The following is a 70,671-nucleotide window of genomic DNA, read 5'->3' as shown; positions in this document are numbered from 1 at the left end:
CCCAACCCAATGTTTATAATGGGGTAAAAGACTTGACTAAATTCAGTATTTTACAAATGGAGGCATCTAAATGGCCATTAAGCTTTTGAAAAGACACTAACACTTCACTAAACATTATGAAAAAAAAATCTATATTAAAACCACGATGAGACTCCACAGTTACCCATCAAAATGGCTAGGATAAAAAAGGTAGAAAACAGTACCAGTGAGAATTTGAACCGTGAGGATGCCTCTGTGCCGCTGGGGAGGGTGTGAACTGACACTGTGGGCACTCTTGAAGTGTTCACCAAAGCTACACATACGCACACCCAGTGACCCAGCATTTTCAAGCCCATGTTTATAACCCACGGAAGCTCATGTATGCATATTCACTACAAGACACATGTCACGGTGCACTTAGCAAGGATATTCTAAGTAGCTCCCCGTGAGAGATTCCTCTGATGCCAATTATCTTAGTTATCTACTGCTACATAGGACAAAAATCAGCTTACAACTCAGGAGATTTAGATGATAACTTTAAAAAATCTATTTCTTTTTTATTTTGTGTGTATGAGTGTGTATACATACATACATGCACTTATGTGCTTCATGTGCATGCCTGATATCCATGGGCTGGCAGCCTAGTTCCTGGGTGTTCCATGCTCCTTACCACCCCAAGCCTTACAGGCAGTTTCGAACTGCCATGTAAGTGGGCGCTGTGAATTCAACCAAGGTCCTCTGGAAGAGCAGTCAGTGCTCTTAACCACTGAGCCATCTCTCCAGCCCCCAGACAGTTCTCTTAACTGCTCTTATCCACACACCTTCCCTCTATAATACTATGGTGGTCTGATTGAGATGCCAGTACAAGTCTATGTATCTAAACACTTCATCCCCAGTTCAAGACTGTTTGGGAAGGATTAGGAGAAGGAGCCTTGTTGGAGGAGGTGCATCACTGCGAAAAGGTTTTGAAACCTTCCCACCATCTCCAGGACACTCTCTCTGCCTCCTGCTGCGGGTCAAAGATGTGAGCCTTCAGTAGCTGCTCCCGTTGCCTGCTGCCATGCCTTTCCTACACTATCATAAATTCTATCCTTCTGGACTCAAGAGGTCAATTAAGCTCTTTCTTGTGTAAGTTGTCTTGATAATGGCATTTTATCACAATAGTAGTAAAGTAACCAGAACTGAAACTCAGCTCGGTTGTGACCCTGCACCCACTGAGCACTTACTTAACCAATCTTTGCCCCTCCTGAAGACTGTAAATCAGTAAACTTTGTTCTCTAATATACCCCCTGCACCAGGAAGAGTACGGGCAGCAAGAAGTTGCTTTCTTGAACAATTGGAAGTGGGCGTTAGCACTGTCTGGAGACACTGACAGGGCAATTGCAGGCCTGTGGAGGAGGTGTGAGGTGGCTTGAATGAGAATGGCCTCCACAGGCTCATATATTTCACTGCTTGGTGCCCAGTTGGTGGAACTGTTTGGAAAGGATTAAGAGGCGTGGCCTTGTTGGAGGAGGTGTGTGACTGGGAGTGGGCTTTGAGGATTCAAACATCCAAGCCATCTTCCAGTTAGCTCTCTCTGCCTCATGCTTGTGGATCAGGATGCAATCTCTCAGCTACTGTCCCAGCATCATGGCTGCCTGCCTGCTGCCATGCTCCCCACCCAGATGGTCATGGACTCTAACCTTCTGCAACCGTGAGCCCCAAATTAAATGCTTTCTTTTACAAGTTGCCTTGGTCGTGGTGTCTTGCCACAGCAATTGAAAAGTAACTAAGATATGAGTCCACATGGCTTGATTCAGAAAGCTCTCAGATTTGCCGTCACTCTAGCCAGTCTGGAGTACCTGGGTCCTTCTGCGTGTAGAGTGAACTGTGGGAATTCCGTATTACAAGGCTTGGTTCTAACAACAGTAGCATTTCCCTCTTGCTCTCTGACTACAAATAAACGTGCCAGGCTTTTAGCTTGCTCTCTGATGAGCTTGCACTTAAGGAAGAAGAGAAGGAGGGGGAGGAGGTGAAGGAAGAGGAGGAGGAGAAAGGAGGAAAAGAAGAAACCAGGCAGACTGAATCTTGCCAAATTGCATCTCTGAGCAGATACCCCCACATCTGCATCATGTGAACAGCCAAATGCTCTGCAACTGGGGTGCCCATTAGACATCATGCGGGACAGACAGGAGAATTTATTCTTTCCCAAATTATTCTGGATCCAATTCAGAGATCTCCTCAGACCTTAGACCTATGATGGATCCATGGGATTCTCGTCACACATCACAGGAGTCTTGGAGGCCAGGAGATGCAGAGTTTCTAAAAGAAAACATTTCAACTCTCTACACCGGACCAAGTTTTTCTATCCTTAATTCTTCTTCCTTCCTTCCTTCCTTCCTTCCTTCCTTCCTTCCTTCCTTCCTTCCCCCTCCCTTCCTCCATTCCTTATTTAATCTGTCATATTTATGTTTATATATTTGAGAGGACGCTCAGGTAGAGGTCAGAGGACAATTCTGAAGAGTTGGTTCTTTCCTTAATCTTGTTTTTGAGGCAGAATCTCATGTTATTTCTGCTACTGTGCTCCATATGAAAGCCTTAGGGCAATTCCCCTGTCTCTGCCTCCCATCTCCCCACAGTAGTTCATTTAAGAAAGGTAGTCAGGCTGGGGAGATGGCTCTGTGGCTAAGAACACTGGATACTTTTCTAGAGGACCTGGGTTCAATTCTCAGTGCCCACATGGCAGCTCACACTGTCTGTAACTCCAATTCCCGTGGATTCAACTCCCTCAAACAGACATACATGCAGGCAAAACCACAAATGTGCATGAAAAAATAGTCTTCACCCTTAGTTTCTTCAATGATAATTTAGTCTAGAAAAACAATTAAGGCAGAACATCCATCCCAGGCTGACTCCCTATGTAACTCCTTTGTAACCTAGGATAAAGCTGAATTTTCCATCCTCCTGCCTCCACCTCCAGAATGCTGGAATTAAAGGTGTGTGCTACCATACCCTGTTTATGTGGTACTGGGACTAAAGCCCAGGGATTTGATGCTAAATAAGCCCTCTGCCACGGAGTTCCATCCCAACCCCTGAAAACCAACCCAGCAGAGAGTTTTATTAGTTCTTGTTTTGTTTTGTTTTGAAGTGGAATTGCTGGTTCACAATTATATGCATTATGTCTCCTATAGAGGTTGTACTGATTTGCACCCCATCCTCCAAATGTGCTTCAATCTTCTTTGATACTTTAAACAGACTGGAGAAACTGTGGTGTGTGTCTGGGTGGTTTCTGCATCAGGATGCAAAGATGAAGGGCTGGAGAGATGGCTCAGTGGTTAAAGCACATAACACTGTTGCAGAGGACCCATGTCAGGAAGCTGGCAATGTCTGTAACTCCAGCTCCAAGGGATCTGATGTCCTCTTCCAGCCTCTAATAGCGCCACACTCAAATACACAAATCTGGCCCCCCACACACACAAACGCATGCACGCATGCAAATAAAAACTTACATAAAACCTAAAATAAAAGTAAGCATATATATGTTTACATATATAAATGCACACACATTATATATATTATATATATATATATATATATATATATATATATGTTTTTTTTTTTTTCTGAGAAAAGGTCTCCTGTAGCTCTGACTATCCTGGAACTAATTCTGTAGACCAGACTGGCCTTAAAGTCACAGAGTTCCTCCTGCCTCTGCCTCCTAAGTGCAGGGACTAAAGGAGTGTACCATCCAGCAGTTTTTTAACTTAAAAGAATAAAGACAAACAGATCAGTAGTCTATTAACCCAATCATGAGAACTGGTTCAAACATGAGCCTCTTTTATAACAAATCCTGAATCTCTGTAGACTCCTATCCAACCCTTACTGTTGTCTGAGGCTGCCATCTGTACAGCCTCAGTTTCAGAACTTACATGACCTCTGCAAATGGCTGTCCTGCCCACAAATTATTCCTCTCTATGTCTTCCCCCCCCCAACCTGTAGTCTCCTCGTCCTCCCTCAGATGCAAATGAAATACCCCTTCCCCATTTGATAGTACCATGACACTCCCAGGGAGGATTTTCTCAGTCTTAGCACCAGCTGCTAGGAACACGATCATTCACAGTGATAGTTAGCCTTCCAAGTCAGCTTGATGGGCTACAGAATTAACCAAGAGACACGCCATGGGCCAGCCCGAATTAACTGAGAGGGAAAAGACGCTCCCTCACAGTAGGTGGCACCTTCTAACGAATGACCCTTGGTTATAATGAGGTCTGAAGAAAAACCAGTGTCACCTGTGGGCCTTTGCTTCTTGCTGGTGTGTCGGCTGCCACCATCGTACTCCACTGAAACCATCCTTTAGCTTCTTTGGCCTTCTTATGTAGACTGAAGCCCAGGAACTCTCAGGGCTCTTCCAGGCCTTCAGCACCAAACTGGGACTGCTGTGTCATCTGTCTCACAGGCTGATAGCCATTCACAGGCTTCCCAGGGTGTAGAAGGCTGCCTTTGGACTACTCAGTCCCTATCCTGAAAGCCATTCTAAATAAATGCACTTTTATAATGTATGTACATTCTGTCTGTTCTGTACCTCTGGAAAACCCTGCCTCATCCACCCACACACTTGTCCTCCCACAGTGAACTTAAGGATAGACGCCTCTTCCTCTTCCTCTTTGGGCCAGCGCCTCTGCCCAGTGTGCCTGGCACATCTCCTCCATAGGAAGCTTGCTAAGGAGTGTGGGAAGTGCACAGTTGTGTACTGCCTGCTGTGAACCCAGTTCCCTTCTCCTTTCCAATGGGCCAAAAATAGGACAGTTTCGGATGGTGGTTCTTTTCCGTGTTTGTGGGATTTCTTCTCCCAGAATCTTCTCTGGTAAAAGTGGTGTCCTTGGTGCCTGGGGATAGCAGGAGTTCCTTAAACACACTCCAAAAAAGGGGGTATCTGACCAAAAGATCCTCTGCAACACAGTTGCAAATTACTCCTGCCTGCCCGATGTGGTCGGAGGGTAGTACGTCTTTCTAAAAGTCCCAGGCTTTGTGTTCTCAAAAGACAATTCTTCGTATTTTATTAACTTCTGTGGGTGGGGGCGGATCTAGGCATGTCCATGAAGGATTATCTAGATTAGATTAACCGAGGAAGGAAAACCTACTCTAAATGTGAGCTGTACCAGCCATGGGCTAGTGTCCTTAGCGTCCCAGGCAGACTACAATGAGATCGAAAGCTGAGCAACAGTGTTCCTTGCTCTCTGCTTCCTGACTACGAATGTGATGCTACCTTACTCTCCTGCCACCATGACTACACCAACACTGTGAGCCAAAATAAACCCTTCTCCCATAAGTTGCCTTTACCAAATATTTTCCACATCAGAGAGAAGAGTTAGTAATTCAGAAGGCATGGTGGTGCACCAATAATCCCACCACTCAGGAGGTTGGGGCAGAGGAAGTGTGGGGAGTTTGAGGCTAAACAAGCCAGTGATACATAATGAGATGTTTGTCAAAAGCAAAAAGCAAACACCCCTCACTCCCAAAATTTTATGCTAGTAAGTCAATGGAGGATGGAAAAAAAAGAGAGAGAAAGGGGGGAAAGAGACCAGACAGGTAGAAACACAGCACAGTAATGATCAAGCTGACCATATTTTAAAATCATGTTAAATATAATTAACTCATTAATTTGATAGAGATGATCAGTTTGTATCCAAGACTTAACTCCATGTTATCTAAAAGAAACACATGTTAAACGTAAAGAAAGCCAGTAGGATCACTCAGCGGTTAAAGACACTAATGACCTGAGTTCAATCCCCAGGACCCACATGGTAAAAGGAGAGAACAGAGCCCCCAAAAGTTGTTTTCTGATGTGAGAGTGTACACACACACACACACACACACACACACACACACACACACACACACACGGATTAGAAAAGACAAAAGAAACATGATACCACCATGCTAACATGAAAGGGAAACAAGTATGGCTACATTAACATCAGACAAAATAGACTCCATGGGGGCGAAGGGGGGGTTGGGGTTGGTGAGCAAGAACAAAGGAGATCATTTTAGAGGGATGTAAAGGGGGCAACTCATCAAATGGACATAATGGCACAGCTGTTTATGCATCTAATAGGGTTTTTAAACACATGACCACAGAAGCGATAGAACTGCAAGGAAAAGCAGACACATCTATTCAGATACTTCAGCATCCATTTCTCAACCACGGATTAAACAAGCAAGCAGAAAGTCAAAGAACTACAGGAGAATACTACCAACTAACTTGGCCCGATTGACATTTATAGAACACTCAAAAACTGCAGCACACACATTCTTTCTAAGAGAACATGGACTTGTTACCAAAGCAGACAATAGTTTGAGCATAAAGCAATTTAAATGATTATTAAAATTATTCAAGCCATGCAATGTATAGTCTCTACTCACATTGGAATCACATTAGATACCATTAACAAAAAGCTTTCTAGAAAACTCCCATATATTTGGAAGCTAATTAGCAATATTTATAAATAGCTTGTGAGTGAAATAAAAACTTGAAAGGGAAATTAGAAAGTATTTTAAATTGGAAAAAAAATGGAAGCATGAACTAGGCATTTGGCACACAGTGTAATCACATCATTCAGGAGGCTTCTGAAGCAGGAAGACTGTGAGTTCAAGGCCAGGCAGGGCTATAAAGTGAGACTCTGTCTCAAAATAAGCAAGCAAACAAAGAAATAAATAAAATATAAAAGAAAACATGACTTCTTAAAATACTAGTCATTGCTAGATGCACAGTACTTAGAACCAGTTTTTGGGGTTTTTTTGTTTTGTTTTGTTTTGTTTTGTTTTTTTGTTTTTGAGACAGGGTTTCATGTAGCTCAGGCTATCCTTTAACTCACTATGTAGCCAAGGATAACATTGAACTTCTTATCCTCTTGCCTCTACTTCCTGAGTGCTGGTGCAGGTTTGTATCACCACAGCTGGTTTTTTATGGTGTTGGGAATTGATACCAGAGCTTCAGCTACCAAGCCAGCTACATCTCAGCTCCAGCATGTATATTAGAAATTTTAAAAGGTGTCAAATCAATGCTGGCTTCCAGCATAAGATAAAGAACAAGCAAAACTGGAAATAAAATAAAAGGAAATGAGGAATAGAAGGAAAAATCAATAAACTCTAAAAATGGAAAAGTGCCAGTTGACATTGGCTTTAATCCCAGTACTCAGGAGGCTGAGGCAAGTGGATCTTTGTGAACTCAAGATCAGTCAGGTATACATAGTGACTTCCAGAACAGCCAGAGCTACATAGTGAGACCCTGTTTTGTAATAGTAATAATAATAATATAAAGATAATAAATAAAAATAGGAAAGATAAAACCTCAATGTAGATGTAACAGACATAAAACAGATTCAATAAATTCTAAATTCAATAGGAAGAAATTTAAAATAATAGTTAAAAGTCAATTAACTGAAAATTGTTTGTTTTTCTTTTGAGAAATATCAATAAACTGTGAGACTTCCAGCAAAATATCCTGGTTTGCTTTCTATTGCTGTGATAAAGTACCATGACCGGAAGCAACTCAGGGAGGAAGGGGGATATTTGGTTTCGTGGAGGCAGGGACCGAAGCAGAGACCAGGAAGCAGTGCTGTTTACTGACTTACTCCCCATGACTTGCTCAGTTTGCTTTCTTATACTCACCCCCCAGGCCCACCTGCCCTGCAGTGGCACTATCCACAAGGGACTGGGCCTTCCCATATCAATCATTAATCACAAAAATGCCAGGCCAACAGCATGAAGATGTTTTCTCAATTGAGGTCCTCCCTTCCCAGATGACCCTGGCTTGTGTCAAGTTGACAAAAAATAAAAATAAATAAGTAAATAAATAACCAACCCACCAAACTAGTCAAGAGAAATGGATAGGAGACCAGATTGCTGATACTGGAAATACAAGCTGCACTGCCCCCAGCACATTCTAAAAACCACAACACTCTCTCAAGCAACAGAAACCAGAATAGTTCAACACTGTTAAAGAAACTGAATGTGTAGTTAAAACCTTCCCAAAAAGGAAACTCATTCTGGGATGGCCTCACTAGTCATCCCTGCCAACATTTAAAGGAGGAATAGGACCAGTTCCTCTAATTCTTCTGGACAATTGGACACTGGTCACACTAAATGTTCAAGACCCAAGTCAGGTTTCCTTTCTTTTTACAATTTATTTGTTTTTGCCAGGCAGTGGTGGAGCATGCCTTAAATCCCTGAACTTGGGAGCCAGAGGCAGGCGGATCTCTGTGAGTTCAAGGCCAGCCTAGTTTACATAGTTAGTTCCAGGACAGGCTCCAAAGCTACAGAGAAACCCTGTCTCAAAAAAAAAAAAAAAATTCTTTGTTTTTATTTTATGTGTATAAGTGTCTGCCTGCATGTTCATCAGTAGACCAGGTATGTGGTATGTGCCTGTGGAGAACAGAGAGGGTGTTGGATCCCCTGGAACTGGAATTATGAACACTTGTGAATTGCCAGGCCAGTGCTGGGAACCAAAGTGGGGTTCTCTGCAGTAGCAATCCACTGATCTAAACCAGTGAGGACAATGGACCAACTAACCCTCTGTAACTGTAAGTCAGGCCTAATTAAATGCTCTCTATTATAGGAGTTGCCACGGTCATGGAATTTCTTCACAGCAATAGGACACTATTAACAAGTACCAAGTTTCCAGGGGTAGCAACACTCTTAAATTGTGGTGATGGCTGCAAATTTGAATGTTCTAAATTGAACTGTAAACTTTAAATATGTAAGTTGTATAGTATGGGGATTATGTGTCAATAAAGTTGTTATTTAAACTTCCAAACTTCCAAAAAAAAAAAAAAAAAAAGGCAAGTGCACATCTTTAACCCCAGCACTCAGAAGACAGAGCAGAGGCAGGCAGGTCTCCATGAGTTTGAAGCCAGCCTGGTATACAAAGCATGTTCTAGGACAGCCAGGGCTACACAGATTAAACCTGTCTCAAAAACAAACAACAACAAAAACCCCAAAAATCGAAGGATATGGGTCCTCAGGATGGTTCAGCAGGTAAAAGCCCTTGTTACCAAACTTAATGATGGATCCCCAGAACCCACATGGTAGAAAGTGAGAACAGACTCCCAAGATGTCCACTAAGCTACACATGAAAGTGTTAGACCCCCGAAAACTCAAGTATCCGGGGTCCCAGGCCACGTTCTCGGACCCCAATCACCAGGTGGATTCGAGAGCTTGCTGCAAACTGCACGAGGCTTTATTGTAATTTAATGAGCTAACCCCATGTTAGCTCGGGTCTTTCACCCACCCGCCATGGCGGATGGCTAGAAAAGACGGCTCCTAGGGGCTCCCAAAAGATCTTATAGGGCAGCATAAGGGGAGTGTCTAGGGTACGCACAGTCTTACGATTGGTGTGCCTCCAGCCTTGGAGGGCTTGCCCTGTATTGATTGGTCAACTGGTTGTTATGGCTCATAGGCCCTCCCAGGGTGGTTGCTATGCTCTCTACGTCATTGCTGTGCACTTGTCCGTAAAGCACACCCAGGGTCGTAAAGCATAGCGCCACCAGCTAACTTCTGATTGGTTCCTTGTCACAAGACAGGCATCTGACCTTCTAGTGTCTAGGGCAAGGTCATAGAAGCACATGTTCGACCGTTATGGCTGCCGAAAGGGAAGCTGGTTCCTTCAAAAGAAAGCCCACACTGAGTGTGGGCATGCTCATACACACACAGACACGCAGACACACACACACACACACACACACACACACACACACACACACACAGAGAGAGAGAGAGAGAGAGAGAGAGAGAGAGAGAGACAGAGAGACAGAGAGACAGAGAGACAGAGACAGAGACAGAGACAGATAGTTTCCTTCAATTCCCTCCTTCCACCATGTAGGTTCTGGGGACCTATCAACAGTTATCAGGCTTGGTGGTAAATGCCACCACCCCGAATCTTACCCACCCTTGACTGTTCTATTTGTGGTTGTAACTCCAACACCAAAACAAGGTCTGGCAAATGGTGGTGGGTATAAACAAAACAGTGCTTGAAGGAATACGTGCAAAAGTCCTGTGTCAGGAAAGAGCCCCCTTCATCAGAGAAAAGAAAGCTTGGTGTGTGGACTGGGAAGACACAGGGAGTCTGCATCCAATTGTTTGCATCTCAATGTAAAAGCAATGTAAAGGGAGCCAAAGAAGGGTTTCAAGTGAAGGTGGATCAGATTTACATTTGAAAAGAACAGTGACTGCAGGAGAAAGCTGGTGAAGACTAGGGCTTAAAAAGTTGTACTCTGCAACAAAGGTTAGTGACCTTGGAAAAAATCAGTCCAGGTGGAGCATGAGACGTGACTGGAGGGGTGGAGGATGGGAAGCAAGTGCCACCCCCAAAACTACACTCCTCTCAGCAAGGCCTCTCCTTCCGCCCTGTGTCTCCAGGGAAACAGCCCCAAAATACACTTGGCTTTAAAAGTAACAAAGACATGTCCCTATGCATATTCACACACAGCCGGCTCGAGGCTCACCGGTCCATTCAGTCTGTTCAAGAGCTGCTCGCCCCGACAGAGGGAGGGAGAACTCATGGCTGTCATTCTCAGCTCCCACCAGATGCTAGAGGCAAGAGGACAAAAAGAGGCTGTCCCTGACGGAAACACAACTCGTTCCATTGTAGACTTACCATGCCTCTCATACGAACTATACAACCTAGAACCCCATGGGGGACAGGTAGGACAGTGGGTGTTATTGTTTTGTTTAAAAAGAAGAAAAGAGAAATTGCTGAGACATGAGAGTAAAGGGGCAGGGGCCTATCTTTTAAAGGGGTCCTCTGCACCTGCGTGCAGACTTCTTTCCCATGGAACCTTGGGTTGACCAGGGTATTGCCTGAGTGGATTCCACCAGGTAACAGGGGCAGGCCAGCATAATGCCTGAACCTTTCAGTGGGGGGCTCTGGAATGTGCTTGCCACTGGTGTGATGAAATGTCTGATCCAAGAACTGAGAAGTTCTAGAACAGCCTGGTCTACAAGAGCTAGTTCCAGGACAGCCTCCAAAGCCACAGAGAAACCCCGTCTCGAAAAACCAAAAAAAAAAAGAAAGAGAAAGAAAGAAAGAAAGGAAGAAAGGAAGGAAGAAAGAAAAAGAACTGAAAAGATTAGCTTACTAGCTGAGGGCTTTTTGTTTGTTTGTTTTTCCCAGCCACGTGCAAAACCAGGAATAAGCACTGTAACTTCTCTGGGTACCCACCATCTCAAGAATGAAGAGATGAAACACCTAGCCTGTCCTAGCAAGAAATGTCAACGGAACGACGATACAAGGAGAGATCTGGATTTTCAATGAACTCCTGAAGAAAAGGAATATAGCTGGGCAGTGGTAGCGCATGCCAGTAATCCCAGTTCTTGGGAGGCAGATGCAGAGGCAGGAGGATCTCTAAGTTTGAGGCCAGCCTGGTCTACAGAGAAAGTTCCAGGACAATCAAGGCTATGCAGAGAAACCCTATCTTGAAAAATGAAACAAAACAAAAACCAGGATCTGGCTATGTCACTCAGGTTAGACTCTGACTCCCAGGCTCAAGTGACCCTACTCACTGGCCTTTCCAGCACCTGGGACAAATGCATCCCACTGGCATCCCACTGTGCTAGCTAAGCTGTACATTGTTTTTTGGGGGGTGGGCAGCAGGGGCAGGTTGAGACAGGGTTTCTCTGTGTAGCTTTGGAGCCTGTCCTGGAACTCTGTAGAACTCACAGAGATCAGCCTGCCTCTACCTCCCAAGTGCTAGGATTAAAGGTGTGCACCCAGTTTAGCTGCATATTATTTAATGGACTGTTTTGTAATATTTGTGTGTGTGTGTGTGTGTGTGTGTGTGTGTGTGTGTGTGTGTGTGTGTGTGTGTGTGTCAGTGTGAGTGTATGTCACATGTGTGCAGATATCCATGGAAGCCAGAAGAGGACCCAGGGTTCCCTGGAGCTAGAAGTTACAGTCAGATGTGAGCTGCCCAGTGTGGACCTTGGGAACCAAACTCAGGTCCTTTAGAAGATCAGGAAGTGCTCTTAACCTCTGAGTCATCATTCTAGGCCCCACCTTCAGTGACTCTTTAACAACTACAATTTTACATTATTTTCTATGGAGGAAAAGAGCTCATTCAATCTTTCTTCTCGAGTACAACTGACCAGAATGTGTTATTACAGGAGTACAATAGGCCCTTATCCTCAGGAGATATCCCACAACCCCCAGTGGGTCCTGAAACTGTACCTAGTACCAATCCCTATGTATATTATGTTTTTCCTATATATGTACATACCTATATGAATTTTATTTTGTTTTTTAGAGATGGTTACTCTGTGTAGCTTTTGGAACCTGTCCTGGAACTTGCTCTGTAGACCAAGCTGGCCTCAAACTCACAGAGATCTGCCTGCCTCTGCCTCCTTAGTGCTAGGATTAAAGGCATGCACCATCACCGCCCAACTATACATTTTGTTTTTTAAATCAGTCACAGTGAGACAGATTAGAGAGCACCACCTCTCACTGGGGTCCTCGGGTAGCAGCTAAGCAGTTAGAGCCCTAAGAGATGATACATTCCGTTACAAATATTGACAATAAGCTATTATTATAAGCATTCTCTCTTTCCTTTTAAAAAGCTAAGATGGAGGTTGGGGCAATATGCGTCTCTGGGTGATGGTTTTTTACTCCCTTTCCTGGTGTTCCAGTTGTCTTGGACAAACGACTATCTTCCAAACTGCCAGGCAGACTGTCTAAATGCTTGCACCAGCAACTTTGAACACTCCATAGGTACCTTGAGAATGCTACATGGCAACCAATGCTGCTTGCTGCTGACGGACAACTCCAGCTCTGGAAGACACTATCCTGTCTGTGACTGCTTCAAAACAGCTTGCACCAGACTTTTTCTGATCATATGCCTTGTTAAACTCTGAATGACCCTACAGCCATTTCCACTCAGACCAGAAGAGAGCATTTGCCCTGATGGTGTAACCGAAGAATGATGGCTGGTACAAATACACAATCCTCTATTTGTGTGTGGCTGCCATCACTGATGCAAATGTGGTCCTAGATTTGGATGAAGAACCGCTACGGTTGGAGCAGATAGCCTTGCCACGCTCCCTTATGGTTTGAATCGGAAATGTCCCCCAAAGACTCATGTGTTTGAGCATCTGGTCCCAGATGCTGGCACTATGGTGTAAGGTTGTAGACTCTTCAGGAGCGGAGACTGGCTAGTGGAAGTGGGTCACAGATGGGCATGTCTTTGGGAGTATCGCTACCTGCTTTCTGGTCAGTAGCCACATGATCAAGCCTATGACACAAACCACTCTGCCACGCCTTCCTGGTTGTAATAGACACATTCTTTAGAAATCATGAACCAAACTAAATCTCCCTCCTCTGTTTCTATTAGGTACTTAGTCACAATGAGGAGGAAAGTAACTACCAGATCTATTTCTGGCTACATAAGCAGGCCCTCAGACTAACTTCGTGAGTCACGAGGTAGACATCTCCCTGCGCTGCCCCTGTGTGCCATGCTGTAACAATGGCTTCTCTCCAGTGCCCTTTCCTTGCCTACCTTTGATTCCTACAATTGACAGAATAGGCGGAGCTCATACTGAAGGGACCAGCTCCCCATTTCGGCAGCCATAACAGCTTGTCTGACCTTGTCCTAGTCACTAGAAAGTCAGATGCCTGCCTCGTGGCAAGGAACCAATCAGAAGTTAGCTGGTGGCGCTATGCTTTACGACCCTGGGTGTGCTTTACAGACAAGTGCACAGTAAGGACACGCAGAACATAGCAACCACCCTGGGAGGGCCTATGGGCCATAACAACCAATTGGCCAATCAACACAGGGCAAGCCCTCCAAGCCTGGAGGCACACCAATTGTGAGCCTGTGCGTACCCCTAGACACTCCCCTTACGCTGCCCTACAAGATCTCGATGCAGCCGGTTCAAGCTGTCTTTTGTAGCCGTCCGCCATGATGGATGGATGAAAGACCCAAGCTAACATGGGGTTAGCTTGTTAAACAACAATAAAACCTCATGCTGCATCAAGCTTTCGAATCCGCCTGGTGATTGGGGTGACCTCGGTCTTGGGCTAAGACCCTGGAAGCCTGACCTTTCCGGGGGTCATACAATACCATGGAGAGGATGACAGAAGTATCAACAGAGAGGTGTTACTGGTCACAGCAGCAACAGCAGCAGTAGCTGTGAGAAGGTAGAGAGTGGTCAGACCAGAACTATGGGAAACAGAAATGTTGAAGACTGAAAAGAGCTTATGGACAAGAAATCGCAGGCCCTAGTCACTAGGGAGCAGCCGAGTTTTAAGAGTAGGCTCTCAAACCCCCTAGTTTCAGAGATGGAACTCTGTTGCTGTAGAGCTTAAGGGTGGTATCACCTGAGGCCTGTTCAAGAACAGCTGCCACTGCCTTCGACTTCTTCCTGCTGCCCATCACTGACTCTCGAGGCTACTGAAGTTTACAATGGCTGCCAAATGTCAGGGCTGAAAAGCCAGAGCATTAAGCAGTGCCCAGAGACATAAATTTCTGGATTCCAATTTGAAGGATAGGCCCCTAGCTCTCAGGACTTGGAGCTTTTTGGAGTCCAGTCCCTAGACCTTGAGTACTTAAAAGCCACAGATTGCCAGCACTGGAATAATGTTTCCTCTCTGGCTCACAATTTATTCATGTATTTCTTCTCTCTTCCTCCTCCTCCTCTTCTTCTAAGACAGGTTTCATGTAGCCCAGACTGGCCTCAAATTCACTAGGGCTAGCCTTAAACCTCCTGCCTCTACCTCCAAGTACTGCAATCATAAGTAATTGCCACCATGCATTTCTAACTACAATTCTATCTCAGTAGAGTAAAAGAACCAACAGATTAGTAACATCAACATGACACTAGCAACTTATAAAAAAATCTAATAAAAGTTATTTAAAACTACGGATTTCCCTCTGGTGAAACAGTGGCATGAATATTATGGGATAATTAACTATTGTCCAATTGGATTTGAGGCTCCTTCCACACGGGGAAAATTTATGCTTGGTACCATAAACCTAGTTAGGCCTGTGCCTAGGGAGTCATAGACTCAAGGAGAGAACGTACTGCAGTTGTTTTGTGAAATGGACATGTTATCAAACTACCTTCTAAATATGTGCTTATATCCATATGCCTTAGGGTTGTCCTTACTGTGATAAAGCACCATGACCAAAGCAGGGGGAGGAAAGGCTTAATCTGGCTGACATTTCCATATCATTGTTCATCACTGAAGGAAGTCAGGACAAGACAGGAACATGGAGGCAGGAGCTCATGCAGAGGCCGTGTGGAGGGGTGCTGCTTACTGGCTTGTTCCCAATGGCTTGCTCAGCCTGCTTTCTTATGAAGGGACCAGCTCCCCATTTTGGCAGCCATAACAACTGAACACGTACTTGCCTGACCTTGTCTTGGTCACTAGGAGGTCAGATGCCTGCCCCTTTCGGCAGCCATGACAGTAACACGTGCTTCCCCAGACCTTGCCTTGGTCACTAGGAGGTCAGATGCCTGCCTCGTGGCAAGGAACCAATCAGAAGTTAGCTGGTGGTGCTATGCTTTACAGCTCTGGGTGTGCTTTATAGACAAGTGCACAGCAATGACTCGCAGAGCATAGCAACCACCCTGGGAGGGCCTATGGGCCATAACAACCAGTTGACCAATCAACACAGGGCAAACCCTCCAAACCTGGAGGCACACCAATTGTGAGCCTGTGCGTACCCCTAGACATTCCCTTTACACTGCCCTATAAGATCTCTATGCAGACGCTTCGAGCCGTCTTTCCTAGCCATCCGCCATGGTGGATGGATGGAAGGCCCGAGCTAACATGGGGTTATCTCGTTAAACAACTACAATAAAGCCTCGTGCAGTTTGCATCACGTTTTCGACTCTGCCTGGTGATTGGGGTGACCACGGTCCTGGGCTGAGATCCTGGGGGCCTGAGCTCCCCGGGTTCTTTCACTTATAGAACCACCAGCCAGGAGGTATCCCCACCCATAATGGACTGGGCCTTCCCTCAATCACTTACTAAGAAAATGCCTTGCAGGCTTGCCTGCACCCTGAGCTTATGGAAGCAGTTTCTCAGTTGAGGCTCCCTCCTCTCTGATGGCTCTAGCTTGTGACTGGTATCCAACATACCATAGGTTAGCACTGCTTACAGCCTTGGCCACAAAGCTCCTTTCTACAGTGTGCAGTAAATGCTGAGATTCATAACTGGTCAAGTGTTGACAATAAGAAGCCATTGAGTGCTCAGTCCTAAAGGAGACCTCTATATACACCCTACCTCCACCTCCAAGGGTTTTGGGCACAGAAGAGGAGGCTGGAAGAATGTTACACCCAAGGCATGGGAAGAATGCACAAAATGGGGCCCATCAACATTGCAGCACACACAGAGGAGTACCCGAGGCCCCACTCCCGAGGAGCTTCGGACAGTTGATGGCTACTAGAGGAGAAGGGGTTATTTTTCTTAGGGTTGGCATATTTAGTGATGAACCTGCTTGCTTCCATCTTAGGCTTGAAAGCCATCTTATAGTAGGTTCATTCCTGTCTATGATTAAACCTCTGTTTCTCAAGGACTAGGCTATGTCCCACCTGTAACCTTAAATACAAATGGTTCTGTACTGTCTGTTCCAGGAAATTGCAACCATGCCTTTGTTTCAAAAAGTTGTTATGACCACCTTGCAACTGTGCCTTTGTTTCAGAAGGTTGTTATGTCTACCTCACTATGTTCTGCTTCTGTAACCCTGCCTATTTGCTTGATAAATCTCCCATTTGGAAATCTCCCCTACCCCTGAGCTATAAAAACCTTATCTTCGTGGTTGGAGAGATGGTTCAATAGTTAAGAACACTGGCTGCTCTACCAGAGGACCCAAGTTCAATTCCCAGTACCCACATGGCAGCTCATAACTGACTGTAACTCCAGTTCTAGGAGATCCAACACCCTTGTACAGACAAACATGCAAACAGAGCACCAATGCATGTAAAATAAAAATATATAAAAAAGAACAAAACCAAAAAACCCTTATCTTCCCCACATCCAATGCTGACCTCTTGAACCAGGGGGAGGCAGCCCATTTACACAAATAAAAAAGCTTGCTTTAATTAATTTACCCATGATGATTTTGGATGGTGATTTTTATCCTTGCATCTTTGGGATTAATAGTAGCCACTGGTAAATTGACCATAAACTAGTACATAACCCATACTATGTACACAAAGGCAACCCTAACTAAGCTTATTGGGTAATTTTTTTTAAATATATGGAAGTGAGAGAGAGATTTGTGAGAGTTTCAGGAGGAGAATGGAGTGTGTGTGATAAGAATTATCTACATGAATCTTAGTATTTTTATTGCTGTGATTAAAAAATAGACAGAAGCATCTTGGAGAAAAAAGGATTTATTTCATTTTATAGCTTGTATCCCAGTGGTTATCAATCTGTGGGTCGTGACCCCCCTTGGGTCAAAGGACCCTTTCAACAGAGGTGGCTTACCAGATGCCCTGCATATCATATAATGATTTATAACAATAGCAAAATTTAACTTTATAGTTGGGAGTCACCACAACATGAGGAACTGTATTAAAGGGCCACAGCATTAGTTAGGGAGGTTGAGAACCACCGGTGTAGTCCGCCATCAGGCAAAGTCAAGGCAGGAACCTAAGGGTAGGAACTGAAGCAGAGACCACGGAGGAATTTACTTAGATTTGTTCTTGTGGCTTGCTCAGCCTGCTTTCTTACAGCTCCTAGAGCCACCAAGCCCCAGTGATGGGACCTCCCCCATCAATTGGGAACACTTTCCCAATTGAGGTTCCCTCCTCTGAAATGATTCTAGCTTGTGTCAAGTTAACATAAAAAACAGCCAGTACACATATAAGGTTGTCAAAGAACTTTTAAAAAATTTAAATGACAAATTATTTCTGTGATTTCCTAAGTGTCAGACCACAATCTCCCATGATAACCGAAACACTAGAGAAGAGGTAGGGGTTTACGGAATTGTCAGCTTGGAGTATTATTTCAGGACGGCTGTTGATTTGGGGGAGAAAAAAAATCTTGTTCAAGCTTCTTTCCTCTATGACTTCGATTAGTTCAGATTATTTTGTGTTGTAACTACTCTTCTTTTATATTTCCCAATTCTTCTGATGCTGGCGGCCTAGGTCTAAAGGCATATTCCAGTCAGGTTTATAAGTCCGTGCAGCGAGGATGGATTAGAGGCTGTCCCTCCTGGCCATGTCTACCTCGGGAACGCTAGTAACAACGCATACGATACGCGCTACAGAAAAGCATCCCGCGAATGACCGCTTCGGGGTGTGGCTAGGGCTCCCGGCACGGCCTGGGTGAAGGAGGGTGCAGAGGGCCTCCCTACCCCCGCCCGGGCCCTTCACCGGGAGCTGCAGGAGCCCAACCCCACGCCCGGGTCTCCGCAGGCCCGCCTCCACCGCAGCAGGCGACCCGTGCTTCTCCCGATCCCCGCCAGCTTTCAAGAGGAGCGTGCTCCGCGGGGCCCGCCTCTCACTTCCGCATTGGGAGCCGAGCGGGGCTCTCGCTAGATCTCGCGAGAGGGAGTGGGATCGCCGGGCCCGCCGGGGTCAACCCAGGTCACCGCCCTCGCCGCGCTGCCAGTGCCGGATCCCGGGGTCTCAAGCTCTCCCTGGGCCGTTTTGTGAGAACACGAACAAGGTTCCTAAAGCCATTGGTCCATTTCAAAGCACAACTGGCCCTAAAGATTCTCATCAGGACGCAAGGAACGGGGTGCCCCGTGTGGCGGTCACCGTTGCGATTTGGCTGCAGCACACCGGTCTCTAACCATGTAATTTACCCCCCCCCCACACACACACACAATAACCCTAGAGAAATGCAGAATAAAATATATATATATTCCTACTCTTGTTACTGAACTGGGCGAAGTAAGGCTCCCAAGAGCGAAGGAACCTGCCAAGGCCCACAGACTGCTGCTAGAAAGTTAAACTTTGCCCCACCTCATCCAAATCCTCGTTTCTGTAGCACAGCAATTGCCAACGGGTCTCTCCACCTCTTAATCTACTAGGGAATGCTGGTGACAGCCTCAGGGACACACGAAAATCCAGACGCTTTCGGCTCAACCTTTCTGAGATTCGTTCTTTCTACCGATACGTGGAATAATAATAATTTATCGTAGAATTATTGGGTTAGGTGAACACTCCGTGTGTATTACATAGTAAGCTCTCAATAAATAGCAACTTAAGCTATTAATTTTTTTCTCCCCTTATGTGTTGTATTTGGTGCGGGAAGTGCAAAAACCACACGTGAATGAACTGAGGAAGAAAGAAAATAGTCTGGCCAGACACCAACTGGTCGTCACCTCCAGCCCACTCAGCTCTTACTTCTCAGATACGGAGTCACTTCAAAGGGCTTGAATAGGGACATGACTGTCTTCTTTTCCCCCAAACAGTTATGCATTAGTGTCACTAAAGTTATGGACAGAAAAGTATACAAATCTGAAGGGTGTCTATGTTTTCACAAAATGAACACAGTCTTTATAGCAATACCAATTCCCAGAGCCTCGCCGTGTTCCCTTCTAGGCACGCCTCCCCCCCTGCAAGGGTTTGCCTGCTTCTGTAGGATTTAACTGGAATCCTTTAGTGCGCTCTCTCCTGTGACTTCCAAGGTCTCCCTGTGTGTCCTGCCTTCAGTAGGAAGTAGCCCAGGGGAGTCCCCTTTCATGTGGCCAGGACCGCTGCCAGGTCCCACCCATTTGAATACCACCCTCTGCCTCTCTGAGACTGCCTGTGTTCTATGACCCCCTTCTCCTGCCCCAGAGCCCTTGGAAGCCTTTAAACATCATAACTTATTTACTGGGATGTACTAACGATAGCATGGCAATGCCCAGGCTCATGCAACCCCAAGTAAGGTTCTTCCATGTGCTATGTCTGGTGCACGCCCTATGCTGCCCCACCAAGGCCTCATTCTCCTGTTGATGAGCTGTCTGGGGTGGGCGTGGGGGCTGTTGTTCCTGCCTACAGTCTGATGTTTGCTACAGTCTCCCAGCCCATATACAGCTCAATCCAACACCCTAAATATGGACTTCCAAAACCATGCAGCTTAAAGGACTGGGCTCAAGAATCTAGAAGTTCCACCAGGAGGAGGCAGTGTTGCCTGACCAAAAAAAAAAAAAGCTTTGAAAAGATGTCCCATTACACAGATGTCATTAAACCTATGTGACAGTGAAGAAAACAGTGCTCTTAGAAAGGTGATATTTATCCAAGTCATGTTCTTCATAAATGTCAAGGCCTTAGGAGGACCACTTCATACAGACCTGAATGTCTTCATGTAACCAATCAGGAGACTGACAAAGGCCTTTCCATGTAACTGATCCTCAAAGGGATTTTTTGTTTTGTTTTTGTTTTTCTTGTTTTGTTTTTCGAGACAGGGTTTTTCCGTTTAGCTTTGGAGCCTGTCCTGGCACTCACTTTGTAGACCAGGCTGGCCTAGAACTGGCAGAGATCCTCCTGCCTCTGCCTCCCGAGTGCTGGGATTAAAGGTGTGTGCCAATGACGCTACAGCACCCAGCCCTGAAAGGGATTTTAATCTGAGTATGGTGGCATATGCCTGCAATTCCAGTTCTCAAAAACCTGAGGCAGGAGAATTGAGAGTTTGTGGCCCCCCTGGTCTACATAGTGACCTTGCTTTTAAAAAGAATTCTGGGAGAGGTGGGCAGGATAAATAAGTGGCTTACAGATTAACAGCAGTGGCTGCTCTTGCAGAGGACGCAGGTTCCATTCCCAGCACCCACACAATGGCTTACAATGTCTGCAACTCTAGTTCCAGGAGATCTTGTGTTCTCTTCTGGCCTACACTGGCACCAGACACTCAAGTGGTGCATAGACATATATGCAGGCAAAATACCTGTATACATAAAGTATTTTTAATTTTAAAAATTCCAGGAGATAGACTGGTGAAATGACTCAGTGGATTTGCTGCCAGTGCAACAAACCTGATGACCTGAGTTTGATGCCCAGAACCTACCTAAAGGTTGAAAGAAAGGATCAACTCCACAAAGTTGTTCTGTGACCTACACACACACACACACACACACAGAGAGAGAGAGAGAGAGAGAGAGAGAGAGAAAGAGAGAGAGAGAGCGACACAGACATAGACAGAGAGACAAAAAGACAGAGATAATGAAATTATTATTAAAAACTCTGGGAGATAGGTGATTTTATTCCATATAGCAGGTGCACACATAGAGAGGTCCAGAAAAGTTATTTTGTCCCAGGTCATGGGGTAGTGAAAAATAAATCCAACCCTATTACCTCATAGACAGACTACAAAGTCTAGAATCAGCCCAGATCCAAACAGAGGCGACAATACATCAGTCTGCAGTGTGGTTCTGAGGGACCATCTTGGAGAAGAGCTGCTGAAGGACCTGAGATGGGAAGGGACAGCTCAGAGAATGACACACAGTTGTGCACATGGTGTGTAAAGGAGAAAAACAAGAGTGATAGGAGCCCAACGGCACGCTCAAGAGCCTGTGTGTGGATGTGCAGTGGGGCCTTTAACTGCTCAGGATCTGAGCCTGCGTCCTGTGCTGGAGAATTCTTAGTGTGACCTTAGGAAAAATCAGATCCTTGATCCCCTGATCCTTTGCAGGAAAGTCACAGTCAAACCAATGCTCGCACTCAGGACCCTGAATCTTTACAAAGTGACTCACAGAGTCATAATTCACCTCACAAGCATCCTGTCCTGTGTCAGAGCTTGGTAGCTGATGAGGGGCAGCCCTCAGAGCACAGTGACTGTGACCCCCCCCCCCGCCCCAGTTTCTTCCTGACACAGGACTTGGTTCAAGTTTCAGGTGTTTGATAGTTTTCAGCTCCTACCTACTTCTCAAGATTGACTTTCTTGTTTGTTTTTGTTTTCAAGACAGAGTCTCATCTATCCCAGGCTAGCCCAGGATCACCTTGAACTTCTGACCCTCCTACCTCTGCCTCCCAAACCCTGCCTGGTATTACAGACGTGCACCGTGGTACACAGTTTTAGGTGGTGCTAAGGAGCAAGACCCGGGCATCAGGTGTGCCGGGCAAGCACTCTACCAACTAAATTACAGCTCTAGCCCGCAAGCCTGATTCAAGGGTTCCGGTCAATTCTGGGAGTTGCTCAATATCATTCAGGAAATTCTTCTTCCTTGTAAGTGATCAGAATCCATTTCTGTTGTCTGCAGTGAAGAGCCTTAATTAGTACAAAGACCTATTGAAAGCGTCGGTGAGAGGAAATGACTTGCATTTTGTGGAAGGGGAAAATAGAAAGTTCTAATGGGGATGGACTGACGAGGGAGGAAAGAAGCATCCTGTGGAGGTGTACGGAGAGCATTGACCTTGGGAGTAGGATAACCACTGATATAAATATGGAAAGGAAAAAGTAGGAGCATCCAAGTTGACAACGATTTTGAGACTGGATAGGTAGGAGATGTTACAAACAGAAAGAAGCCATTTACAGAGAACTGGCTTTCATTTATTCAGCAAGTATCCAGTGTCTGTTGTATACCAGGGACTGAGAGGCATCCAAAAAGCAATGTGTGGTGATATTTTATGATCTAACAAATAAAGCAAATCTAGCCACATTAGTTAGCCACAGATGCAAGGCAGTGGTGGCACACACCTTTAATCCCAGCAGCCACACTAGTTAGCCATAGAAGCCAGGAAATGGTGGTACACACTTTTAATCCCAGCACTCGGGAGACAGAGGCAGATGGATCTCTGTTAATTCATGGCCACCCTGAGCTGCACAAAATTGATCCAGGCTAAAAGAGAAACGGCTCACACAAAGGTGATCTCAACACTTGGTATCCCACGCCTTTAATCCCAGCCCTAGAGAGGGATATAAGGTAGGAGGAGACAGGAGAGCAGTGCAGTCTGAGGCTTGGTGGAGACCGATGAAGTCTGAAGAGGAAGTCTGAGGACAGGATCTCCCTTTCAGTCTGAACATTGGCAGAGGTGAGAACTCGCTAGCGGCTGGCTGCTTTGCTTCTCTGATCTTCAGGTTTTATTATTAATGCCAATTAGAATTCGTGCTCCAGCAGTGGGAAAAAAACTCAGTTTTTTTGATGAACAAATACGCACCTAAACCATGAATCTGCATTAATAAAGTTAGCTTTGGAGTGCTATACACCCATCACAAAACATCTGGCTGGAAGGTAGAATTTCAAAACAGATCTTAGGAAGGACAGCTGGGCCAAAGACAAGGATTAGCTGTCATTTCTATAGATACTCATTTATTCATTTGCTTATTCAACCATGTTTATTGGGTGTCTACCATGTACTCAATTCCACTGCTCAAATTAGAAGCACAGAACCTGCACACATACACCAGAGAGACAGACAGAGATGGGAGGGGGGAGGTGGACTTGACTTGAAATGTCAGCAAAATGAAGGCCTCTATGAATCCAGGGATATTTCAATACAAAGATCTGGAAAAGGGAATGTCACTTACCAAAGGAAAAGGATTAAGGAATTTCCCTAAAGCTCCAAAAGGAAGTGGAATTTTCAGCTTTTGCCCCCTCTCTTTTTAAATCATTTCATTCAAAAGTCATGAACTAGGTGGGACCAAGCACTGTGCGGTATCCATGTTGGTAGCACAGAGGACCATGGAATGGCAGAGGTTCCTGAAACCCAACATGGAGGAAGATAATGTCGGCAAGAGGAGAGGATGAAATGGAGGTGGCAAGCAAAGAGAAAGAAACACAAAAGGGAAAAAGCAGAAAATGAAGACAAACTGTGTTTTGTGAGTGGATTAAAGGTGAAGCCGTGGGCTGGGCGGTGGTGGCAAAGGCTTTCAAGACCTCAAAGCCAACCCCAGGGCCATACTTCCTCCAACAAGGCCACACCTCCAATAATGCCCCTCCCCATTCAAAACAACACAAGAACCCTTCTAACAACTTGTTGGTTTCAGTTTCTATTAGATTGGACACCATTACAAACTATTAGGATTAAATTTTTTTTCTTTTTAAATTTTTGCTGGGCATAATGGAGCATACCTTTAATCCCAGCAGTAGGGAGGCAGAGGCCAGTGGATATTTGAGTTCAGGGCCAGCCTGGTCTACAGAGTGAGTTCCAGGACAGCCAGAGATACACAGAGAAACCCTGTCTAAAATACACACACACACACACACACACACACACACACACACATACACACACACACACACACCCTTAGATTTATTTATGTGTGTAAGTATTTTGATTACATGTTCACCATGTGCATGTCTGGGGCCCACAGAGGCCAAAACATAGTATCAGATCCCCTGGAACAGAAGTTACAGATGAATGTGAACCACTATTCTGGGAACTGAGCCGGGATCTTCTCTCTGTAAGAGCAGCCAGTGTTCTTTAAACTGCTGAGCCATCTTTCCAGTTCCACAAACTTCTGGATTTTTAAAAGAAAATCCCAATAACATAATCATAATAGCTTTTTGTTTGTTGGTTTTTCAAGATAGGGTCTCTCTATGTAACAACCCTGGCTGTCCTGGAACTTGCTCTGTAGACAAGGCTTCAAACTTTTGCTGCCTATCTCTGCCTCCAGAACACTTGGACTAAAGGTGTGTGGCACCACTACGGCCCAGCCAATCATACTAGTTATTTTTTTTTTAATTTATTATGTATGTGTTCTGCCTGCATGCCAGAAGAGGGCACCAGATCTGATTATAGGGGGTTGTGAGCCACCATGTGGTTGCTGGGAATTGAACTTTGGACCTCTGGAGGAGCAGACAGTGTTCTTAACCTCTGAGCCATCTCTCCAGCCCTCATACTAGTTCTTATTAGAAGGTCAGTTCTCCCAATTTCTAGTTTTACAAGGACTCTTTCCAAAATTTGGTATATTTTAATAATACAGTGTGGGGCTGGAGAGATAGCTCAGAGGTTAGGAGCAAGTACTGCTCTTCCTGAGGACCTGGGCTTGGGTCGGAGCACTCCTGCTGGGCAGTTCACAACTGCCTCCAACTCCAGCTTCTGGGAATAGATGCCCTTTTCTGTCTCCATAAATCCCCCTTTATTTTTTTTAAACAAGGTCTTACTATGTAGCCTTTCCTAACTTAGGCTACATAGCTATTTAGACCTGCCAGCCTAGAACTCATAGATATCTGCCTGCCTCTGCCTCTAGAGTGTTTTTACACCTTTTCAAAAATATAATGTGATTCTAAGTTTTGGACCAAAACCTTCAGTATATGGAATCATTACTATGATCAAAAATAGGCTCATTTAACACAAATGAAAAATGCATAAAGCAGTGAACAAATTTTAAACTACGTATAACCCCTCATTCAAAATAGTTCAGCTCTTGGATGCCTGTCGGATTTTCTTACATTAAAGAGCGACCCTGTCCCCGTGCTATTTTTTGTTAATACATCCTTCCCTAGTATAGAGAAAATACTAAATATCCTTCAGCCACCTCATTTTAAAGGACACAGCAAGGAATTCCATTGAGCAAACGTGTGGTTATTTATGTAACCATGATCCTAATTTAGGACTTTTACGTTAAACACAGAGTGATCGTAGGGCATGGAATAACTTCAGAACCTGAAGTCAGAGCTTGTGGCCTTGTGAGGTCCGGAGAGGCTAGGTCACTAGGCTGGGTTTTAGGCACAAGTGCGTGCAAAACAGATGATCAGCATGATCGATCGTGACCGGCAGAAAACTATGGGCCCTCAGAGTACGATTTTGGAGCTATGCGAGTCAGAGGGTGGGGGTTTTCCGCAGGCAAAGGACACGGAATGAGTGGAAGGAACCTCAGACCCACGGATCAGGAGCGGAAACCCCAGGATCTCAGAGGCGCACGACACAGGCCCTGGTGCGTCGCCACTCAGCACCAACAGAGGGCGCCGTGTACCCAGTAGTTTGTGGTGGGCGGCTCCCAGCTGCCGGCCAGATGTGAGTAGCCGCACTGCAGGAGGCGCGAAGCTTTACTCGAGCCCCTGCAGACTAACCCGCAGGGAAGAGCAGGAAGGAACAGCAGGGGACAGGGTAGTGGCAGAAAGCTCCAAGGCCGATCCTCTGCAGACTCCCCGATTGCTTTTCTTCGTTGGACAATAAAGGGGAACCCTCTTGTCCAAAGGGGGCGCCGTTTTGTGACTTTCACAAAACATCAGTTACTTGTTGGCGGCTGCCCTGTGGTGGCTCAGCAAGACCAAGCTGGGTCCATCGGTCAGGGCGTGCGGCCAGGAGAGACCCACGCGGCAGCCTGCGGTGGAAAAAAAGAATAGGCCTTAAGGCCTTGAACTTTTTGAGTACACACAGCCAGCCTTGGACCTCAGACGTTGCAACACATACACACACACACACACACACACACACACACACACACGCTGCAGCCTGAAGCTCCAGATGAGGACCCTGGGGGGGTCAAGGACACCCCCAAGACCCACCCTCTTGATTTGCCTGCTGTCCCCACCCACAGCCTCTCCCGGGTCTCCGAGGTAAACCTGCTGGAAAAAGCTGTAATTGGCAGCGGACTGGGCCAGGCAGAGGCAGGACGGGTGGCACGGGGTTGGGAGAGGGGCTTAATTTCAGGGCAGTGGCTAGCAAGCAGTATGGTCTTCACCGCTACTGGGAGTGGAGTGGCGCAGGCCTCTTAGCTTCACAGGCATGGAATAGCCAAAAGGGGTTTGGGTCTGTTATGATGTCCCTTCCCTGGAAACGGGGAGGCCTTGAACCCCAAGAAGGGTGCAAGAGGAGGAGGAGAGGGACACCTCAGAAGAACTGGAGTAGGGGAGAGAACAGATTCCAAACTCCCCCGCCCCAACCTCAGAAACCCTGGTTCATCTTGTCCGAGACTCCTCCCTTGTTCTGACCATCCCCTGCTCCCCTTTCTGCCGCCCCCGTCACCCCCCTTCTCCTGTCCCCAGGGCGCTCCCACCCTGGGGAAGAATGTGCCCTCCTAGCTCACCCTTGCCATGGTAACGGCACACCCCCACCCCCGCGCACCACAGCAGCGGGGCCTGGCCCCGCGGGCGGCGAGAAAGGGGGTGGGTACCTCCCAGGCCCGCGGACACACCTCGGCTGCCCTGGTTGCCACAGCAACCAGGGGCGTGCGAATGCGCAGTCTCGAAACAGCAAAAGGTTCTCTTCGATACCCCTTACTCTTGTAATTCACCAGCAAAGGACTCTGGACTGGATCCAAAGAGGGATCCTAGGGTGTCCCAGATTCTGTCCTCAGATGCTCAGAAAGAAAAGACAGCCCAAGGGTCCCAGAAAGCCTGGCACCTGAAAAAGAATCTCCCTGTCGCCAACCTGTCCCCCTCCCCCAGCAGAACCCAAAGCGGGCGCTGGCAGCAGGAAGCTGGGGAAGGACCGGGAGGTACACAGGCCCCACAGTGGAGCTGTGATTACAGGGACCTGTCCCTCCCGCCCCCGGCTCCCACTCTCATTAAGTCATTTTTTCCCCTGTTGGAAAGTCCCCGTGCCTTGAGCGCAAGGGATGGGGCGACCGCAGGCAGCTGCCGGCAACCACATGAGAGGGGGGTGGGGAGGAAAGAGGGGGGCTGTGACTGGGGCCTGGCCACTCTCCAGAGCCTAGCTGGGGGCGCATTAATTCAGAGAATGGATAGGGAGCTCCTGAATGACAGACCGCCTTGACCTTGCTTCTCACCCAGGTACTCTGCAGCTGGCAAGTGATCTTTGAAGGCCCTTCCCTTTTAGGTCCTCTTGGGCGACTGAAAAATCAGATGCTTGGGTTCTCGTCACACTCCATCATGCAGTTTCTCCCTGACCTTTAACCCCAGCCTCATTTGCTGTTCGTTCCCTCCCTCCCTCTTTTGAGGGAGGGAGGGAACCCCACTCAGTTCTGCCCTCGAAGAAGCAAGCTGGTGTTTCTCAGGTAAAAGGTGTAGCGGGGCAAAGGATGTCTTTTCTTCCTTGGAATGATCCCTGGTCCCTTTCCGTTCACTTTCTAAATTTCCCCTCTTCCGATACCCAAGTTCTCCAGCTCACCTCCTCCCTAAATAAATGAAGTGCATTCATTTCAGCCCATTTGCACTTACTTCCAATCAACATATCATTCCCACTGCACCCTTCAGTCAGTGTACAGAAGCCCAGCATCCATCTTCCCACCTTAGGGGGCCCAGCCTTGGTCCCAGTGAGGCTGGATAGTAACTTAAGGGAATATAACTTTGTCCCTTTCCCAACTTTGCATGTCACACTAACTAGCATATATCAGACCACTGACTGCCCACTGGAACTCCCGGATAGCTCAGTGGCCTGTTCTCACTCCATGCAACATGTCCTGCAGTGTGCTGTTTCCGCCTTATTCTCAAACGCCATCCCATAATGCTCACTTCCAGTCTCCCCTTCCCAAGTTCTGAAAGGGCAGAGGGCGAGGTCAAGGCTGATGCTGTAGTGGATGCTGCTGGGCTTTGGGGCTATTCCTCTGTCCTCCAATTTCCCCAGCACACCTCTTCTCCGTAGGCTGGGAGGGAAGAAGGGGAGCCCAGCCCCTACAGTTCTCTCCTGGATGAACAAGACGAAAGGAATGAAGCAGGTGTGTCTGTCTGCTCCTGCCTACCCCTCCTCCCGCAGAGACACTCAGCCACCTGCCTGTGGGGCAGCTGGGGGGAGGGAGGGGGGGTTGTCCAGAAACCCTGCTTCTCCACAAAGGCAGCAGAACTGGGCATTTGAAAGGTCGTGATGCCTTAGGCATGCCTAGGAGCTGCTGAAATCCGGCAGTTAAAGGACAGGGAGCTGAGAGCTATAGAATGGACCCAATCTTCCATCTGGAGGGCCAACAGAGGTGCGTGTTCCAGGGTCACCCCCTCAAGGGATAAGGCCAAAGAAATATGGGGAGGTCTCTGTGCAAACTGGCCTTTGGAACAAGACTTCGTCTCTGCTTGGTTTGTTAACATGGATGCCATTAGATGATAAACAGAGGCATCCAGCAAGGTCAATAACTGAACAATGGACCTGGATATGGCAGATAAACCGTTCTGTCTGAGATCTTTAGGGTCTGTTCTAGAAAGTCATTAGACTTGAGCCAAAGTGAATACAAGCTTGAACCCAAATTCCAGCTCAGCAGTGTCCAGGTGGAAGCATAAAATCAGGGAGGGGTTTTAACCTGCTAGGTGACACCTTGAGCTTTGACTCTGGGGGATGGGGAGCTTAGGAAGACTGCTTTCCCACCCCCAGCTTTCCTGCCTGAACTCCAGAGCCCAGCCCCAGACGGTGAGTCTGCCACCCTCCCCCACCTCCCAATTCCCAGCCGCACCTCCTGGCCCCACCTGCACCCTGGGGCGCTAGGCTGGGTTGAGCTGGGTCTTGCCCAGGATTACTCTTCTCAGAGTGCCTCCTGTCTCTGCTGTCGGTTGCTGCTGGGCACAGCCACTCGTCCTGGCTTGTGGCAAAGGGCTCAGGTACAAAGTGGGCGGTTAGAGTTCTGGCATCGAGGGCTCTCGGTCCCTGGATCCCATTCCTTCTAGACATCCCTACTGCTGTCATTCAATCCAAGCTTCGGCTAGGTATTGGCTGTAGTCCCCATAATCCGCTGTCTCACTATCATCTTGTTTCCATTTCATCCAGATCCCCGTACCAGTGGGGATCAGAGCACAACTGCTTTCTGACTGCTTGCTTCTTCTCTGCAGATTCTTCTTAAATACAACCCAGTTCCTATCAGAGCTGCCTCCAACCTCCAGTCTCTCCTATCAGCTTTTGATCTCTACTGTCCAAACATAGAGGCTGCTCTGCTACTCCTCCAACAGGTGGAGGTCTCTCTCCCCCCGGAGCTTTGGGTTCCTGTAGCCTGTCTGGAAAGTCCTTTCCAGTCTCCGTAAGGCTCTTTCTCACTTTGCAGTTTTCAGCTTATAAAGCATAATTCAGAAGTCTCCCTGACAGATAGTTTTAGCATAAAGGGCCCCATTCCCCACAAATCAGCGTATACGCAGAGAGAGCCCTGCTTAGTTGTTCCCATAGCCCATAACACTGCCTGAAATAACCTTTGTTTGTGTGTTTACTCGTTTATTGTCCACCTCCCTTAGTAAGCCTGTAAACTCCAGAAGGCTTCTTTTTCCCCAAAGAGTGCCACAAAGAGAGTGCAAAATAAATATCTGTTAAATGAGCAATAGGGGCAGAAGCCTTCACAGGAGGGTATCTGGGGCTTATAGAATCACTTCAGTCTGATTATGCCTATTTCTTCATTTTAGTTTACTTCCCCCGAGCCCATCAGCTTCATTGCACTGCCTGCCATTCCGGGGGGGAAAGGGAGAAAAGATGACAGAAAATAGGCCTGCCAGGCTGGGCTGCTTTGGTGACATGTCGAGGGTGTGGGGGCAATCTCCAACATCCATCACTCCCAGCTGTCCGAGCTAGGAGCTTGAAGAGGGGAACCCACAGAGTGGGTGTCAGTCAGGTCTAGACTGTCTGGTGATTGTAGATTTTGAGAGCAGGAAGAGCCAACCACCTCTCTCAGGAGCCAAGGATGCTGCTGCCTGAACCAGACCGCTAGCGGCAGAGGCCAGGCACCACCAGATGGAGAACCTTCCCTGAGACCCAGAGGAGCCTGGGCCCGCTCACTTGCAGACGCTGACCCACTCAGTGATTCGGCATTCTTCGCAGACCACGAAACAGCACCAGTGGAAACGGCAGTGGCAGCGCTCACTGCGCGTCTGGCGCAGGATGTTGTGACCGCGGCCACAGCACATGCTGCCGCAGCCGTCAGGGCCTGAGCTGCTCTTATTGCACAGGCGGCCTACTGTGCCCGCCGAGTCCAGGCGCGGCTCGCGCTCACAGAAGTCGGGAGATTTCTCAAAGTAGACCAGGTCGGAGTGGCTGGCCTTTCGGCGCAGCCCTGGAGTGCCGGGAGCTGGCGAGGGTGCCCCAGCGGCGGGGCCGGGCTCCAGCTGGCCACCGTTACGGTTGTGTGGTCGGATGAGAGTGGCGCGGTGGAAGCGATTGCGCAGCAGCGCCCCCACTGCACGAAATTCAGGAGTCACCTGCCAGCATGTCTTGAGCTGGCAGCTGCCTGAGGTGCCATGGCACTTGCACTTTCTCCGCATGTTCTCCATCACCGCCTGCAGAGGGAGGCACCGAGAGGCATGAGGCTGACATCCAGCGTCCCAGCCCTTCTCCGGCCAGAGGCTGGAAACCGGTTCCCATTGTACAGAAGCAATACTGAGGTCTAAATCTGGGGCTCAGAACTTCTTCAGGCTCTTCTGCAACCTTCCCACCCACCTCCCATCCGGCTAGGCCATGGGGGAATTCCCTCCTTCGAGCTCCTTCCTTGCCAGACTTTCCAGCAACTGCAAGGGGGCCCTTGGGCCTGGGGGTTCTTGCTTCCTGAGCCCTGGGGGATCCTAAATCTTCAGGGAAATTCCCTCTCCTTTCCCTGGAGCAAGGAGGCGCCTGCTCACCTACATCCCAACCCCAAAGCCTTTGGCCTCTCTCCAGGTGGTGAGTGAGGAAGGTCCCCTTCCACAGCCACCCAGCTTCCAGCTGTGCCCTGCAGCTCTTTGCAGGGAACCAGGTGTGGGGAGAGGACAGGAGCTAAGGAGACATTCCCCTTCCCACTATACCAACTCGAGCTTTCTCTGTTCCTACTGAGTGACAACAGGTGCCAAAGCATCCCCCGATGATGTAGAACAAAACCCAGACAGCTAACTTGTCAGCCCTCTGGGAGCAGATGGGTTCCCAGGTCTCTATGGGACACCTACTTGTTCTACAATCTCCTCCCAAAGAACCCCTTAGTGTTACCCTCATAGACACCCCCATATTGTCCATGTTCTCCACCACCCCCATTTCAAATACTCGGAAGGAAAATAAGGATCTGGGTTCTTTAAAACTTCTCAAGAAGGCCATAAGGCAGGGAGCCTACTGCTCTGGGTGTTGAATTGCTGCATAGCCTGCATGTGTAGCCTGTGGTGTCAGCGCCACGTGGGAACTGCCCCCCCCCACGCACACACACACTCCACAGCCCCCCCCCCCATAGCTTCCCTGGGCCAACAGCTCCAGAACATCTGCTTCCCACAGGCTGCAGCCATTAATTAACCACTTTAACAAGGACAAGGAGGAGGCCCTGCTGGTCTGGGCTGGGGTGGTATCAGGACCTTGGGAAAGGAGCCTCATGCACAGGGCATGGCTGGGTGGGAGCTGGATGAGACCTGAGGGTAAGCGTGCCTCAGTTCACCCTCACCCTAAGCGAAGATGGAAATTGCTGAATCAGCTGTAGAGAGGGAAGATGAACTGGAGTAGGCTAAGAGGCCAAGGGGAGAAGGGGATACAGTGAGAGAAGCTGGGGACTGGGCTGAGCAGACTGGAAGGGTCTAGAAGAGGACCAAGGAAGGAAAGTGCTCCATTGACTGGGCATGGAGCCTGCCTCTCTACACTTTCCCACCTCAGGCAAGTTTCTTAGTCATCCTGTGCCTTGGTTTCCATATCTGAACACGATATTAAGAGTGTTGACCATTATAGGTAAGTAGTAGGTATGCTGATCGCTCAGGACACAGAAGAAGGTTTAATAAATTCAATCTTATTCTTTTCCTTCCTTCTGTGTTTGTGTGTCTGTGTATCACTATTAGTGGTGTTACTTTTACACGAAGGAACTTTAAGGTAGTATGGGCATTCCAGAAAAAGGAGAAAGAAGGTAGGGACCTATAACAGAGGCCCTCAGTCGGCAGGAATCCCCTGCTGGGAGACCGAACTTAAAGCCCAAGACTGGCAATCTCAGGCTCTTAGAGCCATAAAGCATTTAGAGCTGGCTATATGATGGGTGATCTTGTTCAACGTTCTGGCTCTCCAGCGGAAACTGTGGCAGCCCAAGTCCTGAATGCCAGCCTACTCCTTTCTGTGTTGGTCATCAGAGAAAATGGGAGGAGCAAAGTTGTTCCACTTGGGGCTCTTTCAACCCTCTGTTTCCCAGGCCCATTACTATGTCCCAGCGCACAGTACTAGGTCCCCACGGCATTCTTGCTGGCTGAATTAAGAGAGGGCTGCGAGATTACTGAATTGGGGAAATGGTATGATTTCTAGAAGGGGGAGCTACCGGAAGTGAATGCAGAGCCCCCTTAGCAGTGGGAGCATGACCATGAATCTCACCTGCCTGCCGACACGGTTGTTGTGGAGTCTCATGCGCGCATGGATGTCTCTATGAGGCTCCCGGGAGTCCAGAAAGTCCTTGGAGAAGCGTTCTCCGAAACCCACATCTGGGCTGCAGCCACCCCACTCCCAGGAGTCCTGCAGGCCTGGGCTGGCAGGGGGCAAAACAGGGTGTTCTGGGACCCCGTGGCTCAGGCCCTTACCGCGCTGCAGCGCATCCAGCTGCAAGCGGTGCAGCTTCCGACGGAAGGCTTCTTCGTCCCCACGCCTGGAGGCGTCGCAACCGCAAGCCTGTAGTTTACCCAGGGCGCACGCGTTGGACACTGCGTGTACCACCCCGGCAGCAGCTATGGCATAGGCGAAAGCACTCTCTCGAAAACCTATAGCAAGGGATTGGAGAGGTGGCTCAGCGATTAAGAGCACTGGCTGCTCTTCTAAAGGACCTGGGTTCAATTCCCAGCACCGACAGGCAGTTTGCAACTGTTTGAACTCCAGTTCCTCAGCGATCTGACACCTTTACACATACATGCAAGCAAAGTACCAATGCACATAATTTAAAAATAAATAATTAAAGAAAAAGAAAACCTGTTACAAGAGACCAGGAAACGGCTGAGGATATACTTGGATGTAGATGGGCTTATTCGCGTGCTGTGAGATTCAAAAGCGGGTGTAGGGGAATTGAAGAGGGGACAGGAATTACACTCCCTTCTCTTTTTCATTAACACCGCCTTAGCAAGCTTGGGATTTGTTTGTCTAGATCTTTCCTCCAGGGCAGAAGGTACCTGGCAAACACATTCTTTTTCAGATCAGGCACTTAATCTATTACCTTTCACGGTGATATCTGCAATTTTAAAACAGCCTGGAGAAAGAGGGTGAAGTTTAACCCAAGAGTAAATTACAAGTAATGGAATTCCAGACCCCAGGACATGCCAGTGGGCAGCAGACTAAGATCATCTGCCCTACTCCATCCTGGAACCCTCCCTCCCTGATGGTTTTTATCTAGTCCACAGGACATGGCTGAAAAAAGTGAGTGCCCTCTTATATCCTAGCCACCCTGTTCTGTATTGGGTCTGCTGGTAACTTCTGAAGGGAGGTGCAGGTGAACCCAGTGGCATCTGGCATGTAGCAGGCAGGGCTGCAAACTGAGTGGGAAGATGGATTCTGCATCTCATTAGAGTCTTAGGAGGCAAAAGAACTCTCTCTGATTGAGACACTCACAGGGCCCTAGGATGTGCTAACCTAGCCCGGTGCCTGTATGTACTGTTTTCCTTTTGGGTACCCCAGCCTGAGCCATCTCCTGAGAGGGCCCTGGACCTGTACCAGGAGAGGCCTACTCAGAGAAGTAGGTCCGGCTCTCAGACCTACAGGATACTTTCTGCTTATTCTCCACTGGGAAAGTGCTAGCTAGAAGCAGCTTTTAGTAAAAGTCTGTGTCTCATCTATGGACCCTGGAGAGGGCAGGCAATGAGAGAAGCCAGAACTGCCTTGACAAAGTGAAGAATCCACTTGTGCCAGACCCCTGCAGAAGAAACCCAGAACGTGGCAGGAGGGTGATGGCCTTAGAGGACATCAGAGGTTTGTTTACAAGAAACAGACAGGCAGGATCCTCCCGCCCCAGAATCAAGGGCTGGGAGGACATGTCCTCAGAGAGGCCTTCCAGGCTCTAGAGAGCCATCTGGGACTAGATAGAACCTCTAGCCCATTCCTGCCCTAAGCTTCTCCCACTGCAACACGAAGCTGAATCCTCCTCTTGCCCAGACAAATGATAATAAATATTCCATGGGTTTGTTTGTTTGCTTGCTTGCTTTGATTTTTAGCAGCTAAGAGTTGATCATCTGCAGTCATATTGCTAGGGTTTCAAGTCTTGGCTCTTCTACTGACTAGTTGCTAATAACTATACGACCTTGGCCAAAAGACTTAACCTCTTTGTGCCTCAGTTTCCTTCTCTGCAAGCATGTGTTATTATCTAGCTGGTCGCTGTGCCAAGAATCGAACAAGTTATTAAATTTAAAGTACTTGGAATGGTGTCATACTCATAGCAAGTACTACATAAACATTGCTGTTATTAAGAAGTTCTTCTTGTTGTCTGATCTCCTTCACTTCTGCTACATTTTTTACATCATTGTTTTTTTGTTTCACCCTGATCAAAGACAGAGTCTAGCAGCTCATGACCCACGTCTAGAACAAATCATTTGGATTAGTGGAAGCCTACAAAGCAGATGCTCCCTCTTCATCTTCTCTTTCTAGCTCATGACATCCTGGCAACATGTTTCTTTTTTATAAGGAGCATAGCGAGGACCAGACAGGAGGGGATGAAGATTGATCTGCAGCCTTCAAAGGGGATCCTGGAACTTGGCAAAGGCTTCAGGGGAGCAGAAACTGCTGTGAGCTGGTGGAGCCTAAGGGTAAAGGGTAGACCCAAAACTCAGGGACATGCACCCTGCATTTATCCCCTGCCTTTTATCTTTGGAGCTCTAAGCATGTCTCTTATTGCTGGGAGAGTCATCAGCCTGTCTGCTTTAGGACACATGGCAATACTCAGACTTCCAGAGGCAGCCTAAACCTCGACACCGCCTCCCTCCAAAACACATACCACACACACACACACACACACACACACACACACACACACACACACTATGCAAACTGGGAAATCTCAAAGCCACTGAAGTTATGGAGCTGCGCAAGCCCCCACTTAGCTCCATTCACCTCCCAGGGCCAGCAATTTTCTGCTGAGGGACATGGGCTCCAACCTAGGTACTCTTCCTACTGAGAAAGAAACCCAGACGTCCCAATTTCCAGTTCCTATGACTCTGTACGGACTTGGCATTAAGTACAAAAGGGTATTTCAGGAGCAACTACATCTTCAAGGTTTTGGCATGGTGAAGATAGGCATGGAAGAATCTAGAAAAACGTAACTCACAACCTTAGAGAACTCTATTTACCCCATGCAACTCAAGATGCCTTCCCACTACATGTTTCCGATAGCTGTCTCAGCGCAGCCAGCAGCCACGTGTAGAGGTGACCAGGGCATGTGTGGCCACTCTTTGCTCTAAGCATCCATACTCAAAGAAGTCCAGCCCACTGGGTCTGCCCCAGCTCCCATTCAGGGCCCCAGTTTCGGTCTTGGCCCCAACTGTCTGGGTAGATGCAGGCACTGTGCCATCTGGCCAGCTGGAGGGGGGAAAGGGTGGGGCCATGGCCAGCTGGGCTGCCCGGAGCAGAGGGGGGGGCTTGTTAAGATGCACAATTAGCCGCCCTGCCTTTGATCTGGGACAGAGACTGCCAGCATCTAAGTGGAGTCAGCTGCTACTATAGGCTGCAGCCAATGGCCAGGAAGGGGGCCTGGGGAGTAGGCTTGGAGGACAGGGGAGTATGAAGGGAAGATGATTTAGGGGCCAGTGGGAACAAGGAGGGGCCAGAGAAGCTTAAGCTCTGCCCATTCAAGTCAAAGAGAGAGGAAGAAAGAATAGAGGCCTGGTCCCCATTCACTCCTAGCAAATCATCTATGCATATTCCTAAGCCTGGGGTAGAAGGGAGAGAGGGGAGAAGGGAGAGAGAGAGAGAGAGAGAGAGAGAGAGAGAGAGAGAGAGAGAGAAGAGAGAGAGAGAGAGAGTCCTGTGCATGTGGGAACACTTAGGCAGAGTGGGTTTGTTTACACAAACATAGGTGTGTGTATTCACTTCTTGGAGTACTTGAAGTACACTCTCATTGCTTCAGCTCACCTCGGGGGGGAAGGTGGGCTGGCCTCATAGTTTGGGATGCAGTATAGGACAGGGTTGGGCAGGACCTCTAAAGTCAGGTGAACTGCGTGAAGTCCTGGCTCTCCTGCTCATTTATAAACTGTATGACTAACAACACATTACCCAACCTCTCTTAACTTCATCTGTAAAGATAATAATGGGACCTACCAAGTGGGGGCCATTTGAGGACCCTAAAACATGGATACCTTGTTTTACTACAATGCCCAACACATACTAAGTGCTTAAGACATGTTTGCCAGTTTATTGGGATGTCATCAAAATACTGGGGCTTTAGATGATCCTGAAGTATGATTATCTGTGTCTCTGTTTCCCTTCGTGCCACTGCATTCCCCAAACCCTGGATACCTGCTCTTAAAGTCATACTAAAACAATAGAGAAGGAAAGAAAGAGCAGGACATTGTGGTGCAGGCTCTGGCTACTTAAACTAATTTGTCCTGCTGTAAGACATCAGACCCCTTCTTTCCATCCATTCCAAATGTGTCTGGGCCTTAGGGCCAGCAGCACCTACCTAACAGTGGCAGCTCTTCTGTGAATCTGCCACACTCCCCTCCTCTATCTCTCTCTGATCTCTCACTCCTAACACACCAGGACTTAAGCTCAGGCCCCCTCAAATCACTGCCTTGTCCTCACCCACTGAGGGACTAATGGGAGGGTTCTCTGCCCATCCCCTAACAGATGTGATGTCCAGCACCCAGCAGTCACCAACCAGTCTGAGATCATAGAACAAGATCCTGAGGGTTAGCCTCTGATAGAACACTGTGTGTGTGTGTGTGTGTATGTGTGTGTGTGTGTGTGTGTGTGTGTGTGTGTGTGTGTGTGTGTATCAACAGGCTCCATAATGATCACAATGAGATAGGGGAAGGAACCAGGTAGCCTGGGGCTGGCCTCCACCAAGAGTTGCCCTGTGGAACTCAAATTTAGTGAGTCCTGGAGAAGGAGACGTAGAAATGGACTAGGAAATGAGCCCAAAAGAGGGTGGCCTTAGCTAGATATAAGGGCAGGCTCCATGGCAGTGGTGAGGCAAACGGGAGTGGGAAGATGAAAATTGTCTCTACAAAAACCCAGAGCTTCCGGCCAGTGGCCCACACCTTTAATCCCCGCAGGAGGGAGGCAGAGGCAGGAAGATCTCTGTGAGTTCGAGACCAGCCTGGTCTACAAGAGCTAGTTCCAGGACAGCCTCCAAAGCCACAGAGAAACCCTGTCTCGAAAAAAACAAAAAACAAAACAAAACAAAAACAAAAACAAAAAAAACAGAGCTGTCCCCACTAAGGAGGGAGAGGTAGAAATAGGTGTTGCAAGGGATGGGGGGGGCAGAACCCACTGGAGGTAGGGCTAGGGCGGGGTTCCTAGGCCTAGGGAAGGAACCCAGCCCCACTGGCTGGCGGAGTCCTAGAGCCGCAGTCCCGCCCCCTCTCAGCACTAGGTGCCGCCCCACCCTGGCTAGCCCTGGCAAGTCTCCCCCTCCACCCCTAACCTCTCTCCCCACGGTCCCCCCAGCTCACCCCCCCCCGCTTATTAAACTGCAGGTGAACCCAGAGCACCTGGCCCCACGCCAGCTCTAAACTCGCCCCTAACCTTCAAAGACCCCAGGTCCTTCACCAGGTAGCCTGATTGGGACCCCATCAGGACGCCTGGATTCAAGCTAGAGAAATCAACAGAACTAGTGGAGACACTGAGGTCGAGGAGAGGACTGAAAAGTTAACCCTGGCTTGACTTTTTGGTGGTGGCAGGGGAAAGACCCTCAAAGCCTGTCCGAGCCACCAGTGTGCAGAAGTTGAAGCCGAAGTCCAGGAAGAAATGCAGCTGTGGGGAGCGTAGGTGACTTAACAACCCCAGGGTGGCAGAGGGTGGCTCCAAGGCGGTGAGCACCGGCCTGGCCCAGCCGGAGCCTGGAAGATGCTGAGGCCTGTCTGCCACTAGGTGTCAGCGAGCTCGGGCAGTGAAGAGTGGGTGGTGGGGTGGGTGACGTCGTGCAAAGGGAGTGGAGCAGGCCTGCGGGCAGGGGATCACTTGCGGCATCCCCCAGCTGGCAGGAAGGGATGATCTTACTGAGCGGGGCTAGAGGGACAAGAGCGCGGGGTAAGGTGGGGGGGGGGGGTTGCTCTCAGCAGCGCTGGAGCAGTCTGCTGCGGCCCGCGGGGATTAGTTCGCGGCTGCATGCCGCCACACGCGTCGGGCTGGGCTCGGCCGGGTAGAAACAGCGCCCGAGGCGCGCGGGGGAGGCAGGAGGGAGCGCGCAGGGGCGGGACAGCGGCCTGGGGCTGAGCAGGGGGAGACTGAGGTGGCCCCTAACTTGGGGTGCCCAAGGGATGCAAGTACGGGTCCTACTGAACGGGGGGGATAAAAAAATTAATTTAATTTAATTTAATTTAATTTTAAAAACCCTGGTTATGTTCTTTCTGCAGTTGGGGCACATTGAAGCCTGAGTCCCGGCAAAAGCTGGAGGCACTAAGGCTATGCCCTTCCTCCTCCACTACCAACTAGAATCTCTCAAACCCTAAAGAGCCAGGACTACCAGGTCCCTTCATTGTCCTGACAAGCAGCTGGGAGAACTTTATCCAGTATGACAAACCCAAGCTGCGATCTTGCCCCAGAGACCTGATTCAAGGCCTCAGCAAGGAGGTCAGTGGGAGTTGAAGCAAGTGACAAAACTACCTGCCACCCACAGCTTAACCATTCTAGGGAGTGTCTAGGTGGGCCTGGGTTAGCCAGAAGTTGGGAATAGAAAACAGGTAATGCTGTGGCCAGGAGGAGCACTGGGGGACCAGGTTGACGAGGCTGCTAGGCTTCCTGGGCAGGGGTCACTGTGCACAAGCAGGCACACACCCAATGCTCTGACTTAGACAGGGTGGGGAGAGGGCAGTGAGAATGACACACAGACTGGCCAAAGTGGACCTGCCACAGCAGACAGAGCTTCAGGCCATTCACCTGGCCAGGCTTCCTTACTTGCCTTGTGTGGCAGGAAGTTCTTCACCCTCACTGGCTCTCCAACCATACTGCAGCTAACTCAGTAAAGGGTAAATCGAGGAAGGTGGTAGGGATGTTTTCTGAGCATGAGGTATGTAACCGAGAGGGTAAAACAACAGTCTAGTGGTCAGGCATGGCGCCTGCCAGCCTCAGTCAGAGATGTGTCTGGCCCATGTTTCTGCCCCCGCTCTGGATACTTTTCTGAGATCAGCAAGCAACATGGCTTGCAGACACAGGGGTCTGAGGAGACGCCACCTTGAGAGCTCATTAGAGAAAGCTAACAGGTTCTGGGGTACAGGTCCTGAGTGGGAAGGACAGGAGTTTGGAATGAGGAGCAGCTACCTCTACTGAAGATGGGACTCTCGTAGGGGACTTTGTTCCGCGTCTCCAGGCTGGAACAGTTCCAGCGCTGGTCCCGGAACTGATGCTGGCACTCATGGATGGCGATCTGGATGCCCTGGATAGCAGAGGCGGCCACGTCAGGGTGACGCACACACACCTCCATCTGCCGCCGGCTCAGGCCGGGCAATGTCAGGCACACTGTGTTGGCGTTCAGCACAGGCTCTGGGGGTAGGCGGAGGCCCAGGATGTCGTTGGGTGCTGACCTGCAGGCATATGGGGTGGGGTGGATAAGCATTTTGTGGGAGACTGTGAGAGCCTGTTTAATAACACACATTCTGTCCCACAGGCCATAATCACTCTACCCCAACTCCTGGCTCTTAAGGTTGGGTCCAGGAATACATGCCTCTCCTCATCCATTCCAACACAATGCACCCAGATGCACACCCACGAAGGTAAATGCATACACTAAGAATTTTAGAAGTTCATCCCCAGGCACAGATGCCTCAAAGGTGCCCTAGGAAACTACCCCAAAGCCATGCTTCAGCAACTGGCATTTCTTCCGACATGCTTCTGCACCCATAATGGTAGAAGCAGAAACCCAGAGCACTAACCACTTATACACTTCATCAGTTACACACACACACACACACACACACACACACACACAGAGAGAGAGAGAGAGAGAGAGAGAGAGAGAGAGAGAGAGAAAGAGAGAGATTCACACATAAGCTTGTTCTAATGTACATTGACCCATAAGCTCTCATAGTCACACATATATTTATACAAATTGCTGGTTGCCCAACCCAGCTTACTGGAACACACACACACACACACACACACAGTGTCAGTCTCTCACTTGACCCCCACCTGAGCTGGGGAAACCCTCTTCAACCCCTCTTTCCTGCTCCTGTCTGGGGTGATCCGCAAGGTGGAAAAAAGCACTTTGAACTTATTCTTAGAGTGGGGGTGCATTGCCCCCAGGGTGGAAAGAACTCCTAGCTGGCACTTATTCCCAAATACCCACCTCCGGATCTCACTACCTTCACCCACCTGGGCACTGCCCTATCTCCCTGGGCTGCCCATATCTTGTCACCTCTTCCTTGGAGGTAGCTTACTATCTTTGATTGGACACAGCACTTTTCGGTGACCCTGTCTCCCGGCTCACTCTGTGGTCCCTTCCACAGCCAGAGCATTGGGAAAGGCCCCCGGGGGTCCTAGCTCTCCAAGAGGGCGGAGCGTGAGGTGAGGGCTCACCTGGGCACAGCGGCAGCCAGCAGCAGTAGGAAGAACAGGAGCGCCCAGAGCTCAGGCCGCGGCTGGGGCCGGGGTGGGAGCCGCAGCCAGGGGCGAGGGTGGGCGCTGCCCATGGCGCGCGGGCCTTGACAGGCCGGGGAGTGGGGGGCTCACAGCCCGGTGGGACTGGCGAACCAGGGTCGCTGGCGCATGATCAGCAGGGGTGGGGCGGCTGCGACACACAGCTCCTACTCAGGTCACGGCTCCCGCAGCAGACGGCGCCCGCCTCCCGCTCCATGGGGCAGCGCCCCCGGGCACCGCCCTCGGGGGGGTGGATGGGGAGCCGGCGAACCGGGCACCTCCTGGCACTGGGGTCCAGGGAATTTCCCGAGGCCCCCTTGCGACAACTCCTGGTGCCTCTGAGGGTAAGGGGGGGCCCGGAGGTGCAGCGGGCTGGGGACTCGAGGCTGAGGTGCTGGGGAGCCCCCCCCCAAGCGCCGCGCTGCGAGCCTGCGCTTCCGAGGGTGTGCAAGGCGGGCGCGGTGGGGGCGGTACTGTCTGGCCCAGCCCCACCGCCTGGAAAGTGAGTGACTGTCCTGGCTCGGGGAACTCTGCTCCCCCCACACACACACACACACCATGTAGTGTCTAAGGGTTCTACCTCAAGTGACGTCACGACAGGGGATGGCATGCTCGCCTCCCTAGGACCACTGAGTCCGCTTAGGACTGGCAGGCGGTGTGTGTTGGGGGGTGGGAGGGAGCGTGCAGAAAGGGAAGGGAGGAGAGGTACTGGCGTCTTGACTCTTGGCACCCTGCACCCAGAGATGTCGGGTGCTGCTCTGTGTGTTAACCCGGGGTGTGTGTGCCTCACTGAAGTTGAAACACAGCTGCAGGAGAATGTCCCACCCCACCCCAGTACACACCTGCGGGGCAGGAGGGGAGAGGCCAGCCCCTCCGTTTTGCCTTCCCTGCCTCTAGAGGGACTTCCCCCCAGCTTGCCTGGAGTCAGGTGTGTGTGGAGGACCCCAGAAGGGATCTGGCCACCTCTGGCTTTGGCCCTGCTTTGCCCTCCTGAATGCCCAAAGGCATTCCTGGAGTCACCTTCTGTCCCTTTATGAAATGAGCAATTCGGCCCACTTTATCTAGTCAGTGAGCTACGGAAGGCAAAGGGGTCAGGACTCCAGTAAATGCTTGTTGGGACCTAGGTGACTTGGGATGGTTCTATCTGGGAACAGGGATTAGAGAGCCTTCTAATTCAGAAGTGGGAAGTCAGAACACTGTATTCACCACCCCACCCCCACCTTTTTTTTTTTTTTAATTTCACAAGAAAATACGGAGGCTCAGAGAGGGCCACAACTTATGTAAGGTCAAACAGCATATTAGCCAAAGAGCCAAAGTGAATTTAGTTCTTCTGACTCCTCTACCCCAAGAGCAGCTTGCTGTTGCCCAGGGATGCGTTGAGACGTGCCTTGGTCCTGGCACTGGTCCTACAGGGCCTGTCTGAATAGTCCTCCAGGGTCCCTTCCTTCTCTAACACCTCTGGTTGAACACTGGTCCTCTGCTCAGTATAGGGCATGTGTCTGTGACTAGATAAGGACCTGGGAACCGCTGGCCCTGGCTTCTTGTTCTGATTCAGACCTGGGTCAGGACAGTGCATCTGACCCCTGCTGTGTCTTCACTGTGGTCTCCTATTCTGCACCCCACATCCCTCACAATCCATGCCCCCCTCTCTCTGAAGAGAGGCCCTCCTGACTTAAGAACTGTCATTGCCTCTGGGCTCAGAGACAAAGGGGGCCCATTCCAGGAACTGACCATCCTTGGAGAATTGGAGGGGAGGTGCCTTTCTTGCCCCCAGACTGTCAGGTGGTGGGGGCGGCCTGAACAGCAGCATGCTCATGACACACACACCCCCATCTCTGCCGGCAGCCATCGCAGCTGTCAGGAATTAAGAGCTTGGGGCTGCTGGGGGTTGGGGTGGGACAATGAAGGAGCAGTCTGGCTGGACAGCAGGAAAACAGCCGGGGGCAGGAAGCAGCCTGTGTCACCAGAGCCTTGTTTGACCCTAGCCACCCCCTACCCTCCCAAATCTCTCCCACCATGGTGCTACAGGAACAAACCCATCACCTGACGCTGCTGTTGGGCTTGATTCAGCACAGGAAGGAGGTACAACTCCTGGGTGGGCATCTGCAGGCTGGAGAAGTAAGTTCCCATTGGCTGCTGGGGAAAACGGAGGCCCAGAATAGATCTGGAATAGACCCCACCCCACCTAGGCAATGAGGCCATATTCAAGATGCACACCTCCTTGCATCCCATCCAGGGTTCACCTCACTGTTTCCCACACTTGAAGTAGGCTATTGTGGGGAATTGAGTCTAGGCCCCAAGGTACTGAATCAGTCTTTCCCGGGCACAAGGCCTGGGGATCTGCATTCATAACCATCTCCCAAATGTTTAGGGGAGATTATCTTTGGAAATGCTGTTGGCCTGGCAGGGCAGCTGGCTGTTTCTCCTTTTGGCCTCTGTCCGAGGAGGGAGAGGAAGGGTCTCAGCTACAGGACCCATGAAACACAGAAGAGCAAGGGGAGAAAGAAGGCTCCCCCCACCCCCATGCCCCACTTTGGAGATGCTAGAAGGCAAATGCTGACGCCCGTAGCCTATACCTCATCCTGGGTCTGGCCTGCGATCATGAGGCCTAGTAATGCCCACGTGTGTAAGTGACAGACTTTGGCCTATGTGTAGATGAAGCCCAAAGAAAGTGTGCGTCTGGGACCCTAACCTGGATGACCCATGCTGTAGCCAAGCCTCTACCAGCACCAGCAGCCCCCAGTCTCCACCCCAGACCTGCCCTGCGACCTGGCCTTCAGCCCAGCCCCAGCCCCAGCAGCCGCCTGCCAGAGACCACAATTACAGGGGCCACTGGGGGTGGGGGTGGGGAGCTAGGAGGATGAAAGGCAGCCAGAGAATGGTTCCAGCTGTGGCAGCTCTGGGGGAGGTCTCACGGAGGGAGGGCTGGGGAAGGCACAGGGTGAGAACAGGTGGGACCCTCACAGCACCAGCCTAGCCCAGTCTAGTCCTGCTCTGTCTTGATGCTCAGCTGGAGAAGTTGGTGTTGGTGAAGAGAGAGGGAAGATCTCTAGATGGATAAGGGACCCTCCATCCTGTTGTCCCTGACTCCCAGCAAGGTAAGGGGAAGTGGCTCACTGCTTCCAAGTCTCCAGATTCCTAATGTGTGGCTCTCAAAGGGAAAGAGAGATGAGCTGGGAGCCCTTGGCCTCAGACTCAGATTCTAGGCCTTCCACTCAACCTTCTAAACCATCTGCCTATGTCTGCCTTTTCCTGATTCGGTCACACATGCATCTGGGTGCCTCTGTGCTCTTCCCCTTTGCCAAAGTTCCACACGTCCCCTATCCCTCAGCCAGCAGGGGACCTTGCCAGTGCCTGGGGCAGAGCAGCTGGGTGAGCTAGGGGAGGGGAAGTCAGGGGGGCTCTGTCTCTCACCCCATCCTCAGGCAGCAGTGCAAGAGCTCAGAGCCATCTCTGTGATTGCAGAGGACTAGGCTTGTGACCTCTAACCATGCCTCCTGTTCAGCATCCTTAAGGTGGAGAGTTCCCAGACCCTTGTAGGACTTGGTCTTAGAAGGTGGATCGCTGCTATGTGACTAGCAACTTAGACTGCAGTAGAGTTGGGCATGGTGGCTCGCACACCTTTAATCCCAGCACTTGGGAGGCAGAGGCAGGCAGATCTCTGAGTTCGAGGCCAGCCTGATCTACAGAGCTAGTTTCAGGACAGCCAAGGCTATACAGAGAAACCTTGTCTCGAAACACCCCTCCCCCCAAAAGACTGCATTATGCCCTGTACTCCCATCATGTGCCAAGAAGCTCTCAGCCAGCCCAATTTTGTGATGGGATTACTGAGGCACAGACAGGGTAGCCATTTAGCTGCTTAGCTGACTCGATCAGGCCTTTTGTTTTTAAACTCCGTCTTACCTTCTTTTCGACCTGCTTGGAGTGGTGTTGGTTCATATCATTTGCCTCAGCCTGCTTTTCTGGCATCACAGAGGAAAATACTTAACATCCGTATCACTCATCTGATCTTAGAACGAAAACTCTACCAGAACCAGACAGTCATAGAGACATAGATTGGAGTCCCAGTCCTAGATCTGGTCAACCTAGAGGTCCCAGACAGCCTGAAAACCTAGCGGCTTGACCCAAGCTGTCCGTGGGTCTCTCGGTTTCCTTTTAGTCCCACCACTGGGGCTTCCTGTGTTTGAATTCCCCAGACGCTCTTCTGCAGGTCTGGATCAATGAGAAGTTGGACTCTGAGGCCCTCTGGTGGTGTATTTGACAAGTACAAGAGATTGAAGGAAAAAACAACAAACAAATAAACAAACAAAAAACCGCTGGGTTGAGCCTGGGTGACTGGCAGAGCCAGAAGCAGGCTTTGGGTCTGCCCTGGAGAAGGGAAAGGAGGAGAGGGGAGGGGAAAGGGGGAGGAAGACAGGAGAAGGGAGGGGGAGAACAAGAGAGGCACAGTAGCAGCACCCTCCCAGAGCTCTGGGGAAGGCAGATCTGTGACTATAAACTCCATACCTCTCAGCTTTCCTTTCCTCTGTGTGCCCCGTAAGGCCATCTCTACTCTCTTCCTCGAAAAGTTAGAGTCTGCTTCGGTCAGGAGGTTCTGAGTTCAAATTCTCTGTGACATTGCCCTGAAACCCATACCTTTGGTGGAAGAAAGACAGGAAGGAAACCACAAATGTCCCTTCCATCTTCCACAGCCACCATTAGTGTCTGTCCCAAAGTTCCCTCCCTCTGCCTCCATTTGAAGAACTCTGTTCCCCCTTTCCCTGTGGTCTTAGGAGTCTGCCAAACTGTCATAGTAGTATGTCTCCCTGGTGAGTGGTACTGGTTCAGGCTGAACTAGTCAGTGTCTTCCTTGAGACTACAATTGAGGAGGCTTTTAAAAATAGATTTATTTTTTATATGTATTCATGCTTTACTATATGTATGTTTGGGCACCATGTGGCTGTCTGGTGCCTACAGAGCCAAAGATGGAGTCCCATCCTTTGGAGCTGGAGTTAAGGATGGTTGTGAGATGCTGTGTGAGTGCTGGTAACCGACCCTGGGCCCTCTGGAAGAGCAACAAGTGCTCTTAAACACTGAACCATCTCTCCAGTCCCCTTTAAGAGGAAAAAAATCATCATTCCTAAGCATATAGGCCCAAAACTGTCATATAGAGAAAATGTACAAGGGGAGAGAATGAGGCAAGCTGAAACAACAGACAAAGGGGACAGGGACTGAGAAATAAGAGGGACATAGTGGGTGGAGGCTGAGAGACCTGTAATGGTATCACTTAAGTCCTTGCTTTCAACTCTGCTGTGGCTGAATTCAGACTAAATTCTTCATTTGCGGTCAGAGAGCCCGATACCTGCAAGGCAACAGCTCTTTTATGCTTCCTCTCACAATAACTGCCCCCTCATGAAACATAAATTTTGACATAATTTGCCAAATGCCATGCTAAGTGTTTTTCATATCTCAAGAAAAAGAAATCCTCCCAACATTTCTTTGAGGGCATGGGATGGGTCAAGATGACTGCAAATTCTTTGTCTTTCCTCCCACTGCTAGGCAGTCTATTTCCCCTCTGTAATCGGTTCCAGCTAAGAGAGTAACAGTGATACTATGTAACTTCCACGGCTGGACTCTCAGAAGACAAAGTCAGCCTGGAGGCTTGACATGCCCTCTTTTCGTGAGGTCTTCCCTACCTTCAGGCCACCAAGCTGGGAGAAAGCCCAAAGCCAGCCAAACAGAGATCACTGGAGAACCACTGAACCTCAGGCGTGAAAACAAAACCTCAAGAACTCCCTAGGCCAGCACACCTTCCAGCAGAATAGTCTGCCCTCTGAACCAAACCCCGGAGCTGAGTTCTGACACATAGCTGTCCAAACAGAATACTGAGTAGTTACTTTGAGGCTGTTGATATTTATCAATGGATAACTCAAATAGAGTGAGACCACACAGGCAGAGAGAGAAACGGGCCACATTGGCCTGTGCTACATCAGCTTCAAACCCAATCATCTGAACCAGAAATTCATACCTTTTCCTACTTAGCTGGAGCGGGGAGGAGTCATCCCCCAGTTGCTGCATTCTCACTAGGGGATAGCACAGCTGAGTTGTGCACCCTATTCTCTTGGATTGAAGATGAGGGTATAATCCTCAACTCTAGAGAGCCCAGAACTCTTTTTTTGTTGTTGTTTGTTTTTGTTTTTGGAGACAGGGTTTCTCTCTGTAGCTTTGGAGCCTATCCTGGCACTCGCTCTGGAGACCAGGCTGGCCTCGAACTCACAGAGATCCGCCTGCCTCTGCCTCTGCCTCCCGAGTGCTGGGATTAAAGGCGTGCGCCACCAACGCCCAGCGAGCCCAGAACTCTTTATGTGTCCTTTAACCCCTCACAATCAGCTTTCTGAGGAGTATCAGCTTAAAAAAAAAAAAAAAAAAAAAAAAAAAAAGATCATGTGGCTGGTGTCAAACAAGATCCTGGGACAAACTTGTTTCCTCTGAGTGTGACTAGAAACACTATGCTGGGAAGACAGTCTGAATGGTGTGTGTGTTTGTGTGTGTGTGTGCGTGCGCACCAGAAGACAAACTTGGGTATTGTCTTTTGAAATTATTATTACATGGATAGATAGATAGATAGATAGATAGATAGATAGATATAGATAAAATAGAGAGGGGGGATTGTTTTCTCTCTCTATTGTGTTGTTCTGGGAATAAAATTTAGGTCATTAGGGGAGCATGCACCTTTATCTATTGAGTCATCTGGAAGCCACCTCCCTTTGTGAGACAGTCTTTCACTTGGTAAATCACCAAGTAGGACAGGCTGGCCCCAGTGATCTTCCTCTCTCTCTCTTCCCAGTGCTGAGATTAAAAGTGCACCACCATGATGAGCTTCTGTTTTGGTTTGGTTTGGTTTCTTTGAGACAGGGTTTCTCTGTATAACAGATCTGGCTGTCCTGGAACTCACTCTGTAGACCAGGCTAGCCTGGAACTCAGAGATCCCCCTGCCTCTGCTCTGGAGTGCTAAGACTAAAGTCATGCACCACCATTGCCAGGTCACATTGGGCTTTTTAATGTGATGGAACTCAGGGTCAGCCCTTGTGCTTGTAAAGCAAGTACTTTACCTGACTGAGTGATCTCCCAGCCAGAACAGTCTTTTTAGAGCTGATGGGATGGCTAGTTTTGATGATAACAAAAGCAGGTGTTCCTCGAAAGTAGTTTGTTTTTTACCGTTTATAAAGAGCTTTAAACTCATGATCCTAAAAGTCTACCCTTGATTTCATCAGGAGTCACAGAAACAGACATGATGCCCTAAAAATTAACACAAATCTCTGACAACTAAGCACACCACTATAAGTTTCTGGGCCCTTTATGTCCCTTTAAAATGGAATCACTTGTTCTCAGGATTCAGATGCCTGCTGTGTATAAAAATGAACAAAAGGGTGCCAAAGGAGAGATAATCCGTTTCCAGGGGCCCTCCCTCACCCTCCCCTGCCTTGGTGATGGGTGGGGTTACAGATTCAGGCCAAAATGCTAGTTCTATCAGAATCACCTCCCTTCTATATCCTGGCCTTCTAGGACTACCTCCCCTCAAACCATGGGTCCTGTCCTATTGCTTTAAATGTCTTTATTAATACTAAACTCACCTGTCTACCCCAGTAATTCTGAGGAGTACCAGAGTCTGGCTTCTTGTTTTTTGTTTGTTTGTTTGTTTTATTTCCATCTGGGAGGCCAAAGGGAGGGAGAGCCTGCATAGTCTCCCGCAGAAACTAGCAGACAGCCCTTCTGGGGGATGCTGGAGGAACAGGGTCCTCAGGCCTTCGTGGGCAAGTGTAAACCTCAAGCTCCCAGCCCCCATTGTTTCCCAAGACCTAGATATGTATTTTTCCTAGGGAGCATCTGGGCCCAGACGGTGCCCCCTGCTGGAATTCAGTGGTCCTGCAGATTGCCAAGAGGCGGAGGCGTGCAGTTCTGAGGCAGGCGGCAGGTCAGAGGCACAGGCTGAGCTCCTTGCGCACGCGGCAGCGGTGGCACTGCACCACGCAGCACCAGTGGAAGCGGCACAGGCAGTTCTCCTCGAGCTGTACGCTCTCCTGGCGGTGTCCGCGACCGCAGCACAACAGGTCGCAGCCGCTGAGGTCCGGGGCACTGCTGTTGCAGGCGCGGCCGCGCGTGCCCGGCGAGCCGGTGCGCCGGTTGGGGGCGCAGAAGTCGGGCGAGTCGGCAGCGTAGAGGAGGTCGGCTCGTCCGGGAGGCTTGAGCGTGCGGACTGCAGGCAGCAGGGCTTTGCCGTCGTTGGTGCCCATGACGCGCGAGGCACCGTGGAAGCGCTCCAGCAGCCGTGCGCCCACCTCGCGGAATGGAGGCAGCTTCTGCCAGCAGGTGCGCAGCGCACACGAACCCGAAAGCCCGTGGCATTTACATTCGGTGCGCGTGTGACTCCGCACCGCCTGCGGGAGCAGAAGGGCGGGGTGATGGGCGGGGCAGAGAGAAGCGCGGGGGGGGGAACCAACAGAAAATAAAGGAAACGGAGGGAGGGAATGGGGGAGCAAGGAAGGAAGGAAGGAAGGAAGGAAGGAAGGAAGGAAGGAAGGTAGGTAGGAAGGAAGGAAGGAAGGAAGGAAGGAAGGAAGGCACAAGGTTAGAAGGAGAAAATCAAGAAAATGACCACTCAGAGAGGAGAAGAATGGCAAAGATGAAGTAGTACGAGAGTGGGAAGTGGGAACAGTAGACAGAGCACAGATTCCAGGGTCCGAAGCCAGGGAGCGGGAGAGAATAGAATGGACGCGGTGGTGAGATTCGCCATCCTCCCTGGAGTGGGGAGAAGCGGCAGCTGTCGCAGCCTAGCCCTCCTGCCAACCCGGCCTCCTCATTCCTGCCCCTCGCGGCCCCAGGCAGAGCTGAGCAGACACAGACAGCCGCCTGGGCGTCTGTCTCTGTCACCCCTCCCCAATCCTCGCAACAGGTATGTGGGCCTGTCCGGACATTCCTCTCCTGGGCCCCCTCAGCCTTGGGCTGAGCCTTAAAGGACACAGAACGTAGGCGGGTCCCCCAAGGAGAACAGGATCGTGCTCTTCTTCCTTGCTTGCTGGTCTGGGGTTGGGTCTGGGCTGTCCTGGCCTCTACTGACATCACCGGACTCCTGATCCTTCAGTACTTTCCAAGACAGTTCTTCTAGGCTCTGTTCTAACTCCCACTTTCTCTGCTACTTTTACCACCAGACCCCAGATTTTTTCGTGGATCCTAGCCTTAATGTCATCCCTACCCTCTGTCTCGGTCTGCTGAGTCACCTCACTTGTCAGGTATCAGACGGATGCCCACCCCACCTTGGCTGTCTACCGGCCCTCAGTACTATTCTACAAGTGAACTCACTGTTCCTCTCAGCTCCACACCTTCTCTCGCCCCCCCCCCCGCCCCCAGCCCTCTAGACTGGACATCTCATCTGCCAGGTGTATCTGTGTCCAGGCCCAAGTCCCAATCGTCCCCAGGTTGCCCCAGTCTTGTTCACACATCGACACCCTCCTACACATTCACACCTTTACTTGTGCCCATGCTACCACAAATATGCTGCCACCCACACTCGGCTACACCCACTGACACTCTCTTGCACACCCACACTTCCATGCTTTTGCATGACACCTACAGCTCCTGCCCATACGCACCAGCCTGCCTGCCTCATTGTTGTGCAGTTGCACCAGTGCGCGGATGTCTCCACGTCCTCGCTTGTGCTGTGCATCCATAAAGAGTCTTGACTTCTCATCCCCGAAGTCCACATCGTCTCCACAGCCTCCCCACTCCCAGGCTGCGCTGGCCTCTGTCGAACCTGTCGGCCCTGGAGGTCCAGGAGTGCCCAGGAGGCCAGAGGGCCTTGGCGGTGCTCGCCCGCGGGGTGCCTGGCAACCACACTGCAGGAGCTCTCCCATGGAACAGGCCTGCGTGACAGCGTGGCTGGCGCCGGCTGCGGTAATCGCAAACACGAAGGCTGTCTCTCGAATATCTGCGGAGGGAGGACAGAGCCCAGGCAAGTGAGTGCCCAGTGTCATAGATGGCAATAGGGACTCCCCCTCCCCCAGCCTGTCCTGGGCCAAGGTGGGCAGAGTGCCTAGGGTTAAATCAGGAGATAGGGTTCAAGCAGCCTCCCCAAACCTGCTCCCCTGCCCCCCACAAGGAGAAAGCGCCTCCCTTCAGGCCTCTCCCACACTAACCCTGCTGCAAGACGCGCCCAAAGGCCTTGCTGTGACTGGAGCAGTTCCAGCGTCGGAAACGGAACTGGAACTGACATTCTCGGACCCCCAGCCTTGCGCCCCGGGCGAGCTCTGCCACCACTTCCGGCTCTGCCTGGCACAGCTCAGCCTGCCGTCCCGCCAGCCGCCTGGCCTTCCTGCAGATGCTGGTAGGATCCATGACCAGAGGGCTACCCACAGCCCTGGAGAGCAGAACAGCAGGTCAGGAGTGTACCTCCCAAAACACAAAAGACCTGGGATGGGGTGGGGGTGAAGAAGAGGGAACTAGCCCCACTCAGCCTACAGCCAGGGGCTGCAGAGTCCTACCCCCAACTGAGATTGGTATGTCCCTCTGGTTCCCTTTCCATTCCATGTCTGTGTCCCCTTCTCTACTAACGTCTAGGCTGACAATTGCATCACAAAAGTTCAGTCTTATCCTTCTGTGTGCATCTTCACTAAAGGAACTTCCCTCAAGGTGAGGGCAGCTGTCACTATGGAGGCCAAGGTTAAAATTCAATGGGCCTAGCCCCAAAAAGGAAAGAAGGAAGAAATTAGCAGAAAAAAAAAAAAAAGATCAACACACACACACACACACACACACACACACACACACACTTCATAAAAGAAAGTAGTCTATAGAAAAGTAGTCAGGCAAGGGGTGGGGTGCACACCTTTAATCCCAGCACTTGAGAGGCAGAGGCAGGTGGATCTCTGTGAGTTTGAGGCCAACCTGCTCTACAGACCTAGTTCCAGGACAGCCAGACCTGTTACACAGAGAAACCCTGTCTCAGAAAAAAAGAAAGACAGAAAAGTAGATGGTATCAAGGAAGGATTAGCCTTAGTGAGCTACAACCTGGACAGTCCCAGTACAAAGCAGGGGCCACCTGAAGGACAAAGCAGCCATGAGGTATTAAAGTGTCTATGAACAGAGCCTCTGAAAAAAGCCACAGCCCCTTAGTTCAACTTTTTCTGTTAAATGAGAAAATTTAGCTTAGATGGCAGAAGTGGACCCTCCTATTCTGTCCCCCCCACACCCGGTTTCCTCAAGCTAAACAGATGGAGGAAGGAGCTGGGAACTTAGCTGCTCAGCATTTGTTGACGAATAGGTGATGCTGACCCTTCTCTTGCTCCAGGGTAGCTGGCTTTCCCAGAGAGAGATGGCACCAAGCCAAGTCCTGTGAGCTAGGGTGATATAACTGGGGGTGGGGGTGGGGGTGGGGATGATGTTTGGTTTGGTGGGTAAAGGCCTGATGGAAAGTTCTGCACATTGTCAGCAGCCTCTTTACCCTGCCCACCTTCATTCCACCTGAGGAGAGAGCTGCCACTTGCTTTCCATAGGTTGTCAGCCAGGAATTCACACCTGGGGGGAAACCGCTTGAATCAGATGGCTCCTACTTGAACATAGCTGAGAGCTCAGACTTGAAGGCATATGTGGGCAGAGCTAAGGAGGTTAATTTGAGACCATTCAAAATCCTTCTGCAGAGAAAGAAAGATGGGGGGGGCAGTTTGCACACCGGGGGCAGTGGGGTATGGAATATAGAGGGAAATGTTGGCAAAAGAGTGTGAAAGGTCAGGGTGGCCTACTTTTCGGCTTTGCTTCCGTGCATATCCGCTCCACTGTCCCCATTTACTACACAAGTACAGGCTGCCCAGGCATGTCCTGAGATGTAATGGTCTTAAATAGCAGCAAGAGGAATTTAGGTCTTAAGGTAAAACTCTCAACACTGAAGATGAGTGCTCACAGAGATATGTTTGCAGAAAGATGTGGATGTCTTTTAAGGATCTCTCTCTCTCTCTCTCTCTTTCTCTCTCTCTCTCTCTCTCTCTTTCTGGAGGGGGATTAGGGATACTGTTATCCCTACTCAAATAGTTCAGGGATCTCTTCTCTCTTCTTGGCAGAAACATGCCGGAAAGGTTCCCTTGTACTGAGCTTGGGCTGGACATCACCACCCCTAACCCTCTCTCTCAGCCCCAGAGAAGGAACCAATGGGAGTAATGAGGAGTGAGCCAGAGTTAGGACAGTCCAAGCTGACTCTCAATGGCCCAGTGACCCTAGAGAATTGATCAGCATCTGTCTGCTCATCCACCTACCTATCTATCCTACCCACAACTGAGACTGGTCTTATGCCACTGGTACTTTGTCCATTGTGTGTCTGTGTCCCCTCTTTACTAAAGACCAGACTGAAAATTGCACTACAGAAATAATTCAGTCTTATCTTTCTGTGTGCATCTTCATTAATAAATCTGTCCACTCACCCACCTCATTAAAAAAGGATTTGGAATGGAGTGGCTTCCAGCGTGCTTGTTCAGGGTAGGTTATGAGCTCCCTCATTGTTGGGACAGTCTTTTTTCTTTCTTCCTTTTTCTCTATCTTCCCTGGAAGCTTTCTGGGTACCTTATTTATATCCCTGCAATGTTTATCCTGAAATTTGCATGCCATGAATTCCACATTATAGATGAATAGATACAGGTATATAATGGCAAGGGAAACTTAACATATATGTTCCTGAATGAATAAGCCATAAGCACCCCCTCTTGAGACCAGGTCCCATTGATGTGTATCATTTCATGACTCCTAGTGTCATATCCTCCAACATTTCTTTCTCCCCGAGATGAGAGGACCAAAGCAGGCCTCCTCGCAGCTGTTCAGTTCTCCTCTACCACCTGCACACTCTAACTCCTGACGGTGTAAGGCTCTGAAAACTGGCCTTCTCCATCTCCATGGCCCCCACTGCTAAGTTCCCCAGCCCCACCCCACCCCTGTCCTCTGCACACTCCCTATTTTCCCAAGGTTGAATGGGCTTATCTTCCCAAGGTCACCCTGCCCCATCCCTCCCCTCTCCCTCCTCCAGCCTTAGCAAAGCAGAAAAGAGTTTGCAGCAGCAAAAGGGAGAACTGCAAAACCCTCTTGGCCTTGTCTGGCTCCCCAGGGGTAGAGATAGGGACGGAATCATGGGGATATGAGGGGCAGGGCCCCCAGGAGGTGGGGCTGGCTCTTTACAGGGTTGTGGGGTTGGCTGGCTTCCTGGGAACTAGTCTTGTTTACCAGCTGGTCAGGAGGAGGGATGGGCAGTGATAACACTAGAATCCCCAGGGACCAGCTTGTTCCCTGCCCTCCTGTCCTCACTCCCATCCTAAAGGCATAGGAAATGAAAGTTCAGAAAAGACACACGACAGAGGGGATTGAACAAACTACCAAGCCCTACCTCTGACCCTGGTTTTTGTCAGTTCTGGGTGGGCTGAGCCATTCCAGACTGGTCAATTTCCTCTATGGGCTTCAGAAAAAAAAAAAATGATGAGTTGATGCAAGAAGTGCTCCAGTCTCGGTGGTAATATTTGATTCCACATCTAGAACAACTCCCAGCCCTCCTCTCTCATTCCCTCTCATTTACTTTGCTTCCTGCCCTTTTGTTTCCTTATATAATGAGCTGTGCTTTGGGGGAGTCTGGATCAGTGTTGACCCGGGGTCATCCCACAGAAGATGCACACTTTCAGAGCAATTTGCATATTTTAAGTCCTGAAATGCATGGTGGTAAGGAATGGATACACTACTGTAGGCTCTGGGATATAATCTTATTGCCACTTCTGGCCACAGAGAACATGGCTAGCCCTAAAAGAACTCCGTATACAGACAAGAAGGGACAAGCCTACCAGGCCACTCTAACTGTCCTGGCCTGCACTGAGAATTCTCTCTCCAGGACTACAATTGATGGATCAGTGCCCCGTTAAAATGGCATCAGAGGCCAGACAGCTCCTACTAGAAATATCTATAGACCTGTGCTCCAGAGACCCCAACATTCTGGTTCAGCTTACTCTTCTACCCCTGGATTCAGAGACTAGAAGAAAATGTTGAAGCTCATTTACCTCAGCCACGTCAGGGTCACACAGGGGAGCAAGGTGAGCAGAGTTGTTGGTCACTGGCCACTTACTGGAGGGACTCCTCATTGTAGAACAAGTTAGGTAAATTTAACATCAAAACAGAGCCAGGCATGATGGCATATGCCTTTAATCCCAGTACTTGAGCAGCAGAGGCAGGTGGTAGGTCTCTGTGAATTAAAAGCCAGCCTGCCAGCTCCTCGGGAAGCTGAGGTAGGAGGATTGCAAGCCCAAGGACTGTCTGGGAAACTTGGTAAGACCCTATCTCAAAATAAAAAGTTCACCCCCCCCCCCAAAAAAAAGTTCAGCTGTAGAATCCTTGCCTAGCATGGGGTCAACCTCCAGTACTGTTAAAATAAAATGACAACACCCAAAGCAGGACTGGAAGGAAGCAGCTAGGAAGTCCCCAGGTGGCCTCTTACAGTTGTACCATACAGCTTGCCCCTGTTGTCAGGGCTCTGACGCCATCCAAGCCAGGCCACATTTCTGGACTCAAGGCCACTTCCTCTGCAATTGTATGCCATCAAGATGCTCTTAACCAACCTTTCTCCAATCTTACCTCAGCTCCCACTCTCCCTCAGGAGCACTAGCTCTGGCCCCAGCTGCATCCTTCTGGTTGTCATTCATTTGAGTGTGTCCTGCCAGCAGGGTTGCCTGTCTTGTCTCCTCAGTTAGGTAGAAGTCTCATTAAAGATAGGAATCTCACAGGTGGGCATGGTGTCATCAGTGGAACACACTCAGGGCTTTGGGGACCCAGGCTTGGGCTGGATCTAGGCTCTGTCATTTGCTTGTGTGATGTGGGGTGAGTCTCCAGCATGGGAAGGACACTTAATATTTGTTGGAAGATGATAAAAGTTAAACACCAGTTCCTCAATTGGAAAATGGAAATCATAATCCCTCCCCCCAATGTAATGTCCTGTACAGAGAGTGGATCCGGACAAGTGCTTTGCATTCTCAGGCCTGTTCAATGCAAGGGAAATGGTAGGAATGGATGTAGGTGGTATGTATGGAGTACCGAGAATGTTCTTTCTGTAACATTCTCTTTCCTGTCCAGTGTGGATCTAGGTCTCCTTCTCCAGTCAGCCGACCCAGGGACCACCCTCTAGGCCCCACTTCCTTGCCCAGCTGGATAACTAAGGCCAACTGGACCACACAGACCACGTGAGTGTGTAACCTGCTAAGATAGTCTCACAGCAAGCATGCCATTCTCTCTACCCCTCCCCCAACTCCTTACCCCCAAGATCCTTCATCTGACCCCACCTCCTAGGAGCCAGCAGAGGGAGCTCTGAGCCCTGGGGCTGTGGGTGGGGGTGTGTGGAGGTGGGGGAGGTGGAAAGGGGGCAGAAAAATGTTGCCTGACGGCTGCTGAGGCTGCCGGGCCTGTGCCCGCCCGCCTGTCCTGTCCTGCTCTGTCTAACTCCTAACTCGGTAATTACTGCTCCCCTCCCCCAGTCCCTACCCCCATCCCAATCACCACATCAAAGCCAGTGATGCCCCAGCTCCATTAACCCCTGCCTCTCCACTGCCCACCTGTGGTCCCCACTCACCCTTCCCCACACAGACACAATTTGGTTCCCTGTGTCCTTCCTCACACTTTTGTCTCCATTTTTTTTTTTTTTTTTTTGGAGAGGCAGGGGCTTTCCCTTCCCAGACAGACTTCACTGTGTAAAAGGGCATCCTGTTTGCCAAAGCTCCGGAGGCAGTCCCCTCCTCTGGATGCCTGGTGGACAGTTGTCATTCTGCTCTTGCATGTAGAATGGGAGTACCCATCTGAGGGTGGGATGGGGGAGCAATGGGGCCTGTGAAGGCTTTGTCCCTTATCCCGATTCCCACCCCCCACTGCACACAAAGGAGAGGGTACTGAAAAAGAGATAGGAGTCACAGCTCCACTCTCAGCTACCAACATACAGGCTTAGCACTGGGCAAGTCCCCTCCTGTCCCTGGACCTTCTACCGTCACCACTGACCATAATAGACTAGGTTACCTCTTCAGTCCTTTCTAGATCAAATTCTAGATTACCCAGAGGGCTCCGGCTGGTTGAACCAGCCAAAGAAGCCTCCTCCTGGCCACATTTCCCTTCATACACTCCCAGCTGGCCAGGAATGAAATACTAGGCTAGGGGGCGCTCTCATCAGACTGCAGGGCGCTAGCATCTGGTTCCCTGAGGCCTCCTGCTGGCTGGCGAGGGCTGGCTGCTGCCCTGCCCCACTCTCTCCACAGCTGCACTTCCCCATCAAAGTACACATTCTGGAATCCCCCTTGTAGGGCCCTGGTGAGGGGGCCTCCCACTGACCTCCAGCCACCAACTCCTGGCTTTGGATTCGAATGGGGCAGGAGGGAGCCTACCGCCCCCCTCCCTGAAATGTCACAGTGCCAGGACTCTGGTGGGCCCAGGGCATGCTCTGGCCGGGATCAAGCCAGCCTCCATTTGCCCCTGCCCTTTTCTGCTCACAGCCTCATTGTCTCCCCAGAAGGGAAGCTGCCAAGGCTGAGGCCTGGAAAAGAGACTGGATGGCTACCCCACCCCCAAGCCATCCCTTCTCTGGAACTTGATGAGAGCCAGCCAGCATCAGCATTGATCAGGAAGGGTCAGGGGCTCCAGATAAAGACAGGATGGTCTAATGACCAGGACCAGCGTGGACACACAAAAGTATGGCAGAGGGCAGCTAGAAAACCTGAGTGCCAAGAAGAGGTCTGTTCCTTTCCCTGCTTCCCTGTGGGGTCAGCAGTGAGGCTGTCCTTGACCTTTAGCTCCAGGTTCCTTTTCCATAAAGGAGGGAAACAAAGTGGGATGGCTGGGGGTAGACTGGGTGGCTTCATCCTGGTGGAACAGGGGAGAATTAGTTTCTCTCACAGAAAATACAGAACAGTGAGAGGAAAGAGGAAGAGAGAAGAAGGGAGATTGATTTGGCTCTGTATGAGAGTGTGCTGTTTTCTACATCCATTAATTGAAGGTATAAATAAAGATGGATCTGACAGTGTAGAGAGGGGAGCAGGAAGCAGAGGAGGAGGGGGACCAGGTGACCCAGGAGCCTCTTTCCTGTCCTTACTCTCAGGACTGAGTTCTTGGAGGGAGGGCAGAGCATAGGTTGAATGGCCTGGAGGCAGGGGATAGACAAGATGACCTCAAGAGGGCCTGGCCAGTGTCCTGGAATCTAGGATTCACAAAGATACAGTTACACTGGAGAGACACACAGCGGCTGGCGGCAGCGCTCAGAAGGCATGCACTGCTACATAGCAAGACCCTGTCTCAAAACTAAACAAAAAAAATTAAAAATAGAAATCTCGAATTGCCCTGGGAGGAGGTGGAGGGGGAAGAAAGGTGAAAGAAAAAAAACATCTTCAGAACCAGAAGGCCTGGCCCCTGAGCTGACTGATCCAAGGCCTGTGTCCGCTCTCCTCTAGGACCCTCTTTTAGGGACTTAGACAGTCAAGTCACTCAGAGACCCTGGAATCTTCCCAGCCCCTATCCTGATCATGGCTAGATTTTGAAAATGGCTGCTGTAGGTCAAGCTGCTTTTCTGGCCACCCATGGAGATTCTAGCTTGGCTATCTGAGAAGGAAGAGCTAGCAAAGCTTGTCCTAGACACCAGTCCTGAAGAACCCAGCTCTAGTGAGACTGAGGAGGTAAGGGGTACAGTGGCAAGAATCTCAGGCTAAGAACCCAGCAAGATCTACCCACAGGCCCAAGCTTGGCCTGGGGAGGCTATGACAGCACAGGAGCATGAGCAGGAGTCAAAGACCATGGAAATTAACCTGGGCTCAGACCAGAGGAATTAAGTGTCCAAAATAGACAGAGAAGGGACCAAGGCAGGTGGGAGGAGCAGGTCCTGTCTGAGACACATCTGAGAGAAGCATTTGCTGGCCACCTTATCACCCTGGGCCTCACTCTTCACTTAGCTCCCCACTGCAGCTGTGGTCATGAAGGCCCCTGTGTTCTCCCACACACCTGCCCTCCGCCCCTCCTCCCCCACTCCCTGCTTCCTAGCTTCAGGGTCAGTCTCCAGAGGGCCCAGGCCCCTCTCTCCTTGGCTTGGCTCCCTCCCAGCAGTCCTTCCTGAACAAAGGAATCTTCACAGATTTAAACCCAGGAAGCAACACGCCATAAACCTGTGTCCAGCACCTACACTATCCTGGACTTCTAGAACTCTGGAGACAAAGGAACAGAGCAAAAAGACCCCAAAAAAGACAATCGTCAGTAAAATGCTGTAGCTGCATAGCTGCCCAATGCTCAGAGCATGGTGGGAACACAAGGATAGCAATGTGTGTTGGGGAGGTGAAGGGGGCTCCCTGGCTTGATCGGACAGAATGACAGCTTCGTGGAGGAAGTGGTATTTTGATTCTTAGAAAGAACAATTTAGACCAATGGGGAAGGAAGAAAGAGATGGTAGGGACAGCCCTGTCCTACATATTGAGAAAGAGTAAAATTAGGAGAGGTGTGTAAGAGTATTACTTTTGATACTTTATTCTGAATTTAAAGGAATTCCGTTTTTCATCACCCCCCCCTTCATAGGAGTAGCTAGGTGATAAGAAGCTGGATTGGGAAGAGGGCTTCTAATGTCAAGTCATTCCGTAGATCTTCCCACCCAGTCCTCCTGGCAAGCCCACCACGTAGGGAGATTGTTCTTTAAAAATAGAGTTTGTAGGGTAGGGTGGGAAAGTGGTTCGTTTAAGACCCTACTGTCAAAACTAAGTACCACACTGCTGCTAAACTAAAGACGCATGTTCCCGAACCCGATTGAACCCGAACCTGGGTCTTGTATTTGCCCTCTCACTGACACCGGCGGGGATGTCTCTCCCGCATCGCGGAAGGATAGCGGCCAGCAGCTTCCTGTGTGGGCATACTACTCAATCTTAGCCCAAGAGAGGGATGGGCCTGCCCCACCCCTAGGTCCAAAGCGAAGGCGGGTGGGAGAGGGCTGAGAGGGTAGGAGTTCAGCCAATCACGCCGCGATATGCAAATGTAAAAGCCCTTGCTTTCTTAGGGTTGGCTAATCTTTCAGCACTCTTGCCCAAATCCCTCCTCTCTGAACACTGAGCTATTCCGGGCGGGTGTTTGTGGCTCTAAAAACTAAGTGGAAAAAAAGTCGTGAGGGTTTGGATCTGAGCTGTCCCGGCGGGGCCCCCGCTTCTCCTCCCCTATCCTACCCCTCAAGGCTCATAGCTCTGGAAACCTTCGAAGTCTAGGTGTCTGCTCTGGCTAAATCCAATCCCAGAGTCTGAGAATTTCTCCCATGCCTTGACTGGCCTGGCTCTTACTCGCTTCACTAGGACACTCTCTGGTTCCCACATCTCCGCTACACATTTTAAAAAATCGTTACTTCCCACGTCTGGAAGGGCCGGCCTCCAGGATCTCCTTCCCGTCTTTCTTACTTGCTAGGGGGAAAGCAGTGAAGAAAGTCAGAGCCCTGACTCAGTTTCCCCATTTACATTCCCTTTTCCTCTACACCGCCCATGCTGAAAGAGCCAGCAATGGTGAGGCCATAGGTGAGAGAGGCGGGAAAGAGGCAGCTGTTTGACCTTACAACTTCCCACCTTGTTCCAGTCTTTTGCCCAAATCCAGCTCCAGAGCCCTCCTCGTTCTTTCTCCCGTTCTTATCTAATCTCTCACTATGGATCTCAAGACGTCCAGCAGCTTTTCCCTACCTACCTGCCAATTCCTTGTGATATGAATTGGACACATTTCTTTGGCGGGATGGCGGGGGGAGAATACGGGGGAAGAAACACAACGGAATATCTAGGGGTAGGGATATTCAAAGTGGCACTTCAGAAGTGCTTGGGCGGAGACCAGAAAGGAACTGTCTGCGAGGGTCCCGGTGCAACCGCCCAGGGGTGGGATCCCGGAGCGGGAAGAGCCTGAAGGCAGCAGAATCGCCGCACTGAGTCCCAAGACTGACTCGGGGTCCCCACCCTCTGGCGTTTGGAGTTGCGTGGGGGACAGACAGTCCCACTCGGCACTCACCACCACAGTCCACCGACGTGCGCAGGGCATAGGAGCAGCAGCAGCAGCAGCCCGAAGCGGGAGGGCACCGGAGGCAGCATCATGAGCGCTCTCCTGCAGTCTAGCTCGGGCCGGGGGGTGGGGGGTGAGGCCGCCGGGCTTCAGGACAAGCGCGGCGACCGAGGCGGCGGCCGAGAGACTAGGACTCCGCCGGCGGCGGCGGCGGCGGGGGCCCATCCCGGGCGAGGAGGGCGCGGCGGAGGCGGAGAGCGGACCGAGCAGCCAGCGCCTGTGTCTCCTGCGGAGCTCGCTGGAGAGAAGAAATCAGAGCCGGGGGCGGGGGTGGGAGGGGAGCGAGGCCGGAGCGTGGGCGGGGGAGGGGGACAGGGGGGCCACGGGGGTGGCAGTTGCGACAGTCAGGCGGCGGGACTCCTGGGGGGAGCCTTGCGCCCCGGGGCGGCGGGCGCAGAGCGCAGCGGAGGGCGGGAGCCGGGTACTGGGGCGGGGCCCGCGCGCGCTCCTGGGTGCGGGACCCGCCCGCCTGTCCCTCTCTTCGTCTCTGCGGGGTTTGTCCCCCGCCATCCCCGGGGCCCGCGGCTCGGAGTGGCGGGAAGAATAGTAGAGAAGGGTAAGGGGGTGGGGGGGGAAGAAGAGGAACTGGGGAAGGGGGACTGGCTGGGAGAAGTTTGACAGGTTTGTTGACTGTAAAGAGAGAAAACTTCCCAGGAATGAGGGAGTTTGGGGGGGAGGGAATAGTACGCAGAGAGATACAGATGGGGACCAGGGAGGGAGTCGGCCCGGAGCGCGGGATGCTCCTTAGAGGGCTGTCCAACTCGACAGCCGGCCCAACGCACTTTGGGGGCGTTACTTTTTTTTTTTTTTTTTTTTTTTTTGCGGATAGCCAACTCCGCGTCATTTGCCCCTTCCTCAGCCTCTATCTCAGCAAGGGAGCCAGCTCGAGGCCTGGGTTCTAGCTAGCCCGAGGCCTGGGTTCTAGCTCCCCAGCCAATGTGTCCAGCCGGTATTGGGGGCGGACAGTGTGTGGGGGAGATAAGACTGCAAGTGGAGCCTCTCCAGGGCCTGCGCTCCAGCATTCGCTACTCATAAGTGAGGTGGTGGGCCGACCTTGCAGACTTCCAAGAGAAGAGGGGTCAGCGCTTGCTATAGCGGGGTCTCGCTTGTCTGCGGGTCTCTACCTCGAGTTTCTCCCCCAACTTGGCCCGGGCAGAAGGGGTGGGAGAGCCAGCTGCAGGTGAGATGGTTTATCTGATTCTCTAATGCCACAAAAATGTCTTTGATGCCCCTGACCCCCTCCCCACGCGGGGGAGATCAAAGGCCTCGTGGGGAGGAGGGACAGCTCCATTCATCAAGCCAAGCGGCTGGCAGCGGGGCGGCAGCCTCTGCTCCTGTGGCCTGGGGCAGAGGCCCCCCGACGTGGCCCAGGAGTGCCGAGGGACAGGTGGTGCGGACATTCCGAAGCTGGAGCCAATTTCTCTGCTACTACTATCTAGAGGGCCCATCAACCTTAAACAGGGGACCTTAAGCCCACGTGGCAGAAATTTCACACCAATGGGGAAAGTTCCTCGTTGTTTGGGGTGGGGAGGAATTTGGAAGTGGAAACTGAGAACATTGCCAAGATAGACAAACACCCCTGGTGAGCAAAGAGGAGGGAAGGTCCTGCGTAGTCCAAAGACTGGGGCAAATGGGTGAAGAGAGACTTAGGGCTAGAAAGGAGGCATGAGAAGATCGGGAGGGGGAGCAGATCTGGGGAAGGAAGGTGAATGGCAGAGAGATGAGAGAAGGGGAGAAAAAGGAAAGAGACCTTAGCCTAGACACAAAAAAGAGGGCCTTGAATTTTCGGGGAACCCCAGAGCAGGGGCCCTGGTGTCAAAGGTGCACCAGTGTAGTCCTTGTCCTGAGTACTGGGATTTGTAGAGTGCGGGGCACTCTGGGGAAGGAAAGAAGTGGGGGGGGGGAGGACGCAGCGCTCGCTCAGGCTCAGCCGGATAATGGACCAACTGCGGTTCCTCCCTTTCTAGTGCACACGCTGCTCCAGCAGTTTTGTACACCATGGTCTGTATTAAGCAGTACTAAGCCTGAACATAACACATTCAAAGATATACCAGCTGGGTGAATACTGAAACTAGTTGGTGCCAAGTTGGCATCTAGGAGGTTTTGGGGGTCCCTGGAGGCTGCAGGTGGCCAATGACTGGCTCCCTGGGGGCCAGTGCCTCCCTTCCAAGCCCCTTTTCCCCACCCGCTACTGTTATTGCAGATTATGAAATGCTCTCCCTGTCCTGCATTCTTCTCCCAGGCAAGAATTTTAATGTATTTGTCTTTGTCATCAGGGGACCTGGGCTCTGGGATCGCCCTGAGGAGGGAGCGCCCCAAATCTAGTCTTTGCTGATTCCAGACCCCAGCTTCCTCAGTTATCCCCCCCCACCCCGTGCCCTAGCCCTGCCCCTTGCCTCCCCCTCCTAAGACACTGTCTCTCTGTGGGGTGGATAAAAATGATGTTATTGAAACAACAGAATTGGGAGCAGTGGCAGGGAGCAGGGATCAGCTCAGGAAACTGGGGCGTTTGCCAAGAAGCCTGCTCCCCCGCAGGCGGCCTTTCTGCCCCCACCCCCCACCTTTCCTCCAAACACACACAGTTGGCCCCACCCCTCCTGCAATATGCTCCAGCCAGATCTTGCAGAATCTTTAGCCATCCCTGGACTCTCCAAGCCTGCGTCCATCCTCCCTTGACCCACCCAGCCCCACTCCAGAATCAGCTGGGCAAGTATAGCTTGCAGAATCATCAGAACAGAGAAGACTGTGACAAGACAGACCTTCTGGAACCCCTATTCCATAGCTTTGGTCCCAGGGTGTTTGTATTTGTCAGCCCGGAACTAGGGCTCTGGGGACCACCCTGCCTTACTTTGCCCCCTCCCCTTGTCCATTGGCTGGAATCTGGATAGAGTCAGATCCATGACTTTTGTCTTTGTGCCCCCTCAAACCTTCAGAGACCTGAGATTGCAGGGTTTGGAGGGTTCAAGTCACCACTCTTAGCTTAGTAGATTTTTCCAACGAGGAGTGATGGGGACCGAGAAACACAAACAGCTAAAGATGAGTGTGCACATATGCACACTCACACATCAGATGGACACAGGCAGATAGATGGACAATCCCACAAAAACCACACCTTTACCTCTCCTTCCACATTACTAGGTAATTTTCATTGGCAGGTGCAGATAGAGAGAGTTGATGGGCTGAGTGGGGCTGAGATTCATGCCAGCCTCCCTGATAATTACACCTATGTACACACACACATAATCACATACACACATACACAGACATACTGCCTCTGCATATATGCCTGTATAGAAAAACATTGCATGATACCACAACAGTAGTGGTGTAGCAATGGGCAGCTTGAGTTTGGAAATGACAGTCTGGGCGTCAGGAGCCTCCAGCTCTTCGTTCATCACTTCACCTTAGCGCTGTGAACCTGTAAATTCCACTTCTAGGCTCTGGTGCAAAAACCCTGAAGGGGTTGGGTGTCTGGCTGTGGGGTTGAGGAGGAAGGAGGGGCAGAGGTGGGGACTGTGGAAGGAGAGAGAGGCAGCTGGAGACAGATAACATCGGAACCGCTGCAGGCAAAAGCAGAGCCCTCTGGTCTCCTTTGGATTCTGTCTCCTCTGTCTCCACTGCTTTTTTGTGTCTTCATGTCTCCTCATGGACAGAATTTGGTCTCTAAATCATTCTGTTATGTTTCCCCCCTTTCTTTCCTCAGGATGACTGAAGCTGCAGGAGCCCAGGAATTTAGGCCTGTTAACCTTCCCTTCCCAATAACCCCCATTCTTTCCTCTTTCCCTCTTTCTCTACATCTCTAGCAGTGGGCTCTAATTCTCCTTTTCAGGAAGGTCCCTGGAAATTCCTACAAGCCCTGGGTCTCTGGAACCCAGAAGAACAGAGAGAGGAAAGGACAGCCCTTACAGAGATGGAAGGAAAGAAAGAAGAAAGAGAAGGGAGAGGATCATTTCCTCTTCTCTGGGTATCCTAAACAGCTCCATTCAACTTCCATAGCCTGTGTAATATATCCCAAGAGTGTGTCCAAATTTGCCTTATACCTGCCTCACAGACCCAGCTCCTAAGGAGATTTCATCTGAGCCATTATCTCTGCCTTAGAGCCCACCTGCCTCACCTCTTCCTATCTCTATCCCTTCTCTCAAGTCCCATCCAATCAAAGAGAGAGAGAGAGAGAGAGAGAGAGAGAGAGAGAGAGAGAGAGAGTAACCTGTCTGGAAGAATCTTGAAATAAGGGACAGGGGCTGAACACCCAGGGGCTGCTTCCCACCAAGGCTGCATTGGGAGGACACCAGGGAACAGGGAACACTGGCTTCCACTTAGTTCAACCCCAGCAGACCAACAGGAGGAGTTAGTCCCGCCAACCTCTCTGAAGTTGCCTTGTCCCAGGCTGTCTCCTGCACGGTTTTTCCCTTGTTTTGTCTTTGTTTTTATGACAGTGGATCTGATTCTCGAACTCAGGGCCTCAACCATTCCAGGAAAGCGTATTATCTCTGAGTTTCATCCCACAGTTCAACTCCTGTGGTTTTGACTGGGGGTGGGGGGTGGCAGCCTAGTCAGAGCTCCAGAGTCCAGGTCCTCAGAGGCAGCTTCTGTCCTGGTTGTATTACTGGCTGCTGGTTCTCTCACCCTGGCAGCAGGAAGCACCTATTATGTGCTGGACAACCAACTAGATAGTGGAGAGTCAGTGGTTCTGATTAATTACATGGATTAGTCTAATGGCTCTGTATCTGAAAGGAATGGGAAGGGAAGGGAAGGGAAGGGAAAAAGGAAGGGAAGGGAAGGGAAGGGAGGGAAAGGAAAGGAAAGGAAAGGAAAGGAAAGGAAAGGAAAGGAAAGGAAAGGAAAGGAAAGGAAAGGAAAGGACAGCCTTGACAGCACCTGGTAGGACGGAAGGACCCAGGAAGGTTCTTGGGGTCACCGAGCCACTCAGAGAATGGAGTGGTTTCTCTAAAGAGGAACACGCTAACTAAGATCTAAGAAGATAATCAGGGGACACAGGAGGGAAAGGCATTTTAAGCAGAGGGAACAGCCATTGTAAAAGTCCTGCTAGGAGTATGGGGTGGGGATGAAGGTGGGGTCAGGGAGCATGTGGCAAAACAAGGCTGGGAGGCTACTAGGCTTCAGGGATTTGGAGTGATCAGATGAAGAAAAGCTTTCTAGTCATGGAAGTTACTTCTTAAAAATAATTATTGTTTCAAAAGTAGTGAAGTGCCACAGGCCAAATCCATTGCCAACGGGAAGAAAAGGGGATGGAGGGAGAGCTCCATAGTACAGGAGACCTAACACCTATAAAGAACAAAAGATGCAAAGCTGTGTTCCAGTGTTTAGGGGTGCGTGTTTAGATGACAGGCAAATTACAAATGCTCAGCTTAACATGAGGCTATAGATAAACCCACCATCAACTGAGTTTATCCTATGTGGTGAATGCTGTCAGTACATCTAACTCCTGAGCACAGTAGCTTGGCCTGACCCCTTGTGAGCATGCTCAGATCCTTTTACACTATTCACTTGTTTGGTTGTTTTTTTTTTTTAAGTTTTATTTTTTATGTGCATTGGTGTTTAACCTGCATTTATGTCTGTATGAGGGTGTCAAATCACTTTGAGCTGAATTACAGACAGTTGTGAGCTGCCATGTGGGTGCTGGGAATTGAACCCAGGTCCTCTTGAAGAGCAGCCAGTGCTTTTAACCACTGAGCCATCTCTCCAGCCCCCCCATTCACTTGTTTTATAATAAAGCACTGATTATTTAATATAATGTATACTGTACTGAAATAAAGAGTGGAAAGGTTGAATGGGGTACAGCTCAAAGGCAGGCGGATCTCTGTGAGTTCGAGACCAGCCGGTCTACAGAGCAAGTGCCAGGACAGCCTCCAAAGCCACAGAGAAACCCTGTCTCGAAAAACAAAAACAAACAAACAAACAAAAGAACTCTTCCAAACACAACATGCAAAACACACAAGCAGATATTGTACAGGAAGGATAATTTCATGTTTTCCCCTGGTTGGGATGCCCTGGTGCTCAGGAGAGCATCCTCCTGCATATGACTAGCCCAAGAAATGAGATCCAAGGAATGGTGTCTAGTGGACACAGTGAACTTTCATGCCCTCAAGAAGGCAAACATTGGTAAGCGCAGTGAGCCAAGAGCAGTTTGTAAGTAGCTACTGAACCACCATAAAAGTTTGGGGTGGTTGCTCTCAGGCTAGGAGAAGAAGGCAGTTGTGTCTCTAGGAGCCGGTGGAGAGGGGTTGCTAGCAAAAGTCTGTGTCTTTTCATGGAAGGTCATTTCATTGGCGTGCAATCAATTGTACATTTGTTTTATGCTCTTTTTTGTACTCATTATTTTCAATGGAAAGAAGTATGTGACACACGGTCACGTTTTATTTCTACAGAAGGGAAAGCTACAAAGGTAGAAACCCATTCTCTTAGTTTCCTTGCAGTGCTGAGATTTGAACACAGGGCTTCATGCTTCACCACACCCCCAGCCTAGAAATATCCTTCAATCTTCAATATGGGCAATCTTTGAGTTCTACAGGGTCCTTGAACCGAGTACATAGAAGCCTCATGGGACTGCAGCAAACAGGGCTGATCTTAAAGAGGCCTGTCTGTATTCTATAGGGAAACATCTAATGAAGTTAGGAGGCTGAGAGGTATAGGTGTCTTCTTTCTGGTTTTTCTAGAAGCCCAGAAGTAACTCCCTTTCTCTCCAACACCCATTCTGTACTGCTTAGCCACACAAAATGATGTTCCCTGCAGTGGGGTGACAGGAGCCAAAGAGGAGGGAATCGACATAGGAAACAAGGAGTGTGGTGATTTCACTGGGGCATAGTCAGTCCTATGGTTTGAGAAGATGAGTTAGGACAAGAACAGTTACAAGGCTCTGCAGCTGGCTGTCAAAACAATGTGGCTTTGACCTGGATGTGTGGTGGAGGGAAAAAGAGATGAGAGCATGGTGGCCAGTGTCAAGGACCTGGAGTGGACCAGGAAACTCAGTGAGAAGGCTGAAGGGCAACTCAAGATGCCTCTGACAGCATGGATGCTGGTGTCATTCATCCTTCAAAGAGTGCTCAAGGGGGATCAACATTGGGCAAGGTTGTGTCTGGGAGTTTGGGTTGTGAATTTGAGATGCTTCCAAAGCAAACATTCATGAAGATTTGTCAGGCAAGCAGTTCGATATATGGGCCTGGTGCAGAGGGATGCAGGGTACAATTAGTTAGAGATATGGGCTGAGTCATTGTGATGTAGGGTACAATTACCCGGGACTTCCCAGAGGACAGTAGGGGGTTGGGAGTAGCCTTGAGGAAGGATGGTCAGTCGTGGCTAAATGAGGGACCAGGATGCAGAGGAGACAGGGGAGGGGCGGAAGACAGAAGCAAAGAGCATGGCAGTTTCACTGAAGCCAAGGCAAGGACCAAATCGGGAGGCAGACTGTGGACTGCCTGTCAGCTCCTCTGGGAGGTCAAAACTAGAAATGTCTTCTAGAAAACAGAGAGGAAAACACCAAGTGAGCTAAACCCCAGGCCAATTTTGCTGATTCCCAAACACCATCTCACCACTTTCTTACAGTGAAACTCTCATTGGCACTGGTTGGCTTGCCAAATACAACCTGTGTTTGGCATCCTCCTGCCCCAACCCAGTTCGGCTCTTGCTTGTGTCTCAGCTTTATCTTGCATTTTGTCTCCAGGGAAAGTCCTGGCTCTTGGTCAATCCCTAAGCCCTGGCCCACCCACTCTCCTTCTATACTCTCTGACCTCAAGTGTCAGGCAGCCCCGACTTCCCCCAAGATCTTTGATACCTGTAGCTACTCCTCCATTTCCCAGTAACTCACAGCACTTTTAATCTGCTTTGTAGGAAATACAGCATTTAGACTGGGTTTGTGTATATTTATGTATGTTTCTCCCCTTTGCTTCTGAATGTGTTGGAGCTGAGTATCTGACCTGAGGATGACACTTCCTGTTGATTTAATTACTAGAAAGGGGGTGATAGCCTGCAGGGAAGGACAACCCAAGAGCACTTTAGTGGAGAGTGGTGTATCCTCACCCAACCAGGTCTTCTGAGCGTAGATAAGAAATTGGAGAGGCTATCAGATTCCTAGGCTGGACCCTCTCCAGGTCCCCATTAACTCCCCACCCTGGTTAACTCCAAAAGCCTCCTCACGAAGTCCTAGCACAGGGCCACAGCGCCATCTCCTGGCAAATGGCACACTGTTCCTTAGGAAAGCCCGAAAGCTTGTCTACAGGACAGAAAAACTGTGAACCTAGAATGAACTCCAATTTGCAAGGTTAGCAGCACAGCTTAGGGGCTACAAAACTAAAGCCTTGAAAAGGCATGGAGAAAGCCTTTGTGTATTTGGGGTGGAGCTGTACATCTGGCCTTGCTTTCTGGAGATCGTACCACTAACAGTGATCAGAGACTTGACAGGCCTTCTGAACTGATACTCAAAAGAAGTTACTCGAAAGGAGGAAAAATGCCATCTATATGGGGAATTATAATTATAAGTACATCTTGAGTGTTTGAATAGCTGGAAGTAGCCATGTTTATACACAGGTATGACTTGACCACTTGATAGAATATTACACAGGTGTCAGCCACAGAGAAATCATATTTCAACTTCACCCCTTCAAAAAAAATCACAAAGCTTTAAAATGTGAAGTATGTTTATTGTATTGGAACCAGGAACATTCAATATAAAATAATGCCAAGGGATGAGAAGAGTCGCAAATGAAATGACTTTTCCCACCAAAGTCTCATTTGGCCCAGACGGAGTAAGTAGTCAAGGATGGTCTTGAGCTTCCTGTCCACCCTGCCTCTACCTCCTCAGGGCTGGGATTATAGGTGTGCAGCCCCACTCCAGGTCTATGCAACGATGGGAAATGAACCCAGAGCCTTCTATACACTAGGCAAGGACTCTACCCACTGAGCCACATCCCCAACCTTGCTAATTTTTTGTTATCAAAACATCAGTCATTTAATTGGGGAAAAACAAGTAAGTGGGGAACTAACTAGGAAAATGTTGCAAGTTCACAAGGCTAAGTGTCCTTCAGGGACAGTCATGGTCAGAGACTTGCAAGGAGTTTTCTCTAAGCATCTCTCCCTTAGCACAGGCCTGATACACCTGCCACCTTCCTCCGGGTCATTCTTCTCTGCCCTTCAGCTTGTGGCCCCCAGTTATTCATTCTGACTGTATGAGGACTCAGCCTATGCAGGAAGGCTGTCACTGAG

The 70,671-nt window shown here is 49.9% G+C and overlaps 2 protein-coding genes across 2 annotated transcripts; both read right to left on the bottom strand.

The window, feature by feature from the left end:
• Positions 1-30,464: 30,464 nt before the first annotated feature.
• On the bottom strand, positions 30,465-41,426 carry Wnt10a (Wnt family member 10A). The gene is made up of 4 exons (XM_027396070.2): positions 41,314-41,426; positions 40,060-40,322; positions 32,986-33,365; positions 30,465-30,965 (listed from the first exon to the last, which is right to left on the bottom strand). The coding sequence occupies exons 1-4, from the start codon at positions 41,424-41,426 to the stop codon at positions 30,465-30,467; spliced, it is 1,257 nt and encodes a 418-aa protein (XP_027251871.1).
• A 7,593-nt stretch (positions 41,427-49,019) lies between these two features.
• Positions 49,020-61,704, bottom strand: Wnt6 (Wnt family member 6). The gene is made up of 4 exons (XM_027397250.2): positions 61,402-61,704; positions 51,546-51,766; positions 51,003-51,337; positions 49,020-49,790 (listed from the first exon to the last, which is right to left on the bottom strand). Exons 1-4 carry the CDS (start codon positions 61,482-61,484, stop codon positions 49,329-49,331), a joined length of 1,101 nt encoding a protein of 366 aa, XP_027253051.1. The 5' UTR covers positions 61,485-61,704; the 3' UTR covers positions 49,020-49,328.
• Positions 61,705-70,671: the final 8,967 nt, after the last annotated feature.

Source organism: Cricetulus griseus, chromosome 2 (assembly GCF_003668045.3).
Source record: "Cricetulus griseus strain 17A/GY chromosome 2, alternate assembly CriGri-PICRH-1.0, whole genome shotgun sequence".
NCBI lineage: Eukaryota > Metazoa > Chordata > Mammalia > Rodentia > Cricetidae > Cricetulus > Cricetulus griseus.
The sequence above is the reverse complement of the archived record's forward strand: the minus strand, read 5'-3'. Positions and strand labels throughout refer to the sequence as shown.

Coding starts and splice junctions, on each gene's coding strand:
- Wnt6 (XM_027397250.2), bottom strand. CDS start 61,484: ATGATGCTGCCTCCGGTGCCCTCCCGCTTCGGGCTGCTGCTGCTGCTG. Junction 51,767..61,401: donor CACGTCGGTGGACTGTGGTG/GTGAGTGCCGAG, acceptor TCTGCTCTCCAG/GGCTGTGGGTAGCCCTCTGG. Junction 49,791..51,002: donor ACAATGAGGCAGGCAGGCTG/GTGCGTATGGGC, acceptor CTGCTCCCGCAG/GCGGTGCGGAGTCACACGCG.
- Wnt10a (XM_027396070.2), bottom strand. CDS start 41,426: ATGGGCAGCGCCCACCCTCGCCCCTGGCTGCGGCTCCCACCCCGGCCC. Junction 33,366..40,059: donor GAGTCCCATCTTCAGTAGAG/GTAGCTGCTCCT, acceptor CCCTTGCTATAG/GTTTTCGAGAGAGTGCTTTC. Junction 30,966..32,985: donor ACAACCGTGTCGGCAGGCAG/GTGAGATTCATG, acceptor CTCCCTCTGCAG/GCGGTGATGGAGAACATGCG.